The sequence below is a fragment of the Thunnus maccoyii genome, chromosome 10, assembly GCF_910596095.1.
Source record: "Thunnus maccoyii chromosome 10, fThuMac1.1, whole genome shotgun sequence".
Lineage (NCBI taxonomy): Eukaryota > Metazoa > Chordata > Actinopteri > Scombriformes > Scombridae > Thunnus > Thunnus maccoyii.
Genome location: NC_056542.1, coordinates 2,598,692 through 2,670,780, shown reverse-complemented (window position 1 = coordinate 2,670,780; position 72,089 = coordinate 2,598,692). Strand labels below are relative to the sequence as shown.

General features: G+C 40.1%; 2 protein-coding genes and 1 long non-coding RNA gene across 3 annotated transcripts; 2 read left to right on the top strand and 1 right to left on the bottom strand.

Moving 5' to 3' along the window:
* Positions 1–40,782: 40,782 nt before the first annotated feature.
* LOC121905758 (glycogen synthase kinase binding protein) lies at positions 40,783–42,715 on the top strand. Its single transcript, XM_042424260.1, has one exon. The coding sequence runs from the start codon at positions 40,926–40,928 to the stop codon at positions 41,436–41,438; it is 513 nt and encodes a 170-aa protein (XP_042280194.1). The 5' UTR covers positions 40,783–40,925; the 3' UTR covers positions 41,439–42,715.
* Positions 42,716–53,207: 10,492 nt separating this feature from the next.
* LOC121904915 lies at positions 53,208–61,403 on the bottom strand. The gene is made up of 4 exons (XM_042422711.1): positions 61,237–61,403; positions 55,638–58,930; positions 54,575–55,517; positions 53,208–53,879 (listed from the first exon to the last, which is right to left on the bottom strand). Exons 1-4 carry the CDS (start codon positions 61,252–61,254, stop codon positions 53,742–53,744), a joined length of 4,392 nt encoding a protein of 1,463 aa, XP_042278645.1. The 5' UTR covers positions 61,255–61,403; the 3' UTR covers positions 53,208–53,741.
* On the top strand, positions 58,872–71,802 carry LOC121904916. The gene is made up of 3 exons (XR_006098311.1): positions 58,872–58,960; positions 59,145–59,217; positions 71,528–71,802. It is a non-coding gene; the product is annotated as an uncharacterized LOC121904916 (long non-coding RNA).
* The last annotated feature ends 287 nt before the right edge of the window (positions 71,803–72,089 follow it).

Sequence of the window (72,089 nt, the reverse complement as noted above, 5' to 3'; positions counted from 1 at the left end):
ATTTCCAACATGGCCGCCGTTAAAAGATGCATCACAAACCGTTCTGAGCTTGTTTTACGGTGGGGTTTTTTTACGACTGGTTTCCTGCACCGTCCAATACCGAGTCTTCAGAACTCTTCACGCGGTCGACAGTGACCTTCTGCACCCCTACACCACTAGTCCAGCTCTTAGATCCTCCACGCGGGGCTTTCTAAGTGGACCTCGTACACATTTTAAGACCGGGGGTGGTGGGGGGGGTCATGCCTTCCAGTCAGCAGCCACTAAGCTTTGGGACACTCTTCCAACAAGCTAAAGGTCCTTGGATAATGTAGACTCCTTTAACCGTCCTGTTGTCTTCCCGTCGACCACGCAACCGAGTCAAAATGGACTCAGGAGGACAAAAGTCCACAGATGCTATAAATTTTTAATAAAACACCCAAAATTCAATGAAAGTAGTGATCATTACTTTTACTTGCGTGTGTAGTATGGAGCCATCCATGTGATTTTCAGGCAATTAGATGAAAGAAATCCATATTTCTGATATAAAAACATTTGAAAACGAGTCAAATTTGACCCGAGAACAACATGAGGGTTAAAAAGCAGCTAAAAACCTGTTTGTTCAGACAGACATTTGGGTAGCATGTGCTATTTTATCTTTACTTGTCCATCTGGTGTCTTTGCTTTTCTTTATTCTGATTTTATTTTATTTTATTTTTATTTCACTTTATTTTTTATTATTTTATTTTATTTTATTTCTTTGACTGAGAAGCTCTTTGTAACTGGTGTTTGTGAAAGGTGCTATATAAACTCTTGGGTTCATGTTCAGACACTAACATCAGATCATTCAGCTTCCTGTTGTTTTTATCTCAGTGACACACGAGTTGTTGTTGTTGTTGTTTTGCACATGTTGCACATTAACTCAGTTTACAAGATTCATAAACATTCAGTTTCTGCTCAGCTGACCTCTGATGAGTCTCTTCACACACCAGTCACTTAGCGCTGACGTCACCACGGCAACAGCATTCTCCTCATCATCACACACAAACACAAACACAAACACAAACACAAACACAAACACACTGACCTTCAGCTGCTGTATCACAAACACGGCTGGTGTGTGTGTGTGTGTGTGTGTGTGTGTGTGTGTGTGTGTTCCTGGCTCCTTACAGATTACAAACCGGTGGATTTTTACACTTTGCTGATCAGCTTCAGGGACTCTATGTGTGTGTGTGTGTGTGTGTGTGTGTGTATGTGTGTGTGTGTGTGTGTGTGTGTGTGTGTGTGTGTGTGTGTGTGTCAGGATGCAGTAAGAAGAAGGTGGTCTGATGTCTGGCAGGTACAGCAGCTCCCCCTACAGACACACAGAGAGAAGTGAAGACAGAAGATGTGAATTTTACTTTGAACTTAAGACATGTTGATGGTTTTTAATCAACATTTAAGAGTAAAAGCTGCTGCACGACAAGTCTGAACCCCAAAAATGTAAAACACGATTATGCTGCCACTCAAATCTTTAGCATTTCTGCCTTTTAAGCCAAGAGATTTAATTGTGTATTTGAGTTTTAATTACAAACTTTATTAGAATACAACTTTATTGTGCATCGGAGTGTAAAATTGCCTTTTGGCTCATCAGAACATAAAAGCAGCACAACGTAGAACAAATGAGGTAAATACAGATTATACAAGTATGAAAATTAAAAATGTGTTAAAATATCTAAATCAAAGCTTAAAACAAATACAAAACATGACATAAAATACCACAGAGCAAGATTCATGGCTCAGTTTTTTACTTTAAAATGTTAATTTCTCTTGGAATAAAATATTTTTTATACCCATTAACACCTCCAAGAGTTCAGAGTCTCAAACTCAAAGCGGATCGATAAGAGATTCAAAAAGAATCAATCAGGTTTGAATAGAAGAGTCAGATTCACATGATTATTTCAGAAATTTCATGTCAAACTAAGTCTGCTTAGAGAGAAGTTCAGGGTTTAACAGGGACGTTGATGTTCATTTACCTGTTACCAACTGCGAGTTTGTGTTTTTTACTATAACCTTAGAGGATAATTCCAGTTTATTTTAATTATGTCACATGTTTCCTATAAATGTGGCTCTTGTGAATCTCGTGGTCAAGCTAATGTTGCACTTGTCAGATCCGTTATAGAGATTCATGGAACTCTGAACGCACATCAACATGAATTATTTGAAACATCAGATCAATTAGTAAATATAGACAGATAGATAGAAAGTGAGCTCATATCGATGTGGATCAGAGGCCTTTGCAGTGTGTCGTGCGGCTGATTGTTCACCTGGTCGCTGATGCTGAATTGATCACATGCAGTGAACTGAGCAGAGACGTCAAACACACACATTTCCCTTATTTTACCATTTTAAACCTGCAATAAGTGTTTCTGTCCACCTGGTGAATGTAAGTCCAATATTCACTCTCTTTTATCTTCTGTTTTTACTCTCTACCAACTCCTGAGGGAAATATCTGGCTCTTTAGCTGCTAAATGCTCCACTATGTTCACCAGCTAGTCTACAGCTAACTGTTTCTAAGCTAACTACTATCTGCTAACAGCTAACTGTTAGCAGGTAGTGTACAGCGGCTTTTTACAGCTTCTTCTCTGAAAATGTCGCTATGAGAGCGCTGAGAGTGAACCAGAACAGTAAAGTTGCAGCCGGACAGATAAACAATGAGCTGAAACTCACTATAAAGCTCCATAAAGCCGAGAGGAGCTGCAGAGTCTCTGATAATTCTCTGTAGGTTCATCACTACGAACCACAACCAACACATTACACACTGACAGTGAATATATTAATATCAAAATATCGATTAAAGCTGCTTTAAGTCAATACGTCTCTCAGCAGAACCCAAATAAATGTTATTTTACTCTAGAACAAAGTGTTGGACTGACCCACTGATGTATGTCACCTCTCCTCTAGACAAAAACACTGTATATCTCAGGAATGACACACACACTCACACACTCACACACACACATGCAGGCTTCACCTAAAGCCAGATGTTAGAAACAGACAGAAGTGAATCTGAGAGCAGAGTGAAACGTCAAATCTGTCCAATGAGAAGAGACAGACGACCGGCGAGCGACTCTACACAGACACACACTGATGTGACACGAACCCACACACACACACACACACACACACACACAAACTCACACATCACACGTCTAAATTCTGTGTGTCTACACGCATGATCGCTTGACTGTGTGCGTATGTGAAAGTGTGTTAGACAAACATCGATGTGACACGTTCAAGCAAACGCAGCCAAATCAAAAAGTAATTTGTTAAATCAGCTGCGAGTCTGATCCTATATGTGTGTGTGTGTGTGTGTGTGTGTGTGTGTCTGTCTGTCATAGGCTATTTTCAGGGACGAATGTCAGACTAAGGACCAGTTAATTGGGGACAGCTTTTGTCCCCAATTGGTAAAATGCTGATTTTTGGGTCAGTGGTTATGGTTAGTGTAAGTCTACATATTGTCCCCAGAAGTGACCTAAATATATATGTGTGTGTGTGTGTGTGTGTGTGTGTTCCAGGTATTCCTCATGTTGTGGGGACTCGCCTCCATATGGGGACAAAAAGCAAGTCCCCTTCATGTAAATTATTAATTTTAGGGTGAAAACTTGTTATATATTTTTTCTAATAATAACATTTTGATCTATCATTCTCATATTTGGTCTGCACACTCTGTTATACCTGCTCTAGTTCCATTGTCTTTTTATGTATTAACAGACTTTTTGGGGACTTTTTCTTCCCATTTCCTCCTCACTTCCTTGTCTCATGTTCTCAGCAGCAGAGGAACATATAAACTGTGCTGAACAGAGAAAGAAGAAGAACTTACAGATCTGTGCCAACATGTCCTCCAAATGAAAATCACTTTAAATTTTAAAGTTGGACTTTTTTCCTGAAAACAAGGAGCCTCAGTCCTGTGTTCTTGTGTGCACGTGAGCATGTATTTATAATATATTTAACAATGTGTGCATGAATTGCATGTGCATGTGAGTAATTGCCTCTGTGAATATGTGTATGTGTGAAAACCTGAGTGTGTGTGTGTGTGTTCGCCTGAAGGGAGATTAGAGGATGCATAAATCTGAGCATAAAGGTGTGTGTGTGTGTGTGTCCCTCTGCTGTCACACCAAGCTCTATGATTCACCCCCTCGTTACCCATCAGCCCTATCACACGGCCGACCCAGCGATGGTTACACAGCCGAGTGAGCGAGCGAGCGAGCGACGCGGCCTTGTTGAACGCAGCTTTTGAAGATGATGCAACACGATGGACGAGCGAGACGCTGCTTTAAAAGAAGTGAATCCAATGTTTTTCTTTAAAAAAAAAAAAAGCTTGCTGTGCAGCAGAGAAAAATCCAGTCTGAAGAGACAGGAGGAGAAGAAGAAGAGGAGGAGGAGGAGGAGGGTGGAGATGTAGAACATAAAGAAAACAGGAGATACTGTCTGAGCGTGGTGACGGTACAGGGATTCATCCAGGTAGTTTAACACAGGAGAGTAAACAATAATTTCACTCCATCCTCAGATATTAAAGGTACCCGTGAAGGTTTTATTGTAAACAAACACATATTTTATATTGTTCTTTCCTTGAAACTAGTTCTTCCAATGTCAGCTTTTCCTTAACGCTAGAGAATAAACAATATGGTGGACGGATTGTTTTGGAGTTTGGAGACTCCCCTTGATTAATCAGTTTCTCTATGAAACATTACAAACAGTGATGTTGTGTGACTTTTCCACTAGGTGGAGCTACAGCCCCAAGCAGCTCTGTGTATCCTGGCTGTGAGCATGAGCTGTCAAAGACAGCTGGTGGTTAATTACAAGGCTAGCAGTTTCTAAAAGTTTAATGGCCAATTAGCAACTGCTTTCACTTTACGGTTACCACAGTACCACAACCCGTGTACGTTGTCCCTTCAGGGGGTATATGTTATCTAATAAGGAAGCAGTAATTGGGCGGAAAACCCATATTTTGAGATTTTATACTGTATATTTGTTAACTATGTTTATTTTTTGTTTGTTTAAATTTTTCTACATTTGTTAAATTTGTTTGCAGTGTGCAGAATTTAGTGGCATCTAACAGAACAGACTTGGCAGAAATGGAATATAATATTCATTCAAGTATGTTTTAATTAGAGTTTAATCACCTGAAAATAAGAATTGTTGTCTTTTTGTTACCTTAGAATGAGACCTGTATGACTACAGAGGGAGCAGGTCCTCGTTTCTACAGTAGCCCAGAACGGACAAACCGAACACCGTCTCTAGAGAGGGACTTTAAGGTTTTTTACGAGTTTCATGGCCACTGTAGGTTCCTCACCTCTAGATACCACTAAACCCTACACACTGCACCTTTGATACATATCAAAGCAACAATATGCAGCAGGGTAACTTCTACACATATAAAACAGAATTTGAATGTACAAAACTTATCAATTAGAGCAGTCAAATCTCCTGAGAAAAAAAGGTTATCACAACCTCGCCGCTCTGCTGAGATGTTTGAATCAAAAAGAACTGAAGGAAAATAAAACGAACTCAGGTTGGATATTCAGGTGACCCTGAGGTCTGACAGCTTCAGGGCTGAAAGACTGTCTGAATTCCTCTGAACCTCTTTTCATTCTCATCCTCATTCATCCTTCAGACGAGAGAACGAGGAGACGGAGAGCGGGGCCGATATGTAGAGAGCTGCTCAGGGTAAGATGTTGGTCTTAAATGCACCAAAAGTCTAAGAAGACATGAATTAAGGAAAGTTCAATGCAGGAAGGTTCTTAAATGTTAAAACGTGATTTCAGAGAGCTACAGAGGTCTCCTAAAGTCAGTCACATGTTTTGGAAACTTATGGTGATAAATATTGTAAATTGATAAAAGATAAAAGGTCAAACACTGTCTATGCAACACGAAAAACATTCATGACATGAAGGATTCAGCATGAATACAATCAAATGTTCACGTTACTGTGATTCTACCTCACGTTCACAATAAAAGTTTATGTTGTTACTCTTGTTACTGAGGTTATCTACAATAATATAGTATAATAAGTTTTAGCACTTTAGATAATGCAACACCATCAGGGAGATGTTAACAGCATGACAACAAGCCCAAACATCCAGCCAGAGTCATAAAGAACTATCTTCATCGATGAAGAAACACTGAGGAGAACTGCTGCTGTTTTAAAGGCAAAGCTGCTCACAGCAAATATTGATTTAATTTAGGTTTCTGCTGTTTACTTTTATGAAATTACCTGATTAATAAAAAACTATTCATGGCATTATTTCTGAAGGCATCCTCACTTTACTTTTAGTGCCTAAAACTTTTACACAGTACTCTCTCCTCTATGATAAGATGACTGCATGGGACCAGCGTCCCACCAACCTGAGTCAGCTGCAGCACCTAAACATCATGTGATGTGTTTGAGAATGCGTGAAAACTAGTTAGCAAGGAAGCAGAAAAGTAGAAAAAAAAAAGGAGCAAAAGTTCATGTGATCTTCTTCTTGTTCCTTCAGTTGGATGTTAGTTCTCTTCTCTCTGCAGAGTTTGTTTTCACATCCATCTGCTGAAGGAGGAAAGTTACTCTGAGCTCAGCTTAAATCTCAATTTAACACCTGGACGTATCTTTAGGATTTATGATGTCACAACTGGAGCCAATCGTGGTCCAGTATGAATTTACACAGGTGTGATGTGGAGACTTGAAGCCTCCAGAGCACAAACACTGAGAATGAACTTCACAGTGAAGGAGGAGGAGACATCTGGTGTCCAGCAGGAAAAAATATGAAATCATCTCTTTGCGTTTTTGTGTTCTTTGGGGTTTCCTGGTTTGCACTTCTGTTTAGTCCTTCTGGTCATGTGGGTTTTCTTGTTGTTTTTGGGTGGTGGGTGTGGACCCCCTTTTGTTGTTTGGCCTGGCGTGTTGTGTGCTCGGGTTTGGGTTCACGGTGGTTCTTGGACGGGTTGGTGTGGGTTGTATTTGGAGTTTTGTGTTTTTCTGGGTTTTGGTTTTGTTACTGTGTTTCCCTTGAGTGTTCATGTGCTCCTCCTCACCTGCCCTGCATCACCCTCGTCAGCCCTGCCCTGCCTGCCAATCACCCCCAGCCTGCCCTCGTGTCTCGTCACCTGTTAGCCATTCCCTGATTAGTTTAGTCTGTATTTAAGGTCTGGTTTTGAGTTGAGTCTGTGTTGGATCATTTGTTTTGTTCAGCTTGTCCTGTCCTGTCCTGTCCTGTCCTGTCCTGTCCTGTCCTGTCCTGTCCTGTCCTGTCCTGTCCTGTCCTGTCCTGTCCTGTCCACCTCAAGTTTAAAGGTTTACGTCTACCCTGCAATCTCTGCATGCTGGTCTCTGCATTCCTGCTACTCAACCTGACAGTTAACAAAGTAACTGAATATTGAATTTTTTTGAAAAAATGTCTCAAAAGATGTCTGAAGGGGATCTTTAAACATAAACAACTCTACAATTACTATGACTTGTATGAAAAAATATGTGTTAAAGTGTTAAATAACCCGTTTGAAATCACACACACACACACACACACCCTACATTGCAGCTGCCTGCACATTCAGCTTATATTTCATATACACGTGCTGCCCTCTTGTGGCAGCAGACAAGAGTCACATTCACATTTTCTTAAGTCTTATCTGCTGAAACACGTCATGTTACACTATGTACATGCACAGGACGTGTGTATATATATGTAAAGGTGTGTGTGTGTGTCGTATGTATATAGATATAAATGTGTCCAGTCTGCATGTCAAAGTGTCCTTGGGCTGGACTGGTTGTGCCAGCACCCTGTGTGATAGTTTGCTGCCATCAATGTGTGTGTGTTTGTGAATGAGTGTAAAGCGCAATATAAGCAGCATTTACCTTTTACCATTTACCATAGTTAAGTGTATAAAATAGAGGGAAAAAAGATAAAAGATGATGGTGTACAGTTTGTACAAACTTACTTAAGTCGCAACTTTATACTTTAAAATAAATAAATAAAATTCTACTATTGAAAAATCCCACATGGGGCTTTTTATCAGGAAGTCTATAAATAGTCTCCACATCTTTTCAGTCTTTTGGGATTATTTCTTTAATGTCAAGTTTTCCATAAATAGCAGCATGAGAGTCCTTTTGGTTTCGGTGGAATTTTCCAGCACACAGCAACTGTATGTTTGATGTGCAGAATTATATCATTAGTTTAGCAGTAATAAATACGTATATTTTACTGTATGGAACATTAACAGTGACTCTGAGATTGTATAAAACACATTTTCTTGGTGAGAAAAATGATGGAAAAACATTGTTTTTAACATACGAGGAATTTGCTTTGGTGTTGTGATGCATAACAATCAAATCATAGAAAGAAGACAGTGAATACAATATAAAGTAGGACAAAATACAAGTACCACAAAGATCAAGTTATCCTAAATAATATAAAATAAAATAGAAATTTACAATAAAAATATGTGAAATGTATCCTAAACTGAGAAGAGCTGCACAGAGTTTATAATGAAGAGAATGAAATGTGCATAACATTGACCAGGAATGTGCAAATGTTCTTAGTATTAACAGTACAGGCGACGTGCAGCAGTGGAAAGTAACTATATTTACTCAGCTAAGTGTCATTTTTAGGTACTTTTTACAATTTTCCATTTTGTGCTATTTTGTGCTTCTACTCAGATGGAAATATTGTACATTTCACTCCACTACGTTACAACACAACAGCAACACTTATGAACCAAACTGTGACACATTTGCATTGTTTTCAATACTTTTCTCACTCAAACACAAAACAAGCAACAAAACTCTTCAGTTTATGTTCAAACACTAACATGTATTCATACGGATCATAACCACACTGAAATACATCTATATTCAACCAAAACACAAGACGTGCTGTCAGAAATAAAGCCCACTGAAGCTCGTTCCTGTAGATACACTGTAGTACGTTCTATAGAGAGCTACACATCTGACTGTATTTACACAATATACACATTTATACACTATCAACCATTAAAAAAACTACATAAACACGATATACACATTTCTACAGTATCAACCGTTAAAAAACTACAAATACACAAAATACACATTTCTACAGTATCAACCCTTAAAAAACTACATAAACACAATATACACATTTCTACACTATCAACCATTAAAAACTACAAATACACAATATACACATTTATACACTATCAACCGTTAAAAAACTACAAACACACAATATACACATTTCTACAGTATCAACCATTAAAACTACAAATACCCAATATACACATTTATACACTATCAACCATTAAAACTACATAAACACAATAAAACAGTGATGTAACACGATCATGTGCTGCCTGTTGTAGTGTTTTTATCTCAGTGTGTATGATGAGTTGTTGTGTTCGGGTCTGCTTTGTTTTTGTGTGTAAAGTGGGCTGTTGTGTGTTGGTATCATAAAAAAAACTTTATTTGCTTTTCAGATTAAGATTTGACACAAAAGATAATATAAAAATCTTGTAAAGTATAACACATTGTTAAAGATTAAACCTACGGTTTGGCATGTGACCTAATTTCACATGTCTATGAGTTGTTAGCGGTTCCACCGAAGAGACGTTTCCCCTGAACAACAAAGGCTACAGGACGTTTGTGGGTGTCTGACGTTTGAGGAGGAAGTTCGAGGTAACTTTGCACAAATGAAGCGTTCAGAGCAGGTTGAAGCTCTGACCTCTGACCATGTTTAACATCACAACAGTATATAAATGACAGAAAGCAGAATATCTCCCCTTTAAGAATCCAAGGTTCTGTACAAAACCATGAATTAACAACAAGCAAAACATCTGCAGTATCATCTTCATAGAACTCTTACTGATACTGATACATTTCAATAAAATATTAACATTTGCAAACATGTGGCCTGAGATACAGAAGTGACCGTTTATGGACAGATGTGTGATCTGTTTGTGTGTGTGTGTGTGTGTGTGTGTGTTTGTACAGCATGACTGAAGCACATGCAGCTCACACATTTTCACTACTACAGCTACTCGCCCAACCAATGAGGTTAAAGGAAGGGATTGAATAACAACCAATCGCGGCACAGGAAGGACACGCGCCTGCTACTGTAACTGTAACTGTGTGTGTGTGTAAGAAAACGTGTTAATGTTTACAACAGCTTGTCAAAGACTTCTGTGTGTGTGTGTGTGTGTGTGTGTGTGTGTGTTTTAGACATTTAAAGTTAGGACATTTTGTTCGGTCTGCAGTGTTTGTGGGGTATAATATATAATCAGGTTTTGTTTAGAAAGTAGGAAAAGTTTTATACTAAAAACATCCGAAACTCTTTTCAGAAAGTTTTTATTGATTTACTGTTTGAAAGGTTTTATTGTTTGATGGTTGTTTGTAAGGATTTATTGTTTAATGATTATTGATGTTGAGCAGTTATAGTGGGGTTTGAGCTCTTATATAATGGGTTTTTTTTACGATGTTGTTATAGTATGTGTAACACAAAGCTCTGTGTTGTTGGTGAGTTGTTTCGGGTGCAGGTTTAGTTTTATACGCTCCTTTATTACTGTTCTGCTGTTTATCTTCTTGGTCACAAGCTTCTTGTGATGATTTATAATCAAGCTATTAAAATTTAAGGCAGGAAGCCAATAAGATAAGTCATGTTCATAAGAAATGAAACATGTTTTTATTGAATCTTAATCTCATCTATAAACTCCTCAGGCCTCAGTGAGCTGCTGGATCCTCTCAGGGTTTCTGTCCCAGTAACACCAGTTGCATCTGCTGGGACTGTCAGGTGTCTTTTCATAAATCCTTGTTCAGACAGGCGACATGTTGAACTCTTTAACCCCAGAACTCAAAACTTTTATCGTTGTTTGTTTGTATTTTCTTGTTGAGTTTTGTGTTTTGTGCTTTAATTTACATATATGTGTTGTTGAGTTTTATGCAGTTTCATATGTATTTTATTGTTGAGTTGTATTTTAAAGGCCCATCTGGGGACCAGCATTGCAAACTAGCTTAAGCTATGAATGCTGTGGTGTGTTACATTAGTTATATATGCTATATATTTATTCCTATACAAATAAAACATGAAATAAAATGAAATATAATCCATTAAGTCCATGTTTGAGTGACAGATATGTGAGTTTGAAACTTATCAGACACCAAAACACTGCTGAGCAGTTTATAATCTTCTGAGTCTGGACTTCACACAATCATTTTATCTCCCGTCTCAACAATCACAAGTCTTATGTAAAGTATGAAGATATAAAGTAATTAAGCAGGAATGTGTACGTGCGACGCTGCTCTGAACACGACCCGCTGGAAGAGCCGTGTTACCAATTACACTGAAAAAGTTACTTTACTGATTATACAACATTTAGTTAACTCTTTACTCTTTACACCAAAGCATCATGTCACATATTCTATAACATGTAGAATAGAATAGAAGGTGTTTACCAGTAGCTCAAACGTCCCGAAACTGAAGTCAGCTGATTTCTGAATGTACCAGTGACTAATGTTAGCAAACCAGTCAGTTCGATAGAAGTTACAGATCTGACAGACTTTTCTATTGACAGACATGTTTTTGTTTGTTCTGTGTTTTGTCTGGTAGGGACTGGGTTAGTCCGTCTGCTTCAGCTGTAAACTGACTCCATCACCAGGACTGGGAACCAGTTGACAGTATAATAAAGTGAGTGTACATGTACAGTATGTTGCTACCGTAACTCATAAAAATGACTCTTTAATTTCAGTGTTTTTCTCTGTAAGAACGGCGCCCTCTTCCTGTTGTGAGCTACAAAACAAATTCCTGCGTCTGTCAGTGTAAATGACTAAAATATGACACATCTTGATAACAGTGAAACTCGGCGCACCTTGACACTGTTAAAGACAGAGTTCAACTAAGTTTGCTGAAGGTCTCTGGGGTCATTCCTATCAGCACCATGCTTAGATTACATATTTATAACTTTTAGTACAGTACGTACTGTAACCACCCCCAGCTATCCAGCTATAGATCTGGAGAGGAAAGTCTATGTGTGTGTGTGTGTGCGTGCACGTGTGTGTGTGTGTGTGTGTGAGAGAGTGAGAGAGAGAGAGAGAGAGAGAGAGAGAGAGAGAGACATGCATGTGTATATTTCTCAGTATGAGAAGCTCTCGTACAGTGCGAGTACAGTATGTGTACACACATGTCTCGGCGTTCCAGCTGGAATGGTGTAATGTTTCCTGAGAGGCTGTTTAAAGGGCCAGTTCACCCAAAACTACTGGACAGAGTGACAGAGTGGTGTCTGTCCATGCAGATAGTTTACAACGGAGGTGAACGGAACAATGAACGTGATTCATTCTGGGACATTTTAAATAATCTAAAGCAGCATCTCTCTACACAGTCGTCCCCGTTACGAAACACACTGGACACATTTTGCACTGAAACGATTGTTTCAGTTGAAGTAAAGTGGTGGAAAATATTGCATATAATCAATCAAACTACTGGAATTAAAGGACTGGTTCACAGTTTTTCGAGCGTGCCTTAAACCAGCAGTCAGGTGTCCATATGAACAGTGAAAGAGGTTTTCCTCGCTGTAATCATTCCTCCTGTTCATACTGGATATTAAAAGATCCTTCAAATGCACATTTAGTGCAAAAATGCATTTAAAAGTCTGTGTGAAGCTTCTATTCAGCTTCAGCAGTCTGAGTTAGTCATATCAAGTGGATATCTGACACATTTACAGTCTTTTTAGCATCAAATTCTCTCTTTGTGTTTCCTCGGACAGTGTTTCCCTGTTGAGCTGCAGGTGGAAGTATAGTAACAAAAAGAGGAACTTTGGCACTAAAAAGACTGTAACGTTGAAAGATATCTACTTGATTTGACTCATTTGGATGCTGAAGCTTCATATTAGCTTCAGATAAACTTTGAAATACATTTTTGCACAGAAGGAGGACTGTGGATTTTGTCTCCCATCACTTAAGTAGGATTTTTCATGCAGGACTTTTACTTCTTTACTTTTTACATTGCTCTATTGTTACTTTTACCTAAAGGTGCAGTGTGTAGAATTTAGTGGCATCTAGCAGAACGGACTTAGCAGAAATGGAATATAATATTCATAAGTATGTTTTAATTAGTGTATAATCACGTAGTCTCATGACATCAGAGATCTCCGCCTACTGATCGTCTGAAGATTTCTAGATGCTCCGTAGTTGCTTGAAAAGCAGCGAGAACGGCGGCTAACAAACCTACGTACCTTACATTTTGTCAAGGACGCGTCTTACCAGAAATGACGCTCTCCCTCCGATTCTCCTCCATAGTGAACTTCATGTCACCACCCCGATATGAAGGGTCGCCCTAAAGACTTTAGATTTGTTCTGCAGTGCAGTTTTTTTAAACGCTCTAATTGTTTCCACCCAGTTTTAACAACAAAAGCTGAGAGATTGTTCTCAGTCTCTATGAACGAAGCGTTTAGAGACTGACCTGTGAGTCAAATAATCTCATGAATATAAGAACAGTTGTGTTTTTGTTACTTTAGAATGAGCCGTTTATATCTACACACACGGAGCCGTAACGCCACGTTTCTACAGTAGCCCAGAACAGACAAACCAACATCTGGATCTAGAGAGGGTCTATCGGGTTTTTTGCGAGTTTCGCAGCCAACGTAGCTTCTCCTACACGCTTGGAAGAGGGGGAGGGGGGGGGGGGTGTTCAGTTAGGTGCAATCTGCAACTTCACCACTAGATGCCACTAAATCCTCCACACTGGTGCTTTGACCTTTATTCTACCTGGAAAGCCTCACTGAGATTCACAATCTCTTTTAGCAGAGTCCTGCCAGAGTGATTTGTAAAGGTTATTTTCTCTATATGTTTATATATGTACATATATATATATATATGTGTGTGTGTGTGTGTGTGTGTGTATGTATATGTGTGAATCTATATATGTGTGTGTGTGTGTATACATATATACAAGGTATATGTTTATTCTAAGTATTTAAGGAGCGCTATGTCCTGTAGCTTATACAAACACCTGTTTGAGTACGTCTGTAAAAAGGTTACGTGCATGTTTTCACATAAGGGTTTATGACTTTACAGCCATGCTTGTGTGTGTGTGTGTGCGTGTGTGTGTGTGCGTGAATGTGTGTGTGTGTGTGTGTGCGTGTGCGTGTGTGTGTGCATGTGTGTGTGTGTGTGCGTGTGCGTGTGTGTGTGCATGTGTGTGTGTGTGTGCGTGAATGTGTGTGTGTGTGTGTTGCTGCAGGTCCTCTGGTTCACTGACATGCCAAACATACTGAACATTTCTCCTGCAGCCATACATCATTATCTACACAGACACAACATTACGTAACGTAGCAGTTTGTTCCAGAGTGATAAAGCTCGACATCCACTGGCAAAATAACAAATAAATATCTTTTATATATAGAAATTAACATAAGAAGTGTCCAAATGTGACGGTTAGATTACGTCTCTGCAGAGTTTCTCAATTTTGACTCATAATCAAAACAATTGACTAAGCGAATCAATATTCTGATGAATAATTATGCTATTTTTGACTTCATGTCATAAATTATGTCATAATTTAAATGTTCATGTTTAGAAAATATTCATTCTTTTCTTTCTTTTTTTAAACATTTTTCATGTAGTTATTTATTTGCTGACAGGAATGGGCTTCCATACTAACCTGATATATTGTTTTAATGTTGTAATTCATTCACTCTATTGTGTTTATTTTCACAAAAAACCGTCTGTTTGTGAGGAGGATTGTTTACTCACCAGTCAGCTGAGACTGACACAGAGGTTGGAGCAGTTTACTGAACGTTTCTCACAACGACGGGGAAAATATGTCGATTTAAGAGTTTGTGTTTCTGTAAGTTGATTTATGTTTAACAACCTGCACAGCTGCAAACATCCACATGTTTCTGTTATTGTTGCTCTGGATCTGGCACAGAAAGATGACATCATTCATTCTGCAAAGCCTGGAAACCAGTTTTAATTTCATCAACAAAAACTATGATGAAAAATACTCACTGACAACGAGAACTATGACGAAATGTTTTACATTTTTTGACAACACATAAAAGCTCAGTGATCATGTGAAAGACAATGAATGTACAAATGAACTAATGACTGTTTTAGTGTAAAGTGTTGTTGAAGGAGCTGCAGCATCTGTGGTTAAAGGATTTCAGTAATCATTATTGTCTCTTTAGCACATTTACTGTGGTTTTGCACTTTCCCAACATCATATACAGTATGTGTGATGTCATCGCTGTAGCCCCCAAAACGCTTAAAAGACATAAAAATTTAAAATGCACGACAAAAATAAGACTCTCTATCACTGCTGACAACTGAGCAGAACTATTCAACATGCTGACAAACATCAGAGACATTCAGGGTGGACATTCAGACATCTGTAACCCGACTAAACAAAGACGAACTTGGACTTTGCAGCATCACGTTGTAAATGTGCTCAGCTTCTATATTCAGAGTCCAAACAGTCAGCAGCGTGAAGTTTGAGTAGCGTCGAGCTGCCAGCTTCCTAGAAGGAACGCAGACGGTTTTGAGGGACAGAAATAGCATCAGATCGGGTCGTCTGTGTGGACACGAGACGGGTCGATGCTGGCTGACGCTCAGTCACTGTTTGCTCTGTTTGGTATCTGTGTGGAGGCTCTGCAGGGAGTCAGTGTGGAAACACGGCTCTAGTGGCTCTTTTACAATATTTCAAGTTCCAAGGCCGCTCAGTCTGCTCGATATGAGTCCAGATTGAGAATGTTGATATTGCATGATTGTGCAAAACCCTACATTACTGCAATATCTGCACAGAGTGGTTAAAGTTGAAGAAAGATCAAATGTTAGTGGATACTAACTGCAGGTTTGTGATAAGAAGTGAACTCCAGCTATCAGACATGCTAGCTCCCTGCTCGTCTGCCGCCCCGACCTGCACGCCCTGACTGCTACTTCCTGCTTTGGCACTGAACATAAATCGTGACTGAGACTGTCCACCTGTGAAAAACAACATCATCACTCATTCCTGCAGGCGCCCCAAAGCAAAATATGTTGACGTTCAAGTGACAACGTCCTCTAGTGGCTGTAGTGATTATGACGGGAGCAAAGGAGGATGTCGCGTGACGTTGTTATAAAGAGAAAAAGTCCACAGATGGAGGCGTTCGGGGCGGATGGATGAGTCAACAAAACATCGGTTTAATACAAGAGATCGCTGTTTGTTTCCTGTTTCCCACCGACAGTCAACGCTGTCTGTGACCACGATCATTCCCCAACCTTAACCATCATGTTCTGACCCTCATGTATGTGATGTGCTGTTGTGTGTAGCTTTGTTTTGTTTTGTTTTTGTTTGTTTTTTTTGCTTTGTACTGTTTGTTGTTGTGCTGTTGTATGTTTTGATTGTAATGGACTACAGATGCAAATTAGCTTCAAGCTAACTCTGGTGCAGTGCTTAATACTGCACACTGTCCTGTTCAATCAAATCAATCAGTCTCTGTACCAAATTTTTGAATTACAAATCTATTTTTCATAAATAAAGAAAAGTATGTAGTGCGGATGCGTTTGAGAAGTTTACATTTCGAGTAAAGGAGAAAAAGAAGTGAAATCCTGCTACTATAGTTTCTTTATGTAGCCTCCAGGGCCGGAGGAAGCTTCCTGAAGCCTGTTTCAGACAGAGGCTGAACTGAGGGGCTGCATAAAGGACCAGTAGAAGATAAATAAGGAGTTTTTAACTGTGAATCATACAAAAGATATTCCAGTAGAGCCCCAGAATATAAATATAGACCCTGGAAATGTGCATGATATGTCGTCTTTAAAAACATGAACGTTTTATAGTCTGTATGCTGACCTTATAGTTTGTCATTTTTCCAGGATGAACACACTACTATGAACTGTGTATGTGTATCTGAAAAATGAAGGGGCGGGTCAAGCCTGAGTGCCAGTTGGCTCATGAGGTGAAAGTTCATCAAATATCAGAGGGCAGCAGGTCTGTCTCTCTCTCTCGCTGCCTGTTTTTTTTTAGCAGTGTTTATATGTCAATGCAATAAAATATGATAAACTTTGATGAATAATATAGTTTAAAAAGATGTAGATGTAGATGACTGCAGGTGGTTGTTACACAAACTCTGGACCAGCTGCACATTTCCTGTCTTCTTAAACTTAAAAAAACAACTAATGCATGTTTTTAGTGGTTCAGTTTATATCGAGGAGCTTTCTCAAAGAGTAGAAGATGGAAGGTGGAGATGATTTAGATCCAGGAGGAGTGTCTTACTGCACCGGATCAACCAAATGACTGTTTTTAATTACCATTTAATTTAAATGTGAAAATCAATGAATCCATTTATTAAGTGTGTAAACCTCTACATAATGTGAGATGTGGATGACGGACAGTGTGGAGTCAACAAGATCAGTCATATGAAAAAATCAATGACTTAAATTACTGTGAGAATGTTATTTGACTTTTTACCTCTCTTACACTCTCCACCACCACCACCACCACCAGCTCTCTCTCTCTGGTCCACGTGCTCCTCCAGACTCAACAACAACAACAACAACAACATTAAGCCTTTGGGCTTCAATACTGAGAGAGAGAGAGAGAGAGATAGTGGAGAAAGAAGAGAGGAGGGAGAAGGGAGGAGGAGAGGAGGGGAGAGATTCTCAGAAATAGTAACTGACTGCCACAAGTGCATCGCCCACCAACGAGCAAACAGAGACGAAGTCCAGATCTGCAGGTCAGAGACACTAAAGTTAGATCTGCTGCAGGACACAGACAGACAGACATCAGACAGTTTTAATCTGACACATGTCATAATGTTTGATTTATTTCTGCAACATCAATCTGCAACATCTACACTGATCGATCGATTTCTTCATTTGACTTGTCCTGCACCATGTGAGCTCACAAGACACTGAACAGCAACAACAACCTGACAAATCATAATTATGATTATGGACACAGTGATCTCCTCATTAAGCCAACGACAATTTACACAAATCAGGATTCTTCAGCTGATTCCTCAAGTCTCTCATGTTTATTATATTTATACTAAATTGCAAATCACTCCTGATATTACAGCGATTTCTCTCCACTAAGCGTCACTGGTTGATTTATTCAGTCAGACTTTCCTCTGGCAACCGAAGCGGTTCCACAGCTTCACTATTTCACATCTCTGCTTTATGAATCTACAACGAACAGAAATAAACTCGGTGAGAGGTCAGAGGATACTTATCAACATAAAAAGCTTAGGCTGTATGTTTCTATTTTAGTTTTTTTTTAAACCTAATTTAGGCTGATAAGTTTATGGATGTAGTGAGGTGTATATTGCTTAAATTGATAAATAACAATGTCAATAACCCTCATTAAGTCCTCCAGGACACCAGCATCGTTTCAAAAAACTTCAGTACAAAGTCCAGAGTTTGTGACATGTAGCACATGTTCAATGGTGTCTTACACAGAACTACTCTCTGGAGACTGAAAACATGATCACTGTTATTAGTCTTTGGAGCTGTTTCTAAACAAACTAACGTGACCAAAGTCTTCATAATGAAGGAACATGTCACCTAGTGCAACCCAGTATACACACACTGGTCCACCATGTCAGTGTCACGTTGAATTTGCCTCACTTAGGCATGAAAAGTACATGTGCCTGATCATGTTTTCAGTCTCTGGAGAGTAGTTCTGTGTAAGTTCTCTAAATGTTTTCAGTCTCTGGAGAGTAGTTCTGTGTAAGTTCTCTGCAATGTAATAAAGTCTAGAGTTTGTGATATGTAGCACAACAAGCTAGTGAAGCTGTAAACTGAACCGTGTTTCTGCACATGCTCAGTGGCATCTTACACAGAACTACTCTCTGGAGACTGAAAACATGATCACTGTTATTAGTCTTTGGAGCCGTTTCTAAACAAACTAACGTGACCAAACTCTTCATGATGAAGGAACATGTCACCCAGTGCAACCCGGTATCACGCCAAAGCGTGTAATATACACGCCGGTCCACCATGTCAGTGTCATATTTTGACCTGCCCAGGCATGAAAAGTACATGCGAGTATCCTTTGTGCTTACATCACATTAGGAGCACAAATAATGATGTTTTATGGTGTGACAGTGCTGTGGTTCAGGTCTGGTTTGGGTTCGGGAGCAATCACGGTTTGGCTTAAAATGATCACTTGAAACATAGTGTGGATTAAAGTTACTACTTCCTTAAAGTTAGGCCACCTTTGTCATCATGGCAACAGTAAACACCACGACAATCGTAGTTAAAAAACTGTCCTGACTTGAAACGTGACACTTGCGGTTGGAGGTGAGAAGCGATCAGTGGTCTCTTGCAGCTAAGTCCACTTTTTACCACTTTTTGCCATCCATCTATCCAACCACGTCACTGTATATAGATGTCATCTCTGCATCATAATTACTATGGCTGCTAGATGTCAGTCAGGCGTGTACTTCTCACGCCTGGCGAGACAAAACATGACGCTGACACAGTATCCTCTGGTGGATCAGTGTGTGTATTACACGCTTTGGCGTGATACTGGGCTGCCCAGTGCAGCGGTGTGGACAAAAAACATCCCTAAAAATTCATATTGTCTTATGGTTTTTTGATTCATCTCAGTGGAAATGAGTGAGTTCTGTCTAATAGCATCTTTTATTTTCCTCACAGACTTGATGTGATGATGGTGAACACATCACAGGTCCGGAGGTCCACACCTGGATTCATCCTGTGTTTTGTTGATCCATCCAACTCCTCCTCACCTGGACTTTGTCTCTCTATAATAACGTCACATGATTTCCTCCTCTACTCCCCGTCATATTTACTACGGCTGCTAGATGGCGTCTGTCGTACAGGCGTGTAATTTTCACACCCAGGTGAGCAACACAAACATGTAGCTATGTGGCATTTTAAGAAACATCTGACTCAGTGTCATGTGAACTTTTTTACTTGTATTATTTTATCCTTCAGGGTTGTAAATCAGTGACTGTTTACTGGCAGCTTCTTCAGTCTGAGTCGTAGGATTATCTTCACATAAACACACACACACACACACGTCTTTATGTCACCCACTGAGCCGACATAAAACAATAACAAGAGGGAGGACACACACACACACACACACACTCTTTAATAGCTCCTAACAGATTAGGTGTGTGTAGTATCCCTCCCCCTCCCTGGAGTATTACCCATGATCCTCTGCTTGTCCTTGTTTTGTTTTTGACATATATGGAGATGCTGCTGCTCTGAACAAAGAAAAACAGCTGAATGAAACTTGAGATGATTAAACTTTGAGCGTAAACATCCAACTGAACAGATAAAATTATTCACTTTTAAAATGTGACTATTTTCTGAACTTCTATAGAAATGTGTGTTTTCCTTTAAATGTGACAATAGATTTTAAATATGTTAAATGTCTTATATCTAATTCCTTTAATTAATTTATTCATGTTGAACAGATGTTTGGATGCAGACAAACTGTGTATTACAGTATATTACAGTCATGTTTATTTTCATTTATTTGTTGTTTTTCACACTCAGTTTAAACATTTGATTGTTTTTTCATGATTATATTTTGTTGTTTCTGTTTTTTTTTAGTTTTGAAGCCGTTAAATATGTTTTTTCTGTCTATCAAAGTTCATTCTTGATCTTGTAATCAGATGATTGACAGTAAAACATAAACTCAAAGTCTCCTTACAGTATTTGTTTTTGTTTAGACACATCTTCCTCATTGGATGGAGTTTGCTCCGTTGTCATGGAGATGGCTCAGCTGTAATCTGACACTAGACAGAGGTTACAGCATCCTCCTCATATATAATGACCTGTTATCATGTCATTGAAGTTCAATACTTTGATCACATGCTGATAACTGCACTCCATCTACTGAGGAAGACTATGAGATGATGCTGAATGCTGTTGAATCACTAATAATAATAATAATAATAATCTCTCTGCCTCTCTGTCTCACACACATAAAAACAACACACACACTTACACATATATGTAAACAAAGACACATACACACACGTCTGATTGGCTGTGATAGTTGTCGGTCGCTGGTTGATCTCCAGACTCTCTGTTATTGTGTCACAGCAACAAGCCGCTGCCTGCTGTGACCCTGATCCACTTTATCACGAACACAGAGGGATCAGTGGATCCTTGACAAGCATCAAAACATCAACACTTAAAGCTCATTTCAGCTTAAACAAAGGAGGTTTTTTACTGTGACGTCTTATATCTCCTTTACATGTTCTCTTATCATTGTTATCCTGATGATGTCTGGCTTTATGTATTTCTGAAACATGGCTTTGTGTAAATGCTACAACAGCAACTGTACGTGTTGTTTTCTTGGTAACTTCAACTGCCAAGGAGCAAAGATAATTCAACGTACGAGACAGATGGCTTTTTAGAGATTGTATGGTTGTCCAAACTGCCAGATGCATGAAGTGACTGAGTGTAAATGGGATTTATGTCAATTCAATGTCCTCATAAGTATAGTAGTATATTGTTGTATTTGTGGTGGTTTTTTCTAGGAAAAAGGCTGCTGTTTAATCTGTGTGAGCTTGACCTTCTGCAGCGGATATAAGACACCATAAGGAGATGAATGTGTGTGTATGTGTGTGTGTGTGTGTGTGTGTGTGTGTGTGTGTGTAGAGGAGGATTATCTCTCAGGTTTCTTGGCAGATTTTTGCTCAGTGTTTTGACAACAGCGACTCAAAGAACGGATGAAATATCCCAGTCGGTAAAATAACCAAAACAGATGTTTGTGTGTGTGTGTGTGTGTGTGTGTGTGTGTGTGTGTGTGTGTGTGTGTGAGCGTGTTTCGCTGCCTCGTGGTTCGATTCAGAAAAGTTCAGCTCATAAATCCTCACAGGTGGAGTTTAGTTTGTACAATAACATACAGTAGGACAGGAATTCAGAGTTTAACCATTGCTTTCACATGGAGGTTTAGATCAAATTAAATATTAACACAGGCTTTATTAACTCCGCTTAATAATATCTTGGCGAATAGAAGTCAATTTTATTGGAGTTAAGATGTCCACAACAAGACTTTTATTGCACTAAGCATAGTGTTATCACAATTAAAAGAGAGATACGGCTTTTTGTCATCAACATAACAATGATAGTTAATAATTATGAGGCCAAAGACAGCATGTGCACACAAAACAGAACAGGACCAAGGATTGATCCCTGTGGCACACCGCATCGTAATTATGATGCCGAACAACAGCAAAGTATTTTAGCAACTGAAAAGTTGTTCTTAAACTTGAACTGTTTCTCTTCTTGTGTCATTATATGATGATTATTATCTTTTATTTATTGCAGATTTAGCTTTTCATGACCTGTTTTCAACATGTCAACAAAGTTCCGCAGCTTATATTATTGTATTAAATGTGATATTTGGTAAAAACAAAAAAATAAACAAACAAACAAAAAAAAACTGCTTCTATGCACTCTATGCATTGCCTCTGTGCACTTCCTGTTGGCATCTACAGCCTATCAGACTCTAGCTTAGCTTTATAGCACTTACTCATGGTGTTCTCGCATGACTTCCTGCCTGTGTTGTATCAGCTCTCACATGTACGTCGCTTTGGATAAGAGCGTCCTCTAAATTAAATTGTAAATTGTAAGAATACTTACAAGCCTGTCTCCTAGAAACATTACATTTATATACAACATTTTGCAGGAAACATAATGCTAACGGTTCTGGTTCCTTCAACATAATGAGAAAATGTTATTAATTATTGTATTTGTCAAGTTGCAAAAAAATGTTGTGCTAAAAGTAAAATGTTCAGACATACAGTAGATGTATTTCCTTTTTTCCCCCAACAAATACCTAACCTTGCAATACAATATCCACTCGTACTGACTAGCCGACAACATTCTTTAACTTTTCTAGGTTTATATTATGTTTATGTTAATGTTTAGACTCTGGCAGCACTTGCATGGTCTTGGCTTAGTATAGAAAAGTCTGAAGTGACTTCATATATAAAAAAAAAATGTTGCCTGTGAATTCAGGAAGAGATCATGTTTGTCAACACAATGTAATTGGGGAACCAATTTGGTGTCAGATAAACATGATTTCTAGGAAACAAGGTTCATGTTTATTAGAAGTTACTCAGCTCTGTCCGTTGTAGGCGGTAGTTCATTCAGTGTGATGATTCATATCAGTGTGGTTGTCACTGCAGTGGAAGCGTGTGTGTGTGTGTGTGTGTGTGTGTGTGTGTGTGTGTGCAGTCATGTGTTAACCAGCTTCGATCCTTCATCTTGGGAGGAGCGTGTTCTAATGTTGCCGACTGTTTAACTGCAGATAACAACAGAAATCGGACGAAAGGAGGTTTAATAGCTCAGCAGAACACAGTGTACCTGCTCAAATCATATAACTGCTGTGTGTGTTTGTGTGTGTGTGTGTGTGTTATCATGGGGAAGCTAATTATCATATAACTGCATATAAAGTCATAAAATAATGTAATAAAATGTCTGAATGTAATAAAGCTCCAACAATGCTGCATAGTTTCAGCAATAAACACATCTGTTTCAAGAGTGTGTGTGTGTGTGTGTGTGTGTGTGTGTGTGTGTGTGCGTGTGTGTGTGTGTGTGTGTGACCTGCTGCATACAGTATGTCCTGCATGTGTTATATAATGTCAAACCACAGCACCATGTCTGACTCTGCTCCTTTTTTGTGCAGAATATGAAGCAACAGCAGTTTGTTTTATCAGTTTGTATGTGAAACAGTCGAGTTCACTGAAATATCAACTTCAAAGTTCATCGAACTTTTTTTTTAGTGTACAAACTTGCTGCTGAGCTCAAACATTAGCTTTTGCTTCATTGCTTCATGCGAAAGAATGAGACTGCTGGCCTCAGTGTTAGCATGGTGCTACACATCATGTCAGTGTCCTCTGGTCACCTCAGCTTTATCTCCTCAGAGTTATTCATGTGCTATTCATGGAGGTCTTGTATTCTGGTTTAACTTTGCACCACTGAAAGGACATTACAGAGAACAGCAACCTCTATGTTATGTATAGAAACACTCTGTGTCCTCTGTACAAACAACAGGGACTCAGATTTGATCGTTATCCATTTTTATGACATTTTTATTTTTATTTTGACGTTTATGGCTGTAGTGTGACTTTTACTGAGGCTGTGATGGTGAGATTTTCTTTTACAGCGATACCAGTTAAAAGATGGGTTCACAAATGGGTTCAAAGCTGTCTTAAAACAATATTCAGGAGCCCAGTGAACACTGAAACAGGATTTTCTTGCTGTTCATACTGACCCTTAGAAGATCCCTTCTTAATGCACTTACAATGGAAGTGATGGGGGACAAAATCCACAGTCCTCCTTCTGTGCAAAAATGTATTTAAAAGTTTATCTGAAGCTAATATGAAGCTTCAGCGTCCAAATGAGTCAAATCAAGTAGATATCTTTCAACGTTACGGTCTTTTTAGTGCCAAAGTTCCTCTTTTTGTTACTATACTTCCACCTGCAGCTCAACAGGGAAACACTGTCCGAGGAAACACAAAGAGGGAATTTGATGCTAAAAAGACTGTAAATGTGTCAGATATCCACTTGATATGACTGATGAAGACTCATATAAGCTTCACACAGACTTTTAAATGCATTTTTGTGCAAAAATGTTTGGATTTTGGCCTCCATCACTTACACTGAAAGCACATTTAGAAGGGATCTTTTAATGGCCAGTATCAGCAGGAGGACTGCTGTTTTAAGACTGACTGACTGAAAATGTCTAAAAACAATTAGATCTATGTTATATATTTTGGCAGAAATGACATATTGTGCATTTAAGGCATAGGTTGTAGTCGTCTCTTATTAACTTAACTTACCTGAGAACCTCAAATGCTCCATTAGACTCTCCAGAATCTGTACGTGTCTGTTTTATTCTATAAGAGGCCTTTTATTTACTAAAGTGAAAATCCTTCATTTGCACAACCATCTGTCTGATACACCTACTGATACAACATCACACTTATCAGGTTATATCAGCTCAACACAAACAGACCTGTCAGCCTTGGCTGTTTCCCAGTTGGCCCATTAGTTGCTTGCAGTGGCGTTCCTCCAGGGAAGGGTTTGATTGTTGCGCCACAGCGCAACGACACGACCGGGCGAACTCCTTCCTCCTCTGAGGAGGAGGATGTTCGTAATGACTGACTCACGTCTTTCTTTTGTCTTCGTCGGAAGGTGGATGTGACACCTAAACGCGACCTCAATTATCAAACTGTTGTTGTTTACAGAAGAGCGGAGGTGCGGTTGTGTGCTGGGCTCGAGCCAGCGGTATTACTGGCACGCTGCACAGAGCAGGTTTACACTGAGTTACATTAAGATTTAAAGGAGATCTCCGGTGATTTTCTGCCTCAGTGTGTGTTTCCAGGTGTTTTAAGTGAAAAAGTAGTTTAAAGCCTCTTGTGTCTCTGTGAAATCTGATAAACTACCTCAAGTGATGTCACTTGAGTCAGAATTAGTTGGGACTGAAGACTTCAAGTTTGAAAATGAAAAAACTCTGAGTTAGAAAGAAGTGAGGTTACCAGACCAGGCTAGCCTAGCTGCTACCAGCGTAACACACCTGAATCACGGGCAGAGCTGTCGACGGTTGAGTTGCATTGTGGGTAATGTAGGCGCCATGTTTTGACAAGAGACGAGAATGTGTGGAATAAAAGAGATTATAGGAGTGTAACGCTACTCTCTTAACAATGGATCGAATGATTAAACAGCATGAAAGGAGTTAGTTATAGTGACATCTCTGCAGCTTTATGGAGCTTTTTAGCCTCTTTTAGCTCATAATTTCGGTTTTGCGTCACGTTTCCTGTGTGGTTCAGTCTCAGCTGTTATCTGATTCACAACAGCAGACACACACAGTTAGAGATAAGCTGATGAAGGAAGTGGAACATGGAACAACTAAAGAGCGAGATATTTTTCTCAGGAGCTTGTAGTGACCACACCAGCACTAAAAGCAGAGTGAATATTGGAATTATTTCCTGTTCAAACATAAAGACTCAAAGACAGGATGGCAGTTATTATGAATTGAACACCAATACTGAGACCATGAGCGGAGCAGATTTAGGACCATAATGCCTTTCAAGCTTGTAGATCTTCGTTATACTGGCTAGAAAACAGTTTGCTAACATGTCAGTCAGGGCAGCTTTAAACAGTGACAGTATTTTAGGGCTTCTTAGAGTTATTCTGCCACTAAAAGAGTCAGTGAATGCAGCATAGAAAAGTGATGTGCTGCTGTACGAATGTGAAGCAACTGGTGATAAACGAAGTATTTCAACATTTCAGCTTTTGAGGAACATCCTTTTCAACTTGCTCAATACGAATTTTTGAGTTTACATAATTTGTTTGGAAAGGGTCTTAAAAATGATGATTTGACAAAAATCTTTAAGGCAAACAGGAGAATTAAATAATTCTTTAGAACATGAAAATGACCAGAATAGCAGTTCTGACTGCTGACTGATATCTGTGAGTTTAAAAACTCAGCTGTTTTTTTAACATAAGAGAACCTAAACACGCAGTCTTCATACAGATCTTGGCATTTTGCTATTGAAATTTCTTGTTAGTTATCAGCCAACATGTACAGAACACCAACACATCTACAATAAGCTAATATCAGTCTGGCCAATTTATCAATATATCTCAACTTCTGAGGTACAAATGTAATTTTTCATCAGCCCAGTTAAAACAATCCTTTTTATGTTTTCACTTTTGATACTTGTAATGGAGTATTTTACAGTGTAGTGTAATACTTCTTCTACCACTATGTACAAATTAGAAGACAATCAAAGAAATACATTTCTATAAATTATGCCCATTTGTTCTATTATTGTTGATCTACTGCAAGTTTAACTGTTGTTAAATTGTAACTACAAACTGTCATACGTTGCTCTGTTTTTGCTTTTTTTATAGGCAAGCTGTGGTGTAAAAATACGTCATTACAAGTAAAATTCCTGCATTTAAAATCCGAAATAGGTAAAAGTAGTATTACTGACTAAATTTACTTAAAGTACTAAAGTAAATGTACTTGTTTTGCAGGAAATCAGGCTGTGATTGTTATTATTAAATAAATTTAACACAGTACTGATGAGTCAATGCATTAGCAGCATTTTAGTGTTGTAGCTGTTCGAGGTGGAGCTGGTTTGAACTGGTTTATAATGGTCCCAAGACAAATCTGAGGCATCTTGAGATGATAAGTTGGTTAGGAAAGAAGAGAAAACAAAGCTCTGTGACATAAATTTGGATGAATTGTTCAGAGCTCTCTTTGTGTTTTTGTGGCCTCAAACCACTCGTAGACATCTGAAACATGACAAAGAGACACAAACACTGATTGTTTCTAATCTTTAATAATGCAGTGTATTTCATAAACTTATCTTTATGCTATTTTATGTGAAATATTCACCTGAAAAGTAACTAAAACTGTCAAATAAATGTAGTGGAGTAGAAGTATAAAGTAGAATCAAATGGAAATACTCAAGTACAAGTACTTAAAAATTGTATTTAAGTACAGTACTTGAGTAAATATACTTAGTTACCTTCCACCACTGCAGGCAAGTCACGTTTTATGCAATATGACATGAGTTATTTGCTTGCATGCCCACATGTTTTCAACATACTAAATATAGTGAAGGGATAGTTGAGAGTATCAGTGTTGCAGCGATATACTGTAAGAACCATGTTGGTTCAAATCAAAGCTGACATGATGAAAAATACTCTGCAGTATCAGAAACTCCATCTGGCATCCAGTAGGTTGATAAATTGTTCAGATTAAGAAAGTTAGTGGATCTGTGCAGGGTAGGAGGGAGGCTGGCTCGCTGTCACAACAAAACACCCCAGTCAGCGAAAGTTTAAACACACACACACACACACACACACACACACACACACACATATGCTTAAAACACTGTTACATAACTCAACTCTGTACATTCACAGAATCAGTAACGTGAGGTAAAGCGATCAAGTTGCTGTACACCAGCAGGGGTTTTTGCAGACTGTCATTATGTAATCTCTGTTCCTCAATCCCAGAATGCCACAGGGGCGGAGGAGGGGTAAGGCAGAGAAAAATGTCTTTTTCGCCCCTCATGTACATCTGCACCTCAGCCCAGCTTGTTCTTGTAAGATTGTGTAACTTTATATAGTGAAAACACAAAATAGTGCATCAACTTTATTTAGCAGCATTTTTAGACTGTCCTTCAAAAAAAAAAAAAGACAGAAGCGGCCGTAGTGAGTATTATAGAAGCAAAGAAGAAAATCAGGTGACAAATGGTGGGTTTTATACGAATATTTGTTTCATACACATATGTAAAAAATGATTTGTTGGGGGTGTTCCCCAGAGACAAAGCTGAGCTACTGACACAAGCAAAGTCTTCCCAAGGGACTCTCCATAACCTGTTGTTCCCCTTCTCTTTTCCACAAAGTTCAGTTGTAAAAAAATAGGCAATGAATGAAAAGTGCAAAGCAATTATCGCCTTTGAAGTTCTTCCCTAAACGTTACACGCTGTGCTGTCTCTGTGTTATGGGTGTATAAATAGGTAGAGGTCTGTCTGCAATGAGGTGATGAGTAAAGTTTTAGCTCCTTCGTAAGGTAGTTTATTCATGAACACTTATTGTAACACTTTAATTTTCTAAAATTAAAAGTGTCATAAAAACAAAAACAGGATTTTTAAGCCTCTTTCCACTTTTATTCAAATGCAAATGCAAATACAAATACAAATACTGGGATCTCTACACATCCCTACAACAAAATCCATGTAGAGAAGAGGTCGCTGTCTGTTTCCTGTTTCCAATCGCAAGTCAACATTGGTTGTTGTTATGTTGGTTCTTCGTCTACAGTTAAAAAAACACAAAGAGGCAGGAGCGCTTTAAAGTAACAATCTCAAAGATCTCCGTTTCGTTCTCTTTGGCGACACCTGTGGCGATAAGCGGCCATGGTTTTGAACCATGTGGAACCATGTGGAACCATGTGGTTTTGGACCTCACTTCTATGGATGTCCCACAGATCCAAACAGTGTCGCCTGTGTGACGTCAAACCGGAAAAAAACAAAGCAGATAAACCTACTTAACACACAAGTGCGAGTAGGTGTATGTAAGAAGTGTGTGATGGAATAAATATAACTTTGTGTGTAAACACTCCAGTGCACCTCTTCAAGATGTGCAGCAATAATCAAGGGAGCAAAGGGAGTTCCTGCTCACCTTATACCTTTATGGTCCAAAGGCATACATGTAGTTCTAGGACACAGTAAAACTCTGTTTACCTTCAGTGAGAACATTGATAAGGTAGAACACTGATAAGGTGGAATTCACCCCTTTATTATTTGGCACACTAATTGATTATATCATCATAGGGACTGGTGAGCCAGGCATAAGTTAAGATATGCTTCGTGCTAAGTGTTGAGAGAGAAAGCTGTCTCTGAGCTTGATAAATATAGGGATGTTTGCCTCATGTTTGATGCCATGGCAACCTGAAGGCAGATACTTTATAATCCGTCATTAAACAAAATCACAGGATTTAGGCAACCATAGTGATGATGAGACAGAAGCCACAGAAGTCCTGATCATGATGGCAGTTGGTGTCATGGGGTACTGGAAGTCTTCTGTGACCAACTATTTCACACACACTCTGACAGCTGAAGTACAGGCCCAACTTCTGACACACATTCTTCACGCGCTGAGTGACTGTAACATGCGTGTGTGGGCGATAACAATGGACAGCCATGCCTCGAGCGTTGGAATGTGCTCTCAGCTAGGGGTTAATGTGCCAGCCACTGGAGTCCCTAAGTCATACTTCCAGCATCCAACAACGTGATCTTTGATCCACCTCACATGTTGAAGCTGATGCGGAATCTGCTTCAGGCAATCGGGGAGTTGAAGTCTTCCACTGGTACCATATGCTGGTGGTTTCTAGAAGACCAGTAGAACGTCCAGGTAGATGCTGGCCTCCGGATGGGCTACAGGTTGACACGGTGACACATCAGTTTCAAAAATCAAAAGATGAAGGTGAACTCGGCTGCCCAGATATTGATTTCCAGTGTTGTCATTGCCTTGGAGACGCTCTCTGATAGTTATCATCCAAAGATTGTTGAGAGCAAAGCAACATTGGAAGGTTAGAAATATCAATCTGTATCCAAAGAAAAATGTAAATTCCTGCACAAACAATATTACCTCTGCATTGATTTACTGAAGTGAAGTTGATGTTTTGGTCACAAGGACCTTTTTTAAAGACAGACACAGTGATAAACAGTCCATAGTAACATAACTGCATGATATTCCACATGATAGTCATAGACATATGTTTTTCTTAAGGTGTAACTATACTGAAAATTACATAATGAGATGCCTAACTTGGCCTTTGTTATTAGGAGTGGGTAAGCAAAGAGAATAATGACAAATGACTCACGGACTCTATGGTTTGAAAGCCTTGTGTGACGAGTCATTACATTTCAACTAATTTGACTGTACAAAGGTCATAGACGCCATCTGGCCTGAAACTTTGTGGAAAGGCCTCCGGAGCAGGTCTTCATTTATCCTGAAGGCAACTAATTAGCAATCAGAAGCAATTTAATTATTGTTATTAATAAATTAGCGATCTAAACTATGATCTATCCTTAAGTAGCTGCTCATAGAGAATAAATCCATTTCTTAAGATTCAGATTTATACTTTATGTAGCTGCTGTCAGCACTGCCCATAAATTGAAGTATAATAGGAGTTCTGTGGATGTTAGTATGTCCAATCCAACCTGCGGTATGTTTGTATTTGTTCAGGAATAAGACTGTAGTGGGCTTAGTTGTGAACATCTACACAGTGTTCTTGATGGTCAACAACAGAAGTAAGTCTTGACAGACGAGTTCTGCCAGGACCATATTGAGCTTTTCTGGAAGGCCTCACATAGGGCAGGATTGTAAAATGTAGAAAAGTAACATTCCAAAAATATAATGTTCAAATAATGTAAAAAAACCCCAAAACATCTGTATTCCCAGGAAGCTGGAACAACAACCCCAACCCAAACCAGAGAACTTTGAAGAAGTTCCTGGTTCGCTGCTGGGTTGACCCCGGTTGGACTGGTAATGCCCTCCCACTGGAGACTGGGGAGCCGCTCGGCGTAGCAGCTGTCAACGACTCTGACACTTTCCAGTCAGACAGCAGCTTTGTGAACGTTGCACTCTTTGACCTACCCACTGAGTTTTCAGCCGTCATCAAAAGCTGTGCAACATACATCGTGATATACATTGCTGGCCGGGTTGCGAGGAAGGTGAGCCGTCTCCTGTCATGTGACACCTGCTGAGAAGCCTTACTAACGACAGTATGTTGAGTCATACTGGCTTATATAGAAGAAGCACAGAGGAGGGCTGCTGGTCCCATCCTCCGGTTGTGTGGCAGAATGAAGGCCATCAGGAGGATGATGAACACTCCCATCCAGGGTCCTCCTTGCTGTAAAGGAAAAGTTGGGTTCCTGAGACATCTTTGACCTTGCAGAGCACCTCCTGGAAACCCAACATGGCTTCGACAATCATGTCTTCACTCTAATGCAGGAGCTTGTAGAGAAACACAGTGAAAACACTGCATGTGTCTTCAGCCTCACAGAGAGCATGGCCTGAGTCTGAGGAACAAACTCCACAACACCCCTAACTATAACCCTAACACACTCAGGGTTCATGAGCAGGGCTGTGACTTCAGCAAAAACTCAGGTGTGGCAAAGTCACATGATATTACAAATATCTAAAGTAGTTTTGATGCTGCCAGTTTGTGAAGGATCATCAAAAATGTAAGAACCACTGAAAGAGAGAGAGACAGACGGAGCAAAGAAGTTTTATTCCTCAGCCATGTTAATGGGTATTTGCCAGTGAGTGAGTTTGTTTGTGAGAGAGAGAGAGACAGAGAGAGAGATCTTTCATTATGTTCAGTTTATGACATTAATAAATATATTGATATATGTGTTTCTGATTGTAATTGCCTGCCAGTATAGGCCATAATACTGAATCTATGTTGGATTTCTACATAAAATATATTGCTTAATATAATATATTATTGTCTTACACTCATTACTTTGAATTAGAAACAGTATTTGGTGTATTGGTAGAGAAAATACAAGGATTATAAAGACATCATAAGCCTCTTTCACCATAAGCTCCGATTACAGCGAGATCAAAACTGGACCCAGGTAAGATGGCTGCCATATGGTTCCATCCATCACATCACATCTAGTGTTTCATATCGATGCCTCTAACATTAAACCTGCACTAACTGATGTTTTGTCCACTAGTTTTCAGCAGAAACAAACACAACTCTGACTCATCATCAGCTTTTCAGTTGATATGTTGAACTTGTTAGCAAACAGTTGTTTATTTCCACATCCAGCAGTTACGGAGCAACATTATCATTCATGTGAAGACGTGTTTCTGTCCACCTGGTGAATGTAAGTCCAATATTCACTCTCTTTTAGCTCTGTTTTTGCTCTCTACCAACTCCTGAGGGAAATATCTGGCTCTTTAGCTGCTAAATGCTCCACTATGTTCACCAGCTAGTCTACAGCTAACTGTGTCTGTTTGCAGTTTGGTGCTGAGCAGGTAGTGTACATTGGCTTTTTACAGCTTTTTCTTTGAAAACAGCTGCCTGCTGTGGCCCAAAACGACGCTATACAACACATTGACAGTGCAGACAGTGGGGATATAAAATGATTATATTGATTATAGCCGCTTTAAGGAATATTCATTTTAACCCAAAACTATTAGACCATCTTTCCCTAAACTTAACCAAGTGGTTTTTGTGAATAAAATTAACCCTTGAAGGCTTGCTTATATAACCAAACAAACTGCATCAGGATTAAATTAATGCATATTTAAGGAAGACGATGGTGGCAGTCTGCTGTCTTCATCACTTTGTGGTGTTTCTCGTGTTATTGAGTGAAAATCATTAGACAGAGAACATTTCAACATTTCCTTTTAATATTAAGGTGAAGTGACTCTAAAGTTTAGAACGGCTGAATCTAATCCTCGGTGGAGTTTACTTTTGACATTAATGATTAAACTGTTTCACCTCTAAGTGAACTCACGGGTCTTGATTTAAAGGAATATTCTGGGGTTTTTTGGGTTTTTTTTTTTTTACAACCTGGGTGTTATTTGCATAGTATTTGCTATCATTTCCACCCATCACAATATTTTTAGTCATCAAGTTAATAGCTGAAATCTAAGGTCAGATCTTTGTACAGCTTCTACACCAAGCTGAGAAGAAAAAAAAAACATCTTTATGGAGCTGGTTTTTTGCGTGGGGGGGGGTTTGTCATTGTGAAACAGAAAAGGAGAAACAGAAACTGTTGCCTGAGTGAGGTGTCCTCAGACTTTTGGCCATGTAGTGTATGTTATTGTAGTTAACATGTAGCATAAATTAGACACATATTAACTTCTCGGTGCTGTGTAGGAGGTCGTATTCAGTCGTTCAGTTCACGTCAGCTGAGTGACCCTCAGTCAGGTTGAGGAACATTATTTCACATCAAAACACAATAATAACTTTTCTTTTGAATTTACTGTTAATAATTGAGACTGTGATTGTGTTTCTGTGCATGTTTTACAACACAGCCCCTGCAGGCTCACAGCGCAGCAACAAATAAATCCTTTGATATTACTTCCTGCCGTGTGCAACCTCCTCACATTCCTCAGAGAGAGAGAGAGGTGTGTCTGAGAGACAGAGAGGCGATATAAAAATGGCCCCTCTCTCTCTCTCTCTCTCTCTCTTTGAATGGAGGAAACAAACCCGGTGAACTCGAGCCGCTGGCAACCCGCCAACTGCTATCAAAGTTGATCCTCTGGCTGAAAGGCCTGTTTTCTTTTCTGCTCGCTCTCCATTCAGCTCAGCCGGCTTCAGTGGCACCACAGCCGGTTATAAAGTAAAGTACGGACAGTCAGAATAATGGCAACAAAAGGAAAGTTTAAAGGATTTGCAGCGACTGAGAAGAGTCCAAATTTTAAAGATACATCACCAAAATTAGTCACAGCGCCCAATAACAACCCAAAGTCCTTTAGTTTGTTCTGAGCTCAAACTTTAATAGTTACTTCCAAACATAGCAAACATCTAATAATATCATCAAAGACATTTGAACAGCCTGAAGCCTCGAAACATTCAAGTTATCTCTGCACACTCTGTCTTTCTCTTTTAATTAACTGCATTAAGTCGTGTTTGCTCAAGTATTTTATTTAAGGACACTATTGTTTTATATTATTTTATACCTCTACTTTACTGCATCTTAGAGGAAAATACTGAACTTTTCACATTTCTGTGACAGCTGTCATTACCATATATATTATCTATATTAACAAACATATAAAACATGCAATTCTTTTGTAAAAGTGCATGTTATAGATTAAACAGATGATCCTTTGACCCAAAACATTCAATTTTTGTCACAGTTGTCTGTGTCACTTTTTGATTTTGCATCAAGAGCCTCTTCTACAGTTCCTAACCCTAACCCTAACGCCCTGACCCTAACCCTAATGCCCTGACGCCCTAACCCTAACCCTAACCCTAATGCCCTGACGCCCTAACCCTAACCTTAACGCCCTGACGCCCTAACCCTAACCCTAACGCCCTGACGCCCTAACCCTAACGCCCTGACCCTAACCCTAACCCTAACGCCCTGACGCCCTAACCCTAACCCTAATGCCCTAACCCTAACCCTAACCCTAACCCTAACGCCCTGACCCTAACCCTAACCCTAACCCTGACGCCCTAACCCTAACCCTAATGCCCTAACCCTAACGCCCTAACCCTAACGCCCTAACCCTAATGCCCTGACGCCCTAACCCTAACCCTAATGCCCTGACGCCCTAACCCTAACCCTGACGCCCTAACCCTAACCCTAATGCCCTAACCCTAACCCTAACGCCCTGACGCCCTAACCCTAACCCTAACCACTAACCCTAACCCTAACGCCCTGACGCCCTAATGCCCTAACCCTAACCCTAATGCCCTAACCCTAACCCTAACGCCCTGACCCTAACCCTGACGCCCTAACCCTAACCCTTTTGTCAATCTTTTTATGAAATGGGAGTATAGATTAAACTACCAAGCGTGATATAAAATAGATATAAAATTAGCTCCATATTAAGCTCTTTTATTTTTGGCAACATTTTCCTGATGATATTTATGTTTGATTCAATAGGTTTTATTTACTCGGGGGGAAATTATTTTTACACATGTACACATCTCACAAGAAACATACAGGTATGTACAATATAAGCACTGTTACATATGTTACATATACATCCTTACATATAGTTATACATATACATACAGTATATAAAGGCATACTGGTGTGGCTGTATGTATACAGTGATTAATTAGATATTTTAATGGGACAAAACTCCTGCCAAAACTTTTAAATTCAAAAGTCTCAAGTATACATCATTAAATTAATATCAGCCAGTATATCCGACTTTTTTTAAAGCCTGAAATATGAATATCAGCCTCCAAAAGTCCAGTATTGCAAACTGGACTTCCTGTTTCGTATTTCAACACCGACGCAGCTCCTCACAGTATTTTAATGGTGGGCTATTGTTGGTGTGAATGTGCCCTGGAGTATAAATAAATGCCTCTAAAAGCAGCGTAGCCTCCGCAGCTGTGAGTGTGACTTCATGCAGAGTGACAGTCGACAGAGGGAGCAGTTTGGGAACAGGCCAGGAGTCCTATTCAGAGCCCGATCTGTGACCATCTCTGGGTCCCTACAGGGTCGTAGCACAGCATTAAGTATGTGTTTCTAATTATTTAAAGGTGTAGTGCGGAGGATTTAGTGGCATCTCGCCATTAGGTTCCAGACTCTAACAAACTCTCAACCCCCTCCCCTTCCAAACATGTAGGAGAACCTACGGTGGCCATGAAGCCCAAGAAAAATGCAAAAGGCTACTGTAGAAACATGGAACATGGAAGAGATATAAAGGGCTCATTCTACGGTAACAAAAACACAACGATTCTTATTTTCAGGTGATTATACACTAATTAAAACATACTTATGAATATTAAATTCCATTTCTGCCAAGTCCGTTCCGCTAGATGCCACTAAATTCTACACACTGCACCTTTAAAGCAGCTTTAACCGTCAGTGTGTAATGTGTTTGGCTCGTAGTGATGAACCTACAGAGAATTATCAGAGACTCTGCAGCTCCTCTCTGAAGCTTTACGGAGCTTTATAGTGAGTTTCAGCTCGTTGTTTATCTGTCCGGCTGCAACTTTTACTGTTCTGGTTCACTCTCAGCGTCTCTCATAGCGTCGTTTCAGAGAAAAAGCTGTAAAAAGCCGCTGTACACTACCTGCTCAACACCAAACGGCAAACAGACACAGTTAGCTGTAGACTAGCTGGTGAACATAGTGGAGCATTTAGCAGCTAAAGAGCCAGATATTTCCCTCAGGAGTTGGTAGAGAGCTAAAAGAATGTGAAAAATACACAGAGCCTCACAGGTATACATATAATAAATACATTCAAACAAACAACCCAAACAAAACAGAATCTACATCTGCATCAATTCATGTCATTTAAACATTGTATATCTAATGCGGATCATAGATAAATAGCCTTTATGAAGTAAATCACCAGGATTTTATCATAAGTAATATTTCTCCTCATGCTGTAGAAATATATTCTCAATACACAAAGACTTTAAATTAAAGCTTCGTTATCAACTCGAAGCTAAATCTGGAGTTTGAACTTTTTTAAACAACACACAACAGCTTGTCTCAAATAACGATATAAAGGCCAGTAGAAAATAAAATTTATGTCGTTTTCCACCTCATTTAGTTCACTATATTTACAGAACCGTTCTGTATCTTCCAGTTTAAAGTGTAATTCAATTCAACACAACTTTATTAGTCCCTGTGAGAGTGATTATACGCAGCAGCTCGTCACCCAGATCAACAGATACACACACGGTTGATAGGAAGGAAGAAAAAATAACGTTAATCACAAGATAAAAACCATGAAAGGTTACAAACTTAGAAGAAACTATGAGTGAAATTGTTAAAAAAGATGCAAAAAAATGACGACATAACACTTTTTTTTTACTTTTAGACACATTATACATGACGTACTTTATATATTTATTCATTTAGTCATCCTTTATCATCAGACCCCTCTTGAGTTCAGCTGAAGTTCCCGTCTCACTCATGAACAAAACAAAGACGGAGGATGAGGTCACACACAAACACAGCGTTCCTGCGCGGCGGCGCTCTGTTATGGGAAAGTGTGAAAGCAGCAGCTGCGGCTGCAGACAAACAGGGATTGTGTTTGCAGGGCGGCCGGGCTGTTTACCACCGCCGCTGAGTCACGTACAGGAAGACATGAAAGAATGAGGAAGTGTGTGACCCAATTTCCAGCCAGCTCACTTCCTCGTGTTGTGGACCAACTTTTTTTTTTTTTCTGTTTAAACACAAAGAATCCAGCAGTTGGAAGTCTGACCTGAGGGAGGAGGGATGTTTAAACCGTGACTCAACCGACTCACAGACACTTCCAGATATTCTTGTTTACATGGAGAGTCTCATAATAAGGTTTTTTCATTTTAGTCTTTCATTTGTGATGTTTTTCGGGGCTCTCGGCATGGATCAGAAGATTGTACTCTCAGTTATTATTCTCATATCAAATGTTAAAACCAAATAACACACAGACATACACACACACACACACATTGCACAGGGCGTGGACACATCCAGTTCAGTGCCCTGACAAGCTTGTATTTTTCCATTTGTACGATTGCCAGAGAGATTTTGATTAAACTAAGACTGTACTTTCTGTGTGGGGTTGCTGTATCGGCTTGTTAGGTGTTGATTTTATTGTGTAGTTAAAGGAGACACACCTCAAGAGTCTCTATAACAACTCTAACAAAACACAACTGCACATACATGACAATAAAACAGTGTTTATTCAAATTGTTTATTTCTGTCATATTGTTTTGCTTATAAGGTAATATTTTTGATTTGATTTATTGGCTCAAGACCATAATTACATGTTACAGAGTGCAGACATTCGATAGCAGCTGACATGTCGATTTGAGTCATATTTCTGTAAAAACAAACTGTAAAAACTATTTTTCTTATTGTCAACAAATCTCATGTTTGGATCCAAACCAACAATGAACAAGTCTTGTGTGTGTATCCAAAGTCTGATATATCATATTCCTCTGTGCTGTAGACGTCTGTTGTTGTACAAAAACTATTAAAACCACATCAGTGAGCCACACCGCTGAATAAAAATATAAAAAATCACCAATGTTATCCTTTAAAAAGACTTTAAAGTAGCTTAATAATCTCTTCTTTAAACACTTTTTCATTCAAATGTGGTTAAACTCATACAAACTAGTTGTTTTTGACCTTTAGTCTCCTGTTACTTTACTGTTTGTTCCTCTGCTGTATGAATACTATTACAAACTGTCAGACCAGACACAGCACTACATTAAAAAGACATTAGGGGGGGGCTGCACTGGAGGCAGGTTGTTTCAGTTACCATTGAGACGATGATATACGATCCACGAAGGCCAAGATGAGGCTTTGATCCGCGAGTCTGAAGATTTATCGACAGCAAAACACTGCAGCAGTTTACTGTCTGAAACTATGAGGCAGCTTTAAAACTCTCAGCGGTCTCAGTCATGAAGTAAACAGTAGAAATGATGACATCACACTGAGCCATGTTCAACTTTCTATCTGGATGAACTTCAGATATTAATTTATTGCCGGAGCTTCCGTCCAGTAACGTCTAAGAAAGTTTCAGTATGAAACAGTTTGATTGATTGATTAAAGTTTTATTATGCGCGGTGAGGGATTCAGACGCTCGTCTAACGAGAAGCAGAGTTTTATTTTGCTTTTCGAAGGGTAAAAATGTATCTCTTTATTCTGCAGCTGTACTGTGGAACAACCCTCCTTTAACTCTAAAACTCATCACATCAGAGCACAAAGATGGTTTCTCAGTCATTTATAACCTGATATTCATAATAAATGTTGACATGTGATGTATTTATCCTGTGTTGTTCTTGTCATGCTGTTTGTTACATGTACAGGATCACTATGGAAATACACCTTTTGGGGCTTCTTTGTGATTTAATCCTTGGTGATCGTTACAATTTAAAATCTGTATGTTTTGGATCAATCGATCAATCAATTAGACTTAAACCTAACCAGAAGTATCCTCAGACATGCTACAGAGGGGACACTTGTTCACTTTGAAGGTGTCATTGTGTCTTTTTTCTTGTTTTAACATCAAAGTGAATGTTTAGGTCGTAAAAATAGGTTAAAAACAGATTGTTTTATATGCATTATAAATGGACCATATATGTTACTGCTTATGTAATTGTGATTAAAAATACATTTATCAGTAAGATACAAACTGTTTTTCTTTGTCTTGGAGCAGGGTGAAAGTAAACAGTGTATTAGTAAGCGTGTTTCAAGAAGTGATGACTGTTTTATCATAGTTTCAGTCTTTGGTGTCAGTGCTAACTGCCACAACCTCGCTGGATTTCAGTATGACTGGACTGCTGCTGCTGCTGCCATTGAGACACACAGGAAACCTCAGCCAGAGCCCTGTGATTGGCTGACATACCACGTGGTGGCAGTGATAGTAGCTCCTTATATGGCGATAAGGACTCTCTCTTTGACTGGAGCATCGGGTTTACCCTGACTGCTGTTTCTCAGAAACAGAAATGTACACCATGTTCTCCCACAGATACACACCCTCCTTCCTTGTCTATTGTCACTGTATACACGCTGCATGCCAGAGGCTGCTCCACACTCACACATTATATTCACAACTATTTTAACTGTATCCATGTACTTAGAAGTAGTTAACAGCCTATTTAAAAGGCTATTTTTAGAGGTCCGGTGCAGACAGAAAAAAAGGGGAATTTATTACTATCATACACCAAATTCTGTGGCCTGAATTTCAGCTGTATTACCACTGCAGATATTCTATCATTCTTTATCACATTTTGGAAGAAGTATTTTGTAGTATTTTGATGGGGTCACTAATTGTAAATTGTAGATTGTAATTCTATTTTAGCATACAGAGATATGTGACCCATCAGAGGGGATTGACCAAATGAAAAAGAGCACAGGGATGAACAGATACTGACATATAAGGCGTAAAGGCTATGCAGACAGATTTATAGGCACACACTGTAGGTTATATTATCACGTGTCACAATTTGTGATCGTTTCTGTATCATCTGGGTTATTTGTGTTTATTTTCAGCTATCAAAATCTGTGAGGTTAGCTAAATACTGAGGTGACACAGTTTTGGTAACAGCTGCTATCAAAATAAAGCATGCTAAAAACATTAAAAAATGGCAATATTGCCAAGAATCTCTAACTGGGTTGCACAATGTGGTGCAACACTGGGTTTGTTGTCGGTTATAGTTGAGACATAATCTAATGATTCTCAGCATGTGTTCTGATTTCAATGTATGTTTGTTCATATACATGTGCTTGAACGCTTGAATAAATAAAATGAGAGGTTATTCATAGGAGGTCCAACGTGATTTTATGTTTCGCTAATGTAAAAAAAAAAAAAAAAAAAAAAAAAAAGTGCTTTGTTTGTTTTGCCTGGACAGACAGTTACGAGTTATGTAATGTCCATTTGGAGGAGCAGACCAAAGCCGGAGCGAGGTCAGGTTGAGGCGGGAAGTAAGAACACCGGCAAAACACCGGTAAGATGCGTTATAATTCATGTGTTGCGTGTCAAATTTGTGAATAAGTTGGTAAATATATAAATAGCTGATGTGGTTATTTGTTGCGTGGATAATACATAACTGTGCACATTATTTTGGTTTACAAACCCCCCTCCCCCCCGCAGGGTTAATGGTACAGTCTACAACACGTCACCCATTGTTTACAAATCAACTCGGGTTGTTGGTTACTGCCGAGCGGCGTGGCGAGAGCAAGGAGCGGCCCGGCAGCTCTCATTCATCCGACAACAAAAACACTCTGAAATCGAGAAACACCTCAGACACAAACCGACAGAAACCCGCCAGGATGCCGTGTCGGAAGGAGAACTACATCTTTCTGGAGCAGTCCGTCACCGTCGACTCCAAAGAGGTGGACGCACTGGTGACGAAGATCGGCGAAGCGCTGCAGCTCCACAACAACAGCGGCGGACACCAGAAGACGGTGTCCGTGTCTATGTCCTGCCTGCACGGGCTCACCGGCAGCAGCGCCGGCGGAGTCAAACCGGCGGCTCTCATCAGCGGCAACGCTGGAGCTCCTGGAGCGCAGAAACGCCGCGGCTGCTGCATGCGGCTCCGGGGACACCGGGGGAGCAGCCGGGCAAGCCCGTATCGCATCCCCGGATCTAGCGACCAGGAGTGGGACCAAATTAAACCGTGGAACAAAAATAGGATGAACGTGGAGGATGACGACCCGCACCGGTTGCTCCAGGAGTTAATTTTATCGGGGAACCTGATCAAAGAGGCCGTGAGGAGGCTGCAGTTCTCCGCTGCGGACTGTGGAGATTTCCCGCAGGCGGCGGCGGACAATGTGCCGTGCTGATCTCCACCCGGATGAACACACACACATAAAAAACTGAGACTATACAGTCACACAACGGACATTTTCAAAATAAATTTAACAGGACTGGTAGCTATGTTTTCTAATTTCATCCATTTTCATCGATTTGTCCGTAACGTCTGTTACGTTACGTCAGCTAGCGGTTAGCTAGCAGTTAGCCGAGCTAACGAGCCGTGTTGTTTATGTTTGAATGTCTCCTTGCGGGTCGGACGTTAGCGGGGATGCAGTGGAGATACGAGCCACCAAACACTCACTTTACCGACCTTTTTCATTATTGCATTAGCCAGCGAGGAGATGTTTCACGTTTTCTGACGGCTAATGCTACTATTTTTAAGGTGTAAAATGAAAATACACAGCACAACGGAGCATCTTTGTGTGTGTGTGTAACTCTGTGAATCCTGACATCCTTTAAACAGCGAGTCTTCTTTTCTAATTGAAGGTTGGCAGTGAACAATGGCAGGATTGTATGTGATAGTTTTATTTACCACTGCATCCCTGAATTTGTTCATGTTGTGTTTTTTTTGGAGGGGGGGGGGGAGGTTTTCTCATGGCTGAAGTGTAAACTAGCCATTCCTATTATTGCAGTGAGGGAGGGGGGAAGGGGGGGTTAGTAGTCCATTTTGTTTACAATCTTTAATGCTGGGTGTTAAAAAGACGCTGCACAGAGAAGAGAAAGGAAGTGCTCCCTCCCTTTTTATTTCATCTCATTTCACTGGTTTACTCAACCTCAACCAGACTAACCAGTGAAATGAGCCTCATGGTATCATAATAATATTTCAGCCAGAACACGGCACATGATTTGATCCCAGGGTCTCTCTAGACCACACACTTCATCTCTGTTAAAGGCAGCTCCACATTTCTCTTGTAAACATTTTTTTTTTCTAAGGGGAACACAGTCATCAAACATGTGGAGGAGCAGGGAGGAGAGGAGAGGGGGGGGGGCATGGGAAAGAAGACAAAACACGCCCTTTTCCCACAGGGCTTTGGGTGATGTGTAACTGTTTGTTTGTAATGCTTTTTGGGGGTGGTGGGGGGGCGGGGGGGGGGGAAAGGTCGACCGTCACATGACAACACTTTTGTGGTGCTCTTCACCTTTTTGGGAATTCCCGACGAGGAGTTCAGTTCGTTTTTTAAAACTTGTTTTCTCTCTGTGTAAAGAAGAATCACCTCGACTGCTTCGTAACGAAGTATCTGATAATGTTCCTGAGTATTCAGGGCCTTTTTTTGTTGTCTTAATAAACACAGTTTGTTTTTCCAAACTTCTCTAAGAGTTTTATTGGTGACTCGAGGAGAGATCTCTCCAGAAACTTCTCTCACTTGTTTTGTATTTGTCAGTACGTCAGCCTTGTCCTACATATTTTTCCTGAAAGTGTGCCTTCCTCCTGCTGCTTCCTGCGGGCCTGTGAGTGTGGGCAACGTGGTCTTGAAGGACACATGCTCATTATCAGCCTATAAATACCCCCCCACCCCCCTCTCTCTCCCCTCCTGGCGGATCACAGCAGGCAGGCATGACACCAGCGGTGAAAAACATGTTTTGCTCCAGTGGCCTCGCCTGCTGCTCGCTCAGGCCGAGCTGTGAGCCAGTCAAGGTCCTACACATTGTTTATGGCGGCTCCCTCTGCTGTCGCTGCTCAGCTACTGAGAGAGAGCGTCCGTGTGTCGTCATCCGTCACACAGAGCGGCGGATGGAGCTGACGGGGCAGCTGACATCATGCTTTGGGTCTCTCTGGGTGGATGTTTGGCCTCCAGATAATCACGACACAGACAGATCCTCATTCAGACTCGGATCACAGGTCGAGACTGAACACGCTGCGGGGCGGATAGATACACAGACCGCTGCTGTGTGCCAGGCCTGGAAGAGATTATGTCACTAATAATGACTCTCTCCATTATCCATGAATCTGTCTGTTATTTAGATGGAATTGATAAGAAAGTAGAGCTGCAACAATTAGACACTACATTTATTTGACCCAATGGATAATATAACAAGCTTTTAATATACAACACATTGTTAAAGATGAAACCAGTGGTTTCCAACCTTTTTGTCTTTTGACGTCTTACAAAAAGCAGTGTGTAGTCGGGGTCACATTTCACATGTCTATGAGTTGTTAACAGCTCCACCAAATAGTGATTTTTCCCTCTAAACTTCTCACATGCTTTCATTTCAATAAATGTTCAAATGATCCAATATTTCAGCAAAAATCAAAGATTAGAGAAAAAGTCCAAAAAACTGAAAACAGATTTGTGTATCAGAACTTTGTTTTTTCTTCTTTCCTCTCCCATTAATCATCTCACGACCCCTCAGATTTATCTGCTGACCCTTTGGAGGGTCCCGACCCCTAGGTTGGGAACCACTGGACTAAATTAGCTAACTGTATATAAAGTAGTGTAAACTAGCTCCACCTCCAGCAGCTACAACAGTAACATGCTGCTCTAACACTGATGCTTCACTATTAATAATCTAATGATGTCATATATAATAATATATCAGTCAGAGGGACCAAACCACTACTTTTACTGCAATACTTTAACTACATCAAGCTCATAATACTTATGTACTTTTACTGCAATACTTTAACTACATCAAGCTCATAATACTTCTGTACTTTTATATTTCTGCATTAGTAATACTTCTTCCACTGGTTGCCAACTATTAAATTAATCGTCAACTATTTTGCTAATTGATGAATCATTTTGAGTCATTTTTTTAAGAAGAACATTTCCAGCTTCTTAAATGTGAATATTTGCTGCTTTCTTTAGGGTTAGGGTTAGAGTATCTTTGGGTTGTAATCACTGATCGGCATTTTTCACCATTTCTTCACTTTTTATAGACCAAACAAGTAATGTGAAAATATGACAGATTAATCAATAATGCAAATAATCATTAGCTGCAGCACCAGATGAAAACACATCACACGTTCCCAGAGCTCAGTGTGACAGACCAAACCCTTAACGATGAATTACTAAAATAATAAATTGATTACCAAATTTGTTGTCAATAAAATTTTTCTTCGACTAATCAATTAGTTGATCAAATGTAAAATTCCAGTCAGAATACATTCATGCAGGAAGATCTTTTAAAATATATATATATATAAATGTATATGTACTATACCTGTGTGTTATTGATTTCAATCAATCATTTATAAGAAAGTCAGAAAGTGAAAAATTACAATTCCTCAGAGTCCAAGCTGACGTGTCACATGACCAGAAAGCAGCCCAGAACTCAGAGTGTTTAGTCATTTGAGTCGATATAAAACTGTTATAGAGTCATTTTTGTGTTGATCAACTAATCTCATAGCATTTCTTCAATAAATATGATATGTTTGTGCCTCTGCAGATGAATGCAGTCATAGAGCTGCAACTATTTGTCTTTAATTGATTAGTTAATTAATCTATAAGATGTCAGAAAGTAGATAAAAATGTCCAAGATGACATCTTCAGATGTTTTGTTTTATTCAACCAAACATCCCAAATATATTCAGTTTACAATCATATAAAACAGAAGAAAGCAGCAAATCCTCACATTAAAGAAACTGCAATCAAATGATCTGATGCTAAAAAGACTGTAAATGTGTCAGATATCCACTTGATATGATTAACTCAGACTGATGAAGATGAATAGAAGCTTCAACTTTTAAATGACTGTGTGGACCCACTGTGGATTTTGGCCTCCATCACTTCCACTGAAAGCACATTTGAAGGATCTTTTAATATCCAGTATGAACATGAGGAATGATTACATTACTGTTACTATGGACACCTGACTGCTGGTTTAAGACACCTTGATGTCCTTCGATGCTCAAGCATACAATCATATTTTAGAGAACAAAACCAGCTCTGTGAAGAAATGTGTTTCCCAGTTCATCCCAACATCTTTAGGATGAACTGGAACGTCAACTGGGAGCTGATCAGTAAAGCTCTTGTGGCTGAATGGGAGCAAATCCCTGCAGCCAAAATATACTGCGAGGCCTGAAACCAGGAGAGGAAGGTGAGAGTGTCCACATATTTTTGGCCATGTTGTGTATTTTGCTGCAGGCTGGAAAAAGAATACATATTAAAAACATATTATTTGATATGTTACAAAGCTCAAAATCTTCTCTGAAGTTTTAAAAAAAATGCCAAAATAAATCAATAAGTTGTCATTTTCTTGGTGAACATTTAACATCCATCATGAGGCTCAAAATTCATCCACGTCACACAGACGGTTGAAACATTTCTTGTTGTTTTCAGTGATACTTTTTCTGAACACATGTGAATTAAAGGAAACTGTTGTCATCTCACCGCAGAGAGCCGCAGTGTGAATAAGACTTGTTGTGTTTCAGTGTGAATGAGCTCGTCTCCGTGGGCGGCAGCTTTTCTTTCTTCAGGTCGGCCTCCCACGCGGCTCCACTGACGCAAAGAGACACAAACAGAAGATTAAAAATAGCTGCTGCGGTATTTGTGAGATCTTCTCATTTAAAAAAAAATACAAGGTGACAAAAGCTTTTCTGTATCAAAACACGTCATCTTTATATTTGGCCTGACAGACCAGACAGATCTGTCTCTACATGGACAGATGTGTCTCTACATGGACAGATGTGTCTCATATTCCTGTTCAAAGAGCAGCAGAGATATGAACCTGCTGTCCGGGTGTCCGTATGAACAGTGACTTTCTGATCTGCTGCTACGTTATGAACCATCCAGACCTCTCAGGTGGATCTGGATCAGGTTCTGCTTTCTGTCCCCCAGAGTCAAAACTAAACCTGGAGGAGCAGCGTTCAGTTTTTATGCTCCAGAAAACACAGCTGAAGACCAAATATGATGGTTAATATCTTACACTGTAACTTTTATTCTCCTTTTTCTTTCTATTTCCAAATTAAACACTTTTTAATTGTATTTAAATGTCTTTTTTTACGTTGCCTTGTGTTGCTTTTATTGTCTGTCTTGATGCCTTTTATGCTCCATGTAAAGCACTTTGAATTGCCTTGTTGTTGGAATGTGATATACAAATAAACTCACTTTGACCTCCTGTTCATACTGGATATTAAAAGATCCTTCAAATGTGTTTTCAATGGAAGTGATGGAGGCCGAAATCCACAGTGTGTCCACACAGTCATTTAAAAGTCTGTGTGAAGCTTCTATTCAGCTTCAGCAGTCTGAGTTAGTCATATCAAGTGGATATCTGACACATTTACAGTCTTTTTAGCATCAAATTCCCTCTTTGTGTTTCCTTGGACAGTGTTTCCCTGTTGAGCTGCAGGTGGAAGTATAGTAACAAAAAGACTTTGGCACTAAAAAGACTGTAACGTTGAAAGATATCTACTTGATTTGACTCATTTGGACGCTGAAGCTTCATATTAGCTTCAGATAAACTTTTAAATACATTTTGTCCTCCATCACTTCCATTGTAATCTTCATTATCTTCATTATGAAGAACTTCTAATGGTCAGTATGAACAGGAGGGATGATTACAGCAAGAAAAAACAGGTTTCACTGACTGTTGGTTTAAGACACACTTGAACTGTTGTGAACTCAACCTTTAACTTTTAGTTCCTCAAAATGGACACAAATCTGTCACATTTGGACACCAAATGAGTAATTTAACACTCAGAATTTCCACAATACATGCAAGTGATTCCCCGTATGTGAGGTGATGAATAAACATGAAACCACATTTGTGAAACCAACTGTTTTGTTTGTAGGAGACAATAAGTAAGTCTTATTTTATTTCATCCTGTATGACCACGCTGTCATTTTGGTCTTCATCTTTGTCTTTTCTGCATCTATTTCCTGTCTGTCCTGGAGGAGGAATCCTCCTCTGTTACTCTTCCTGAACTTTCTTCCACTTCTTCGGGGGAGTTGTTCCTTATTCTTTGTAAACCCTCCTTGAGGAAGATTTGTGATTCATAATATTGGGGCTATATAGATAAAAAATGACTTGACTTGCCTGCTAACATTTGCTAATTAGCACAAAACACATAATACAGCTGAGGCTGATGGGAATGTTATTAGATCAGCGTTGACATGATGGTGACTCTAGAGTTAAAGTAAGATTCATCCTTTTGATGAAGATGTTGAGATATTTTACTGGATAAATGCTGCTTGATGAAGAGTCCGATGATAAACCAAAGTGTTTAAGATTCTTCTTCTGCATATCTGTATCAAATTAAATAGCAATTCATCTAATAATTCTTGTGATATTTCACATATATGTGGACTGACTGACCATCTCGTGAACAAGTTGTTTCACATTTCTGCATATCTTCTTTCCTTTATATGATTTAATGTTTTTATAGCCTGTTGCACTAATAGCATTAAAATGACACACAGTCAGTTTCCTGTTTCTCTGAAGGTAAGAAAGGTTTTGACGTCCACTGAAGACTGAAAACCAGAGTTGAGGAGGAGGTTTGAGTTTCTTTTCCTCCTTCAAAAGAAACCTTCAGACTCAGTTTACACTCAGACGAGGTCAACGTGTTCTGGATCATGAATGAATCATACAGTGAATGAAAAGGTGTTTTAGCTTGTTTGTCTTCTGGGCAGGTCTGTTATATCACACAAAAGCAGCAGAAATGTGCGTCAGCAGTTGTTGTTTGATATTTAAACACAGATTCATCATTTAAAGCTGCACTTAGAAAGGTTTTTTATGAAACGACCGCAGCATGAAAAGCATCTCGTCCGTCACTGGTGCGCCGTATGGATTCCTCTTGTGTGTCACTGCTCCCTCTGCACAGGAAGTGACCGGCCGATCCAAAAAATAGAGACCTGAGTTATCTGATTAACTCTGAGGAGTAAAATAAAAAAATACAGACGAGGTGAAACGTCCAACAGCTCCGATAATAATAATACTCACAGCTTTTTGTCAGATCATAACCTGAAAAATAAACATTGAAACACCCAAACAAAAAAGTTCTACTAACAGATTTAACATATATATATATATACAGTATATATATTCAAAGTTTTGATGTACTGACACACAGCATAAACATGCAGTAGAGCACAATTATAAGAAAACACGTATCTGGTTTTGAAATAGATTCTGATGTCGCTCAATTTGCTGCTGTTGATGAAAAACATCCAAACATAAAATATGTATTTCAAGTTCTCTTGAGAAATAGTGTGTTTGGACGGTTTAAAGTACAAAATATGTGAAAGTAAAATATTAACCCTTTCATGCATGAATTATGATAACCTCAGTCAGGATTTTTATTCCTCTTTAGGCATGAAAAAAAATATTTGAACTTCATTTTTTTTAAAACCTGCAGGAGTTTTTCACACATCCACTCAGGTGGACAGCCTGCATTTGAGTTTTCAACTGAAGGAATATGTATTTAACAAACCAATGAATACAATTATACAGTATTTGAAAACTATAAAATAATATTTATTTTCAAAGCTGTTAAACTAATGTTTTAACATATTTTAACATTCTAATACTGCTCAGTGCAAAACATTGAACCTTGTTCCTGACTCCTCAGCCTCTGCCCTCTGTCTTACTGCATTTATATAGCACATGAGCTACACATGACTTGAAATGCAGAAGATCCTTCTTTTCTAATCCAGACATTCTTTTGAAGTGCCAGGCATTCCCTCAGCATCCACAGTATCCTCAGCTCCCTCAGCTCCCTCACCTCCCTCAGCTCCCTTAGCATTCTCAGCATCCTCAGCATCCTCAGCTCCTTCAGCATCCTCAGCATCCTCAGCATCCTCAGCTCCCTCAGCATCCTCAGCATCCTCAGCATCCTCAGCTCCTTCAGCATCCTCAGCATCCTCAGCATCCTCAGCTCCCTCAGCTCCCTCAGCATCCTCAAAATCCTCAGCATCCTCAGCTCCCTCAGCTCCCTCAGCATCCTCAGCATCCTCAGCTCCCTCAGCATCCTCAGCTCCCTCAGCTCCCTCAGCATCCTCAGCTCCCTCAGCATCCTCAGCATCCTCAGCTCCCTCAGCTCCTTCAGCATCCTCAGCTCCCTCAGCATCCTCAGCTCCCTCAGCTCCCTCAGCTCCCTCAGCATCCTCAGCTCCCTCAGCATCCTCAGCTCCCTCAGCTCCCTCAGCATCCTCAGCTCCCTCAGCTCCTTCAGCATCCTCAGCTCCCTCAGCTCCCTCAGCATCCTCAGCTCCCTCAGCATCCTCAGCTCCCTCAGCTCCCTCAGCTCCCTCAGCATCCTCAGCATCCTCAGCATCCTCAGCATCCTCAGCATCCTCAGCTCCCTCAGCTCCCTCAGCTCCCTCAGCATCCTCAGCATCCTCAGCTCCCTCAGCATCCTCAGCTCCCTCAGCTCCCTCAGCTCCCTCAGCATCCTCAGCATCCTCAGCTCCCTCAGCATCCTCAGCATCCTCAGCTCCCTCAGCTCCCTCAGCATCCTCAGCATCCTCAGCTCCCTCAGCTCCCTCAGCATCCTCAGCATCCTCAGTTCCCTCAGCTCCCTCAGCTCCCTCAGCATCCTCAGCATCCTCAGCTCCCTCAACATTCTCAGCATCCTCAGCTCCCTCAGCTCCCTCAGCATCCTCAGCATCCTCAGCTCCCTCAACATTCTCAGCATCCTCAGCATCCTCAGCTCCCTCAGCTCCCTCAGCATCAGCTCCCTCAGCATCCTCAGCATCCTCAGCTCCCTCAGCTCCCTCAGCATCAGCCTCCTCAGCTCCCTCAGCTCCCTCAACTCCCTCAGCATCAGCATCCTCAGCATCCTCAGCTCCCTCAGCTCCCTCAGCATCCTCAGCTCCCTCAGCTCCCTCAACTCCCTCAGCATCCTCAGCTCCCTCAGCTCCCTCAGCTCCCTCAGCATCAGCTCCCTCAGCTCCCTCAGCATCCTCAGCTCCCTCAGCTCCCTCAGCATCAGCTCCCTCAGCATCCTCAGCTCCCTCAGCTCCCTCAGCATCCTCAGCATCCTCAGCTCCCTCAGCATCCTCAGCATCTTCAGCATCCTCAGCCCCCCCAGCATCCTCAGCATCAGCTCCCTCAGCATCAGCTCCCTCAGCTCCCTCAGCATCCTCAGCTCCCTCAGCATCCTCAGCATAGCTCCCTCAGCCCCCAGCATCCTCAGCATCCTCAGCTCCCTCAGCATCCTCAACATCCTCAGCCCCCTCAAAACTGCAAGCTACATTCTAATAATATAAATCGATTTACAGCCAAAAAAGTTACTGCAGATGAAGTATGTTCAAGAACAACAAAGTTGCAGTAATAGTATAATTGTAGTTGAAATATAGCGAGGCATGATGTCCAACTTAGTGGACAGATGATTAATCGTCATTTTCTCCCAACATAAAATCAATACTTGAAAACTTTAACAATTGTTTTACTCTTTAGTTGTTACTTGATGTTACAAAATTTACCTGCAAGGGTCTACTACCATAGAAGGATTGGCAAGATATTCCTGAGCTGCTGAGCGTTTCCGGCCAGTCAGCGGCCATCTTGGTTTTGAGAAATTTGTGTTGCACTTACAAAGGCTGGCCAATGGATGGCAGCGTATGGGACGACACACTAGAGTCCACTGTGTTGGCTGATGTGCAACTATACCATCAAAACCCATGCATATATACTGTCCACTGTAGTGACCACCATGCATGAAAGGGTTAAAGTATGTAAACTTAGCTTTGAGCAGAACTTTTAATACAATGTGTACAATTTGAGATTTAAAGTACAAGGCACTAAAGGTTTTTATAGGTTATATATAATGCATATTTTACTAATATTAGATTAGATGTGTTTAAGCTTGTGTTTACCCTAAAATACTCAGGGAATTTATTGCTATGTCCATTAAATTCCCACCAGTGTTTTTTAATTTCAACTTCAGCCGTAAACAAATATTCATAATTCATAATAATGAATCTGAAGAGTGATGAGGGTATGAGTCTCTGCTGCTGGTTTACATCACATTCAGATAAAACACATCACACTCTGCAGTGTAATGACTGTATGTGTCCACTAGAAGGCAGCATGACAACAGGACAGAGGAAACCTTCAGTCCACAACAGGAAGCTCCCTCAAGATTTCACTCCTGGTCTCAAACCAGTTACATCAACGCCGCTCCTGGAGAAGACTCTGTGTATGTTTCTTCATTTTAAAACAAGAAAAAATCAAACTAAACTGAGTCAGTGATGATCAAATACAGTTTCAGAGCAAATGAATTCAGTTTCAAGTTTACTGGAATTCATTTCCAAACTAATAAATTCAATTTCAATTTATGCTTTTCATTTTTTTTTTCAGTTTTTAATGCAATTATTCATGTTGAGCAATTCAAATTCACATATGAATGATTCAAATTCCGTTTCTAGTGACATATTTCTGCCCATATAAAGGCTGACAAAGGAAAAATCATCATAAAGTGTCTCAGTGAGATGATGGAGCCCCACGAGCCTCCATGACAGCTTCACTGCTCCTTGGCTCAGGTGCTTTTAGGGGGACTCTTCCTCAAAATGTTCCCTCCTTTGATGATCTGAAGGTGGTGGAGAAGGCTGTCTCACATGTCGGTCCCAAATCTCTCATAGATGTCCAGTTGAGTTGAGATTAAAAAGGCCACATAGCACATGATTCACATCATTTTAAACACTCATCAAATCATTTAGCTCCTTGTGCTTATATGGAATATTTTTTGTTTCATCGTTACTTTGCCATTTGTCTGAATATATTGAGGCACATTTATGATCCCCAGGCGAAGACTCATTCAGATTTTGATGCCATGAACTTTCCTCCGACGCCTTCAGGACACTTTTTGCACGTTCAGACCAACAACCGGTCGGCTAGAAGAGCTAAATCCTCAGTATGTTTGGGTTTGTAAGCTGCTGAGAAAACATTCTCACCAACTTCCATTAAGGTCCATAAAGTAGCTACTTTCAATAATTTTATTCATTCATGTTTTTTATGGAAGTAAACGTGTGAGAAACAATTACATGACAACTTGGCAAACTGCATCTGCTGATGAAGATCAAGTGATATGATGGAAAGATCCAGAACAGCAGTTAAATTCAATGAGGCTATTCAGCTCTCTAATGATAGAGTTTGGGCACTTTAAACAGGACATATTCTGCACATTTATTCTAGAGCTTTACTGGAATATATTTGCACGTTTACAGTTAAAACTCCTTTTTATCTTATTTTGACCCTTTATGCAGCCGGAGCAGACTGAAGCCCTGGTTTTTGACTTACAGGGAGCATTTTTACACATGTTCACCTTTGACCATGTTTTACATCCAACATCATAACTGCATAAAAATGACAGAAAATCCAAAAAAAAGCATGTTTTGTCCCCTTTAAGGTACATTTTGTTGTTTAATTCATGGTTGTCTTTGTAGTTGTTTATGGTATTTTGCCTATTTTTTAAGCATGTTTAACTTCTGAATTTCAAACCTTTTCATGATACTTGTGTGTATTTTAAAATGAACTCATGTATAGGCTGTGTTTGTATTAGTAGTAATAGTAGCTATGTTGAATGTTGTCAGCTCACAGAGGCAAATTCCCAACAACATCTTCTTCAATCTTCTTTATCTTATCTGTCCAATACGTGCATATTGTTGGGTGTAATGAACTTTGCATCCTCTGGGGGGCGCTAGCAGGAGGTGAAGCTGTTTGTCTTATTGCATCAGAGACATGTTCCAGTTCTTTGTCAATACAGCACTAGAAACATCACTGTTAAAGCATTTATTTACCAGACAAACAAAACACCGAAAAAAACCAATACAATCTATATTATTTTTAGGTAGTTTATTAAGGATAGGAAAGGATAGGAAAGGATAGGAAAGGGGGGAGAAAGAGTAGGGTTGGGGGATGAAAGTAGGGTGAAAGGGGGAGGAAGTGAGGAGGGAAAGTAGGGGGGTAGAAAGAGGGGAGATAGAGTAGGGTTGGGGGATGAAAGTAGGGTGAAAGGGGGAGGAAGGGAAGAGGGAAAGTAGGGGGGTAGAAAGAGGGGAGATAGAGTAGGGTTAAGAGTTGAAGTAGGGTGGAAAAAGGGGAGAAAGGGAGGAGGGGGAGTAGAGGGAAAGCAGCGGGGTATTAAGAGGGGAGAAGGAGTAGGGTTGGGGGATGAAAGTAGGGTGAAAAGGGGGAGAAAGGGAGGAGGGAAAGTAGGGGGGTGGAAAGAGGGGAGAAAGAGTAGGGTTAAGAGTTGAAGTAGGGTGGAAAAAGGGGAGAAAGGGAGGAGGGGGAGTAGAGGGAAAGCAGGGGGGTATAAAGAGGGGAGAAAGAGTAGGGTTGGGGGAAGAAAGTAGGGTGAAAGGGTGAGAAAGGGAAGAAGGGGAGTAGAAGGAAAGTAGGAAGGTAGAAAGAGGGTGTAGAGTTGGGTTTTGGGTTGGTAAAGGTAAAGGTTTTCATTCTAGAGCATCGTTACAGCAACAGCAGCACAGGCAGCAGCAGCACTTCCAGATTATTTTCAGCAGAGAATGCTTTTTGGTCCGAATGGTGTCTTCTTGAGTTGAAGCCGCCATTTCTTCTTTCTTGCTCTTGCCCTTTTTGGAAATTTGAAGAAAAAAAAAAACAAAACAAAAAAAAGGTAAGTTCAGGGAGCTCAGATCCTTACAGGGGACAAATTCTGCATACTTCCAAGTGTATATTTTTATTCTGGGGCTTTACTGGAATATCTTTGCATGATTTACAGGTTTAAAAAAATCCTTATTTTTAGCTCCTGTCTCTTTAAGGCCCCCCTCCCAATTCCATGGTCATGGTCCCATGGTGGGAAGTATAACCATGTTTACCATTCGACATCATAATAATATAAAAACAATAGAAAATCACAAAAAGCATGATATTTCCCCTTTAACTAAAATAAAGAGTACAAGGTAAAAATCCTCTATTGCAAGTCAAAATTGCAATAAAAGTTATCCGTATTGTCAGTAAAATGAACTTCAATGCCCAAAGTTGTTAAATCAAACTTTTTGACCTGATTCTCATGCTTTCAGATTAAGTTATATGAGGAAAGAAAGGGAAAGTTCATCAAGACCAAACAAGAAGTCCAGATGCCTTTAACTTACTTCTTTGAGATTATAACAGATAGCTCACCATGAAGCCTTCTTAGGGGCTTCGCTGGTCTATTCAACATAACTGAACTGTGAACTCTGAAATCTTATTGTGTCTTATTTGTTCTACTCTGTTTTGTTTCAATCTGGTCTACTCAATTTCAATTTAAATATGAATGCATCCATACCTTGCAGAGGACTCGGCAGACTCCGTTGCTGCTCTCAGCACTCGAGTCACTGTACTGAGTTTCGGCCACAGATGGACTCTCTGGGTAATCTGAGATAGTGGTATTATCCTCGAGATTAGCTGGTGGAAAGTAGCCAGTGGAGTGTGGAGGTGGGCTGTTTCTGCTCTCCTCTGACATGGTGTCCCCATTTTCAGCTGAAGAGCTGGTGGATGTTGTTTCAGGAGTCAAAGAGCGGCTATCTCCAGATGAATCGACAACCTGCTCCGCCTGTATCTGGCTTTCACGTCTCCACCATCTTATTAAGCAGCTCCACCACAGCAAAGTCTTCTTGGGGTCTTTGCTGTCACTTGCAGTCACAAATCTGGAATTGTCAGTGTGAGGATCTGAATATCTCTGATTCCTTGCAATGTCTTGAAATGTGAGCCAGAACTTCATTCTTGTGACAACTCCCATCAGCATCTCCTTGCATCTTCTGCAACTTGAAAACTGGCAGCAGGTGGCAGTAGGAACAATGGAGGATACTTCGTCCAGTGAGGCTTGTATGGTCTCTGACAAAAGGGAGTTGAGCTCGTCAGTGACCGTTTTCACAATGGTCGCAGTGAGTTTGGGTGGTATTTTAATTGTCCTGTCTGAACGAAGCACGTCACAAAAAGCCATGCCTAAGGAGCTTTTCACACTTGTCCGGATGTCATCGTCAGTGATGGCAAAGCTCTCCCTGACAAGCTCTGAGGGCAAGTTCTGGCCAACTTGCTCTGTATTGCATTCCTCGGAACAAGTGGGACTTGTCATGGTGCCATACTGCGGAGCGGATGATTGATTGATGGCCTGTGATAGAGCGTATGTGATGGCCTCTATGGAATGCCTTAACACCTCCATACCCATGTCAATGATCTGCTCCTTCACATCCATGTTGTAAACACCTCTCTTTATTTCCTCCAGCTGCCTGAAAAAGAAAAAGAAAACAAAGCAACATGGTAAGACAAAAATAAAATTGTACACAACAAATGTCACAAATGTACTCAAGTGTTAAAATGAGTTTCAGTGAGAGAATTAGATAACTTACTCGTCAGTGAGGCTGCCATAGAATTCTTTAATGATGATGTAAAAGACGTGTTTCAGTCCATGGAGCTGTACTGCTGCTCTACTGCCTTCCTGGGATGGTTGGGGATGTTTGTCTTGGCCTGAGGGTCCTGGGGTGGAGTACCTGTCCATGACCATGTCTTCACAATGCCCTGCTGCTGGTGATGATCTGATGGGGAGTGGTTCTGATACTATATCTTCATCGTCAACATCAACCAGTACCAGAGGGGCATGGCTCGGGCAAGCTTTCACAGCAGTATTCATGTCCTCACTGGAGTGCATGTGGGTGGGGGTGGATGCCACTTGAGGAGACGAAGAGCTTGGTGTACTCTGACTGTCTGATGCATCATCCTCTTCCTCCGGAATAGGGTGAATTTTGTTCTTTCTGAAGAAGTCCATGAACTTCCTCCTTTGTATGACAACACTGGTACCTCTGCCTGTCTGTCTCTCAGTTTTTGAGTCTGACTCACTGGATGTTTGTGTCCGGTCAGCCTCTGCAGTGTCACTGATGTTCTCAGTGGAGGCAGTGGGGGACATCCCACTTGGTTTTGTCTGAGAGGTTCCTGGTGTTGCATTCATGTCTGTAACCAGGTCTCGAGTTGGTGAAGAGCTCTGACTGCTTGACTCGGCTGCCTCTTTCTCATGTTGGTCTGGAGCTGGGTGACCCGTGTTCCCGCTCTTCTTTCTAAAGAGCTTTGTCACGCTCTTCCCCGCAGACTTCACCTTAGACAAAAAGCTGGTATATCTTTCAGTCTGTATCTCATGTTTTGAGTCTGACTCACTGGATATTTGTGTCCTGTCAGCCTCTACAGTGACACTGATGTCCTTACTGGCGGATGTTGAGGCAGTGGGGAACATCTCAATTGACTTTGTCTCAATGTCTTTGGATGGTGAGTCGCTGGTGGCTGATCCGACGACCTCATCCACATGTTCTGCCCCTAGCTGGACCTGAGAGGTTCCTGGTGTTGCATCCATATCTGTAACCAGGTCTTCCTCCATGAATTCCTCTAGTGTTAAATCCTGATCTTTGTTGTCAACATCCACCAGTTCCAGAGGGACAGTGCTCAGATCTGAGTTGGCAGCAGTCCTGATGTCATCACTGGAGCGCACTGAGGTGAGGGAGGATGTCTCTTGAGGAGGTGAAGAGCTCTTACTGCTTGACTCAGCTACCTCTTCCTCATGTTGATCTGGAGCTGGGTAACCCTTGTCCCCACTCTTCTTTCTAAAGAGTTTCGTCACACTCTTCCCCGCAGCCTTCGCTGTTTTGTACAAAAACCTGGCATATCTTCCAGTCTGTCTCTCCTTGTCTGACTTAGGGGATGTTTGAGTCTTGTCAGCCTCTACAGGGACACTGATGTCCTCATTGGAGGATGTTGAGGCAGTGGGGGACATTTCAATTGGCTTTGTCTCAATGTCTTTGGATGGTGAGTCACTGGTGGCTGATCCAACAACCTCATCCACATGTTCTGCTCCTAGCTGGACCTGAGAGGTTCCTAGTGTTGCATCCATATCTGTAACCAGGTCTTCCTCCATGAATTCCTCTGTTGTGACATCCTGATCTTTGTTGTCCGCATCCACCCGTTCCAGAGGGACAATGCTCAGATCTGATTTGGCAGCAGTGGAGCGAACTAAGATGACAAAGGATGCCTCTTGAGGAAGTGAAGAGCTCTGTATGCTTGACTCAGCTACCTCTTCCTTGTGTTGGTCTGGAACTGGGTAACCCTTGTTCCCGCTCTTTTTTCCAAAGACCGTTGCACTCTCACCCGTAGACTTCACTGTGTTACAAAAAAACCTGGTATATCTTCTAGTCTGTCTATCCTTTTTTGAGTCTGACTTACTGGATGTTTGAGTCTTGTCAGCCTCTACAGTGACACTGATGTCCTCACTGGCGGATGCTGAGGCAGTGGGGGACATCTCAATTGGCTTTGTCTCAATGTCTTTGGATGGTGAGTCGCTGGTGGCTGATCCGACGACCTCATCCACATATTCTGATCCTTGCTGGACCTGGGAGGTTCCTGGTGTTACATCCATAGCTGTAACCAGGTCCTTCCCCATGAATTCCTCCGTTGTGACATCCTGATCTTTGTTGTCCACATTCACCCGTTCCAGAGGGACAGTGCTCAGATCTGATTTGGTAGCAGTCCTGATGTCATCAGTGTAGTGAACTGAGATGGCGAAGGATGCCTCTTGAGGAAGTGAAGAGCTCTGTATGCTCGACTCAGCTACCTCTTCCTCATGTTGGTCTGGAACTGGGTGACCCTTGTTCTCTCTCTTCTTTCTGAAGAGCGTTGCACTCTTACCCGTAGACTTCACCGTGTTACAAAAAAACCTGGCATATCTTCCAGTCTGTCTTTCCTTTTTTGAGTCTGACTTACTGGATGTTTGAGTCTTGTCAGCCTCTACAGTGACACTGATGTCCTTACTGGCGGATGCTGAGGCAGTGGGGGACATCTCAATTGGCTTTGTCTCAATGTCTTTGGATGGTGAGTCGCTGGTGGCTGATCCGACAACATCCATACATCCATCCATATCTGTAACCAGGTCTTCCTCCATGAATTCCTCTGGTGTGACATTCTCATCTTTGTTGTCCACATCCACTAGTTCCAGAGGGATAGTGCTCAGATCTGATTTGGTAGTAGTCCTGATGTCAGCTCTGGAGCACACTGTGACGGAGGATGCCTTTTGAGGAAGTGAAGAGCTCTGACTGCTTGACTTGGCTGCCTCTTCCTCGTGTTGGTCTGGAGCTGGGTGAACCTTGTTCCCGCTCTTCTTTGTAAAGAATGTCACTCTCTTCCCTGCAGACTTCAAAAACCTGTTATATTTTCCAGTCTGTCCATCCTTTTTTGTGTCTGACTTACTGGATGTTTGTGTCTTGTCAGCCTTTACAGTGACACTGATGTCCTTACTGGAGGATATTGACATCTCACTAGGTTTCATGTTTTTGGAGTTGCTGGAACCTGCATCCATCTCTGTCATTAGGTCTTCCTCTGTGACGTCCTGTTCACGGTGCTCTGCAAACACTCGCCGCATGTTAAAAAACCTGTGCAACTCCTGCCCCAGTTTTTGGTTGGTGCAACAAGCCACTGAGGATGCATCCTTGTCGTGATCAGCTGCTGACTTAGAGTGTTCCTCAGTCTCCCACCGGCTGATCGACTGCATCAGTTCATTGATATTGCCAGCAGCCCGATCCAGTGTCTCTGAGACCAGCGTGTCAGCGATCTGGTCTGCCTCATTCTCCATGTCTGGATCCAGAGGGCTTTGTTTGACATCTTTATTCTGTTGGAGAAAAACATACAAGGGAAAACTGTAAGACACTATTACTACTACTGTTGAACCTGTGATATAACACATAATCTAGTGATAAGTATGACTATAAATGGCTGGGGGACTTCACATTAGTAATTTGGTGGATTGTTAAAGCAGTAACGATTCATTTCTACCTTCTTGTACTTTTCACGACTCATATGATCTTTGTGTTTTAACTTTTTAGGCAATAGCAACAGATTTTCAGTCATTCATCTGTACACAGCTGTCAGCACCAGATGACTTCAATCAAGCTTCAGGTGAGTAACAACAACCCCAAAACATTGCTACTGTCTTCTCATATTCTCCAGCAAACCATACTAACTGATTTCCCTATATAAATGTGCTTTTAATTGACATACGTATATCTTTAAATTGCTTTCATTAATTATAATAACTATCAGTGACCACTTGTTATGACATGATTGAATGTGATGACGCTTGAAGATTGTGGTATGCAATTTAAAGCTCTGGAAAAAGTAAACCTTTGGGTTGATATTATTTTATCAAACATGCATTGATTCACACACAAGTATTAACTTTCTAGAGCAGAAAAGTCTATTTGCTGGTTATAACAAACAGTTGTTAAGGAAAGAAAAATCTCTTTGGTGCAACAACTCACATCACTTGCATGCAGAGCTTCTGCTGTTGTCCTCTTTCTCATTCGCCAAAACCAACAAATACAAAACTATTTCATACCCTCCATTGGAGGAGAAATATTCAGAACTTTTACTTTAGTAAAAGTAGCAATACCACATAACAAAACTAAAATTCCTTCATCTGAAATTTAATTTTTCTTTAAAATTACAATTTGAGAGTTTAACGCAATTCTTCTAGTTTGGTCTGTCTTAAAACATCAATCATGAGCCTAAATGAACAGTGAAACATGTTTTTCTTGCTGTATTCTTCCTGTTCATACTGACCAGAAGATCCTTTCATAAAGCGCTTACAATGTAAGTAATGAAGGACAAAATCCACAGTCATCATTCTGTGCGAAAACATATTCAGTAGTTTATATGAAGCTAATATGTGCAGCAGACTAAATTAGTCAAATCAAGTGGCTATCTTCAAAAAACCAAATCGCCAGAATAAAATGTTGGCATTGTACATTTCTGCAAACCACAGATATGCTGAACGCTGCATTAAATTGATTGATTTATTGAACAGGACAGTTTGCAGTATTAAATATAAATGATGCACTGCACCAGACTTAGCTTGAAGCTAATTTGCATCCGTAGTCCATTACAATCAAAACATACAACAGCACAACAACAAACAGTACAAAGCAAACCCCCCCCCCAAAAAACAACAACAACCCCCCTCCCCCCCAACAAAGAACATACCATACAAAATACAAAGCTACACACAACAGCACATCACATACACCCACAATGTCAATTAAAATTAATAATGTAAACTAGGCTCAGTGGTCACACAGCTGATTCCTCTTTAGCTGATTTTTTACTTTGGCCTTGAATGTATTGATAGAATTACAGTTCTGGCCGTTATTAGTTGAATAATTATGTTTTATGTCATGAGGTTTGGTAACCACTTATTTAGAAAAAGAGAATAACAGCTGCAAATGTCCCGACGTCTTGCTAAAAATATCAGTTGAAACGGGAAGCGAGCAGTGGTCTCTGCTGCTTTGATGCTTATGCAGCTTTGTGTCATGCAACTAACCAACCGCCCAACCTGCCTCCTCCTATCATGGAATTTAGCTTATATAGATGTCATCTGAACTACGTCACTTTCCCTATGATACGTACTGTAGAAATGTTGATATGCTACGTATTAAATCTATTGAGATGTAGAGATTCAACGTATCTGTGGTTTGCAGAAACATACAATACCAACATTTTATTCTGGTGACTAGGCTGCTTTAAAAGTTGTTTTTTTTTAATGCAAAATTCCCTCTTCTGTTGTTTTAAGACAGACTAGAAAAACTGTGAACCTCCTTTGAAGTCCAAAAATATTAAAAGCATTATTTCATATGCAGAATGGCCCCGGTCAGTGTGTATCATTGTATCATAACTGTAATCTGTTTTAGATGGTTGATGTGAAGCTAAGTTTTACTACTATATACTGTTGGGTTGTTTAATCAATACCAGTGCATCATATTTCATAAACTGATTGTATGTTTTATGTGTAAAATCTTGTTCTGAGAGAACATCAATAATACAATTTGAAATGTAGTGGAGTAGAAGTGTAACGTGGCCTAAAATGGAAATACTCAAGTAATGTACTGCTCAACCACTTTAGTTAAAGGATTGATTAAGTACCTTTCTGTGTTGAGACATTTTCCTTTCTACTGTCTTTGCTCTTCTTCGTTTCTTTTTCAAGCTTTTCTCTTTCTTGACGCTTTGGTCTTGGAGAGACGGGTTGTGTTCTCGTGGTTGAGATGTACTCGGTTCACAGTCCAGGACTGAAATGATGTGATCTGTAGAGATGCTCTAATTCCAGACTGGGTCAAGGGACAGTGTGTGATGTCACAAAAGAATATTCCTTTTTGACATCATCATGTGATGTCAAGGAGTTTTATTCTGTTCTGTTCTACACGCACACACATACATTCTACACACACACACGTTTGTTTTTCTATCCTTATGGGGACGCTCATTGACATAATGCATTCCTCAGCCCCTAACCCCATATAACCTTAAAGGATGGGTTCACAGTTTTTTCAAGTTTGTCTTAAACCAACAGTCAGGAGCCCAAATGAACATTAAACCTGTTTTTCATGCTGTAATCATTCCTCCTGTTCATACTGACCATTAGAAGATGAAGTAGATGTGAAGCTTATATTCAGCTTCAGCAGTCTGAGTTAGTCATATCAAGTGGATATCTGACACATTTACAGTCTTTTTAGCATCAGATCATTTGATTGCAGTTTCTTTAATGTGAGGATTTGCTGCTTTCTTCTGTTTTATATGATTGTAAACTGAATGTGGAGCTTTGGACGGTTGGTTGAATAAAAGAAAACATCTGAAGATGTCTTCTTTGACATTTTTATCCACTTTCTGACATCTTATAGACTAATTAACTAATCAATAAAGAAAAATGGCTATCAATATACGGAAAATGAAAATAATTGTTAGTTGCAGCCCTATGACTGCATTCATATTGAAGAAATCCTATGAGATTAGTCAATCAACACAAAAATGACTCTACAACAGTTTTGATAATCAATTAATATTTTAAGTAATATATCGTCTCAAAATACTAAACGTTCTGCTTTCTGGTCCTTGGACAGTGTTTCCCTGTTGAGCTGTGGTGGAAGTATAGTAACAAAAAGAGGAACTTTGGTACTAAAAAGACTGTAACGTTGAAAGATATCTACTTGATTTGACTCATTTGGACGCTAAAGCTTCATATTAGCTTCAGATAAACTTTTAAATACATTTTTGCACAGAAGGAGGACTGTGGATTTTGTCCTCCATCACTTCCATTGTAAGGTCATTATGAAGGGATCTTCTAATGGTCAGTATGAACAGGAGGAATGATTACAGCACGAAAAACAGGTTTAATGTTCATTTAGGCTCCTGACTGATGTTTTCAAGACAAGTTTAACTCTCAAATTGTAATTTTAAAAGAAAAAGAGTATCACAAGATGAATTAGATTTTTCTCCCCATTAAAACAAAATATTACAAGAATAAAGTCATGGTTTTGCATATAATTTAATTTTAAGCTCTAATTTTACAGCCAAGACAAGTTTATTTGTACAGCACATTTCAACAACAAGGCAATTCAAAGTGATTTACATAAAACATAAAAGGCATCAAGACAAAATGTCAAAGAAACACAATCATCCCTTTTTTATCAAAGTATTTTGTCTTTATTATCAAAATCTCACATTTAATAATAATAATAATTATACATCATTTTATTAAATTATACTTCTTCAAACTTTCTCCAGACTACGCTGCCAACAGTACGCTGAGATCAGAATTTAAACACATATCAAGCACATTTCCACTTGACTGTTGTTGTTTAGTAATCTCATTTAACGCCAGATTATAAAATGTCACCAACAGGAAGAAAGAGGATTTGTTGAAGCTATATTAAGATTGAAGATTCATGCCAAACAAGAGAAAGAGACACAGAGAGCCCGAGGAGACGCAAAGATGTTTGTATGTGAATTTTTCCAAACAATTTTAATATTTCTCTGACTGCTACCTGACTCAGACACATAAACACAGGACTCTGGCTGGAGGCTTCACTCAAGTCACGGATGAACTTTAAAACGTTCATTCTTGTTGAAAAGCTGGTTTATGTGATGTCTACATCCATGTTGTCACGGTGATCTGAGAGGATAAATTTACCAACCGTGTCTAATGTCAGCCTGAACTGTGTCTGACTGTCATGTGACACACGCTGGTTGTAAAATACCTTTAAAGCCACATAAAAAACCCACGAATTTAGGGATTAGTAAGGTGTTAAAGAATCACTTTAGATTTTCCTCTAAAGCAGGAATAAATCTTGTTTGCTCTCAACCTTCTAATTTATGATAAATAATTTATTCCAGTCTAGATGCTGTGGCCTCTTCATACGAACTTCATACAAAATCAATGGAAAGAACGCAAACAGATCATTTACTGTTGGTGCGGCTAACTGGGGCAAAAATGTGTTGGTGTCTGCATTGGGCAGTAACACATTACTTTGTAACTCGCTACAGTAATATAATTACTTGTGTCAGTAACAGTAAGGTTACTTTTACACTTGGGGGTCGGCGTGTTCGCTGTCTTACAGGATTAATGGAGGGTTGATATCATCAGTGTTGTCTTCAGCTGGCAGACGCTCTTATGTTGTGTGCTCTTAGCTGGTTTGCTGATGTTAGCCAAGGGAACGCATTTATTTATTATTTAATTCATTTAGGACCTACGTGACGCGTGTTTAGTTCAGAGTTCAGATGTGTGAGTCGTGCAGCGGAGCTCTGTGTGCAGTCTTTGAGGCTACCCTAACGCTAGCTGTTGGATGGTCAGTAGCCTAAATCCTCTAAACTGTTTCCTTCACTGTTGTTAGTTATAGTCGCTTTAAAGGGCGGGTTCACAGTTTTTCAAGTCTGTCCTAAAACAACAGTCAGGAGCCCAAATGAACAGAGAAACCCGTTTTTCTTGCTGTAATCATTCCTCCTGTTCATACTGACCATTAGAAGATCCCTTCATAATGACCTTACAATGGAAGTGATGGAGGACAAAATCCACAGTCCTCCTTCTGTGCAAAAAATGTATTTAACAGTTTATCTGAAGCTAATATGAAGCTTCAGCGTCCAAATGAGTCAAATCAAGTAGATATCTTTCAACGTTACAGTCTTTTTAGTGCCAAAGTTCCTCTTTTTGTTACTATTCTTCCACCTGCAGCTCAACAGGGAAACACTGTCCGAGGAAACACAAAGAGGGAATTTGATGCTAAAAAGACTGTAAATGTGTCAGATATCCACTTGATATGACTAACTCAGACTGCTGAAGCTGAATAGAAGCTTCACACAGACTTTTAAATGACTGTGTGGACACACTGTGGATTTTGGCCTCAATCACTTCCATTGAAAGCACATTTGAAGGATCTTTTAATATCCAGTATGAACAGGAGGAATGATTACAGCGAGGAAAACCTCTTTCACTGTTACTATGGACACCTGACTGCTGGTTTAAGATAGACTTGAAAAACTGTGAACCCGTCCTTTAACAAGATGCAAGCATTGCAGTTTGGGTCATTATAGCATGAAACAAGAGGAGAAAGCTGACCTCTTTCATTTGGAACTGAACTTTCACACCTTCATTCAGACAGGAGTTCTTCATCCTTCCTCTGTGACCATTTGAAAGGTCACACATCTCATCTTCACTGTTCTCTTTCTTCTTTCTTCTGTGCAGTAAGTAGTTCACACTCCTCCGCTGACATTATGTTTGCACTCTGCTTGCAACAATAGAGTGTGTCTGATATGCTTTTTTCCCACAAAAATAAATCCAATTACCTCGTTAAAATCCTTAAATTGACATCTCCTCCTTCTCCCTTTGATTATCACTTAATCGTTTGGAGTCATTTTTTAAGAAAAAAATGACAACATTTTCTGGTTTCTATGACAGTAAACTCAATATCTTTGGGTTGTGAACAATACAAGACATTTGAGGACATCATCATGGACTCTGGGAGTCACCGATCGACATTCACCATTTTCTGGCATTCTTACACCAAAAAACTTGAGAAAGTAGTAGGTACACGTGTTAAACTGGGATTTAAAGTGTGCACAGACAAACTTTCCTCCTTCAGCAGATGAAGGTGAAAAAACAAACCATCAACCTCTGAGGCAAGAACAAGGAGGGACGGATGAGAAGAAAGCACGAAAGAAAGAAAAGAACTTTAGGTTTGATGTTTGCATCCTCTGCATCGTCATTATCATCATCCCCCTAAAAGACAAACAGCATCAAATATTTACATCTTTCAACATCTTATCTGTATTTTTCTTTCGTGGCTCCATCTCATTAAGTCTCATTCATCTGCTGAGTGTCGGGCTGTTTTTCTCGGCAGCTGTGTGAAGCCAGCGCGGTTCGTTGGTCGTCATCAGTGTGTTAGTCGTTACTGGTTCCAGCATTGATGTTTCCAGTCTGTGAAGCTGCTATCTGATCACATGGACGAGAGGCCGTTTCTGACAATGGAAGCTAATTTACTGCAAACTGAGAAGCAGCAGGAGCAGAATACATGCTGCTGAAGTTAACTCACGCTTTTATTTTATCTCATATCATTATCTCAGTCAGAAGGAAACAGAAATAAAATCTTCATGGATGCTAACTTGTCCAAACTGCTGTGAGAGAAATGTCCACGACTTGAGATACTGATTCAAACAGTAAATTCTGTTCACATGTACTGAGGTGGTGGCAAAAGGTCTTGAAACTTCAGCATAACAAAATCAAAGGTGTTGGTATTGTGAGTAACTACAACATAGAGGAAAAACTTTATAGTTGTCTAGCATATAGCTGTCAATTTTCTATATTTTTCTTATCGTCAAAAAATCTCATGTGCAGAACCAAACCAGCAGTGAAATATTCTAGTAGGTCTGTACTGTCTTTAGGAACAGGAAACGTGGATTGTATTGTTTTCCATGTCTTCTGAATGAAGTTAGCATTAGCAAATGAAGAGAAATGTCCAGACCACATGATCATATACACAACAGAAATTCCACTTTCTCCCTTCACATCGTGTAATCTGTTGTTGATCATGGGAGGAAATAAAGAATCCAAGTTTTGAACCCAAAGTTATATCAGTGCTTAGACTAAGACTGAGCTAACGTCTCTCAGCTGTTGTATTTCCTCTTCTGGACACTGTAGCTCATACAAGTACATCAACTCCCACCATTTCCTCTTGTGTCAGACGTATAGTTCTTGTCTTTGTATTGATCAGACTCTGACGCAGATATTGGAAACTTTTCAAAAGACTTCAATACAAAGTCAGGAGGTTGTGATATGTAGCAGAACAAGCTATCAAAGCTGTAAACAGAACCACATTCCTGCACATGCTCAGTGGCGTCTGCCTTACACAGAACTACTCTCCAGAGACTGAAAACATGATGCTGTTATTAGTCTTTGGAGCCGTTTCTAAACAAACTAACTTGACCAAACTCTTCATGATGAAGGAACATGTCACCCAGTGTGACTCACTGACCTGTTTTTAATAGTTTCTGGACAACAACGGAGGAATAAGATATATCAGGCTTTGATACACACACAATACTTGTTAGTAGATCAGTTCATAGTTGGTTTGGATCCAAACATGAGATTTGTTGACAAGAAGAAAAATATAGAACATTGCCAGACTTAGACGAACTTTGTCTCCCAAATAGAGACCAAAGATCTTTCTCTAAAGTTTTATTTAAATCTATTCACTAGCATCTGTGTTTTTGATTAATGATTCATAGAGAATTTTTCAGTTTTATTATACATCAAAGATGGTTTGTTCATTAGCCAACAGTCCAATCCTCCACTGAGAGCTTTCAGAGTAGAAGAGTGCAGCAGCTTAACTCCTTCTTAACTGGATTCCACTTAATACTATGTGACACTATGTCGGATAGATGGGAAGGATTAGAAAGATTCCCATATTTAGTACTTGTGCGTGTTCACGTCATCTGACAACTTGGGAAGGTTGTATGAGGGTGTAAAATATTGTGCATTGACAAAGTTACATTATATCCATTAAAATTGGGTTTAATTACATTGAACATGTGATGTTTGCTTGGTTTTCAGGCACTTCCACATCGATAAGTGCCAAGTCGGCTATATCAGAGCATTTGGAAAAATCTCAATTTCCCAGTCGTAATTACGACTTAACGTGAATGTGAAATTAAAAAAAGCTGAAATTGTAGTAACTCTGATATGACCTGCTTCAACTTTGACCTACTGTACTTACTGTATTTGTGCTCACACAGTTATCCTGTGAAATGGCAGATTATCAGCAACATTTCAGGTGCACTCACTTTCAGTTTGACTTTCAGTGTTTTAGTTCATCTGTGATTGTGTCTGAGGCCACTCCCTTGTTCACAATTGACTATATAATAGGTGTTAAAGCCATTGGGATCATCATGTCTTAGGGATAGATATAGCTGTGTGTCATCAGCATAACTGTGAAAAGAAACATTGTGCTTATGAATTATATAACCAAGTGGAAGCATGTAGAGGGAGAAGAGTATGGGGCCGAGAACTGAGCCCTGTGGAACCCCACAGGTGATGTCTGCTGTGGATGATGATGACTAACATATTGTGACGAAGAAAATACTATATAAATAGGATTTAAACCAGCTTCATTCTAAGTCTGAGATACCTACCCACTGTTCAAGGCACTTAATGAAAATAGTATTATCTATGGTGTCGAATGCCGCACTCAGATCTAGAAGAATTAAGACTGAGCTTTCTCCTGCGTCTGCAGTGAGGAGGAGGTCATGAGCTACTTCTGGCTGTTTCTGTGCTGTGTAGCACCCTAAAACCTGACTGGAACTTTTCAAAAAATGTCATTATGGTTTAGAAAAGATACTAATTGTGTAAAACTGTTTTTTCTAAATTTTTACTGAGATTAGACGGATCAAGGCTGGGGGTTTTTAAGGAGAGGCTGGATTACTACATGCTTAAAACTAGAAGGAAAAGTACCTGTAGCCAGAGAACTGTTGACAATAGAAAGGGTGCTAGGACTCATTTGAAATACAATATGCTTTAAAAACAATAAAGAAATTGGTTGAAAACAATTTAAAACAGCTCAGTTAGGGGACATAACATAAGTCCCTGTCAGCAGGCGAGATCTGACATCTTATATTATCAACCTTTTGAGTAAAACAAGCTAAAAATTCCTCACACTTCTCTGTCGAGACTTCAAGGCTGTGGCTGCAGGAAGGCTAATGACAGAATCTATGGTCAGCAGAGGTCTTGCATCCTTTTTTATTAGTCTTCCATTTATGCTCAGCTTTTTTCTACTTACTCTTAGAAAGGCCCGAGTTTTATCACTGAGCCACAAAACAGCTCGAGGTTTTGACCTCCTATTTTTGAGAGGAGCTATGGAGTCGAGCACCACCAGACGGATTTTGATTAAAATGATTGACCAGTTCACCAGTCTGACTGTGGGATGTCATGGAAGTTACGTCACCGTGAGGTGCAAAGAAAATCTCAGTTGAGCTAAAAATGCGAGAGCTGAGTGGAGAGGAGGTAGACAGAAGTGCCTGTGCATCAAAAATAATTGCCTTTCGGTCAGAAACACACATATCCTTTGTCTCAAGATGATACAGGGGCAAACCAAAGGAAAGTACAAGGTCAAGAGTGTGTCCCTCTACATGAGTAGGTTCCCTAACAGATTGTCAAAAGACTCAATAAGCTGCATAAAATCAGTGACAAGTATTAAAATTCTATCATATCTAGGCACGACGAAGGACAGAAGGTCAGAGAATTCCTGCATTAGAAACACAACACGGGAGCCTTTTACCAGGAAACGAAGTGATTCAAAGGTGGGGAAAGTGCTGTTAAAGACAGGGGAACATTTTAAGTGATTTTTAACTGCTAACTCATGAGAAAAGAGTAAAACATGGGGGTGTAGCTTCAACCAATGGAGTAGAATCATTCCAGTGATCATAAAAAAAAAAATCTAAATTAAAAGAACAAATAAAATCACGACATATAAAAGATTTATTGGAGAGATTTAACAGGTCGGAGGTGGGAGAATAAGCAGGCGGCTGAGAGGGAATATGAATCAGGTTATTTACACTGGCAGCTGTTGGTTGTGTCACACAGGGAACTGCTCTGAGTCTATGGAAAGTCTATGGAAACAACAGTATTGATGTGGAATATGTGTCATGAGGACATCGGCTGGGGGAAATGAATTTCCTACCGCACCAGCGTGTCATGCTGTCATTATGCAGGCTCTGATGACAGGACGGTGAGCGTCTCCTTGACTCCGCCTGCAGACTGTTTGCAGCTTCCAGTTCTTCAGTTTGACACAGTGAAGAGAGAGAACAAAGGTCTGCAGAGGCTCTGCTGCTGCTGCTGCTGCTGCTGCTGCTGCCATCTTCTCATGATTTAACTCTCACACAGTAAAAACACATCTTCACATGCTGGAGGTGGAACAAACAGCCGGCGTGTCATACAGCTCTTATCAGAAAATTATGAGGTTTCTTTCTTTTTCTTAAGAAATATCAAAATCCAATGAGAAAAAAAGGAAACATTACATTAAAAGACACACAAACACATTGCTATTTTTATAAAATGCCAAGAAAAGAAGTGAATGTTATATTTGTTACATGATGATACGAAGCAGGATCTGTACAATTGGCAGAACAGTGTATAAAATGACCCACTTTGGACAGAGATGGAGTCACCGCGAGGAGATGAGGACGTTTTGAAGAGAAGAGTGTGGCCTCGTTTCCTCTTGTCTCACCTCCAGTAACATCTGGGAATACCTGCTGCAGCTTCGTCCTTGGAATGATCTCCATCCACCTCCGATGTCTTCTCGCTCAACAGAACTGGGCTAATGAGGTGTCCCAGGCTGGGAATTCTGGGAAAGCAGCAGGAATGATCCGAGCAGGCGGAGAGAGAGAGCGTTGGTTGTGCCCGTCCCTCGGCTCGGCTCGCCGGTGTGGTCGTTATTTCATGTGAATTAAACTGTCTCCGCTTTTAAAGTCTCTCCTGCAGCTTGTGAAATATTAAAACATAATTACATCACTTTAACTGATGTAGCCAGAAATGTTATACATGAAAAAGGCTTATCTATCTATATATCTTCAGCTCGTTTCATGAGAAAAGATAGATCTTTTATCTCTCTCAGAGGAGAGATAAAAGTCTTGCATTAACGTGGATCAAAGACTGTAAAGTTCCCTCCTCACTGCTCACATCAATCTAAGCTTTTAACAGATGAAAACAGTCCAAGACGGAGGATTCAGTCACTCGTTTTGTTTCTCTTATTCATTTTCAACACGTCTGTGAATCCCAACGATTCCTCCAAATTTAACGAGATACGTGGTTCGACCATGTGACTGCAGAACGACGCCCTGTCGCACCTGTCGACGGTGATCGTCAGGACAACATCATCTGTCTGTAGCATTACTTTACAAAACTGTTACACATCACTGTTAAACAATAATGATGTTTTATGATGTGACAACGCTGTGGTTAAGGTCTGGTTAGGTTTAGGTACAAAAAACACTTAAAAAACACACAAAGTTTGGGTTATAAACCCATAGACTGTATAAAAATATGGACGTAGTTATCGTGACGTCACCCGTTGGTTTTTGAAGAGCGGTTTTGAAGCTCAAAGTGAGCCACTCCGGCCGTCGCCATCTTGGCAGTGTGTGACGCTGCCTAACTCCCAGCCAATCAATCAGTTATCAGTTATAAAAAAACAGTTGTCATGAAAGAGGAAATTAGCTACAGAGACCAAAACCATTTTTTGTACCAGGCTGTAAACATGTTTATTTCTGCTGTAAAGTTGGGCATTTTAACATGGGGGTCTATGGGGATTGACTCGCTTTTGGAGCCTCAAGTGGCCATTCAAGGAACTGTTTTTGGTACTTCCGCATTGGCTTCATTTTTCAGGTTACTGCTTGGTTAAAACTACCATGTTGTTGAGGTTTCAGAAACAGTGTTGTCATGGCAACAGTAAACATCACAGGTTTAAAAAGTTGTCCTGACTCACAGCTGGTCCAAAGTCCACTTACTGCAAGTTAGAGTTAATTCATCCACCTGACCCGCCACTATGAATGTGGTAATTTGTCGCCTTATATAAACATCATGTGAACTGCAGCACAGCTCCGAGTCATAATTACTATGACTGCTAGATGGCATCTGTCACTCAAATGTCTGTAAAATGTTCTGAAGTTATTGTTAAATTATTAAATACCTGCAAATTACTCAGAAAATTTCCAGGAAATGAGTATAAAATTAAGGGACCTGTGAAATAAAGTGTTACCAATCACATGATCAGACGGCTGTCAGTAGGAGTGTACTGTTGAATCTTTAGAGCATCATAAGTGTCAGTTTGATTAATATGAGCCCTGCGTGGTTTCTGGTTCTGACCTTATTTTCTGCAGGTTTCTGCTTCTGGTTCAAAAGGTAAATCTCTGATTCGCCGCAACAATAGAGAAAGTCTCTGACACCCAGAGGAAATCTCTGCGTGGCCTCGTTGGAGCTGAATATATTCAAGAGGCTCGTTTTTTAAAAGCGGAGCAGACGCACCGAGTCCCAGCAGAGAGGACAGAGACGGGACACGCCGACGGGCAGAAGACGTGACATCTCACAGGGACGCAAGGTGACCGCAGGACGATGGTCGGAGGATTCTTGTTAAAGGTGCAGAGTGGAGAATTTAGTAAGAATGGACTTGGCAGAAATGGAAGATAATGTTCATAAGTATGTTTTAATTAATGTATAAACACCTGAAAACAAGAATCATTGTGTTTTTGTTACCTTATGATGAGCCTTTATATCTACAGAGGGAGCAGATCCTCTTCCACAGAGCCCACCATGTTGCACCGCCATGCTTCTACGGTAGCCCAGAATGGACAAACCCTGGCTCTAGAGAGGGCCACCGTAGGTTCTCCTACATCAGGGGTGTCAAACTCTGAATGTATTACTTATTCAAGTTACAGATAATATATATATATTTGCATAGATGTTA

Coding starts and splice junctions, on each gene's coding strand:
- LOC121905758 (XM_042424260.1), top strand. CDS start 40,926: ATGCCGTGTCGGAAGGAGAACTACATCTTTCTGGAGCAGTCCGTCACC.
- LOC121904915 (XM_042422711.1), bottom strand. Junction 55,518..55,637: donor TATGGCAGCCTCACTGACGA/GTAAGTTATCTA, acceptor TTTCTTTTTCAG/GCAGCTGGAGGAAATAAAGA. Junction 53,880..54,574: donor TCTGCCGAGTCCTCTGCAAG/GTATGGATGCAT, acceptor ATTTCCAAAAAG/GGCAAGAGCAAGAAAGAAGA.